The sequence below is a fragment of the Maylandia zebra genome, linkage group LG11 (assembly GCF_041146795.1).
Source record: "Maylandia zebra isolate NMK-2024a linkage group LG11, Mzebra_GT3a, whole genome shotgun sequence".
In the NCBI taxonomy this organism is placed as follows: Eukaryota; Metazoa; Chordata; class Actinopteri; order Cichliformes; family Cichlidae; genus Maylandia; species Maylandia zebra.
This window is the reverse complement of record NC_135177.1, coordinates 37,320,978-37,390,048: the sequence shown is the minus strand read 5'-3', so window position 1 is coordinate 37,390,048 and position 69,071 is coordinate 37,320,978. Positions and strand designations below refer to the sequence as shown.

The 69,071-nt window shown below is 45.6% G+C and overlaps 6 protein-coding genes and 1 long non-coding RNA gene across 7 annotated transcripts; 5 read left to right on the top strand and 2 right to left on the bottom strand.

The window, feature by feature from the left end:
• Positions 1-3,497: 3,497 nt before the first annotated feature.
• LOC143420988 (uncharacterized) lies at positions 3,498-5,532 on the bottom strand. Its single transcript, XM_076889624.1, has 3 exons — positions 5,476-5,532; positions 4,393-4,565; positions 3,498-4,309 (listed from the first exon to the last, which is right to left on the bottom strand). Exons 1-3 carry the CDS (start codon positions 5,512-5,514, stop codon positions 4,171-4,173), a joined length of 351 nt encoding a protein of 116 aa, XP_076745739.1. The 5' UTR covers positions 5,515-5,532; the 3' UTR covers positions 3,498-4,170.
• Positions 5,533-10,861: 5,329 nt separating this feature from the next.
• LOC112429771 (uncharacterized) lies at positions 10,862-17,972 on the top strand. The gene is made up of 5 exons (XM_076890339.1): positions 10,862-11,093; positions 11,388-11,442; positions 11,551-11,622; positions 14,448-15,590; positions 17,070-17,972. The coding sequence occupies exons 3-5, from the start codon at positions 11,577-11,579 to the stop codon at positions 17,486-17,488; spliced, it is 1,608 nt and encodes a 535-aa protein (XP_076746454.1). The 5' UTR covers positions 10,862-11,093; positions 11,388-11,442; positions 11,551-11,576; the 3' UTR covers positions 17,489-17,972.
• A 5,776-nt stretch (positions 17,973-23,748) lies between these two features.
• si:dkey-11p23.7 (V-set and Ig domain-containing protein) lies at positions 23,749-26,114 on the bottom strand. Its single transcript, XM_004571070.5, has 3 exons — positions 25,903-26,114; positions 24,776-25,165; positions 23,749-24,560 (listed from the first exon to the last, which is right to left on the bottom strand). The coding sequence occupies exons 1-3, from the start codon at positions 25,955-25,957 to the stop codon at positions 24,136-24,138; spliced, it is 870 nt and encodes a 289-aa protein (XP_004571127.3). The 5' UTR covers positions 25,958-26,114; the 3' UTR covers positions 23,749-24,135.
• Positions 26,115-32,006: 5,892 nt separating this feature from the next.
• On the top strand, positions 32,007-37,001 carry LOC143420987 (sialic acid-binding Ig-like lectin 15). The gene is made up of 6 exons (XM_076889623.1): positions 32,007-32,054; positions 32,503-32,874; positions 35,127-35,513; positions 35,663-35,752; positions 36,046-36,104; positions 36,491-37,001. Exons 1-5 carry the CDS (start codon positions 32,009-32,011, stop codon positions 36,075-36,077), a joined length of 927 nt encoding a protein of 308 aa, XP_076745738.1. The 5' UTR covers positions 32,007-32,008; the 3' UTR covers positions 36,078-36,104; positions 36,491-37,001.
• Positions 37,002-38,536: 1,535 nt separating this feature from the next.
• Positions 38,537-44,912, top strand: LOC101486582 (uncharacterized). The gene is made up of 5 exons (XM_076889558.1): positions 38,537-38,952; positions 41,487-41,539; positions 41,988-42,359; positions 44,430-44,791; positions 44,844-44,912. Exons 1-5 carry the CDS (start codon positions 38,537-38,539, stop codon positions 44,910-44,912), a joined length of 1,272 nt encoding a protein of 423 aa, XP_076745673.1.
• An 8-nt stretch (positions 44,913-44,920) lies between these two features.
• LOC143420986 (uncharacterized) lies at positions 44,921-49,900 on the top strand. Its single transcript, XR_013100721.1, has 5 exons — positions 44,921-45,010; positions 47,681-47,773; positions 48,965-49,045; positions 49,515-49,554; positions 49,645-49,900. It is a non-coding gene; the product is annotated as an uncharacterized LOC143420986 (long non-coding RNA).
• Positions 49,901-57,503: 7,603 nt separating this feature from the next.
• LOC101472030 (CKLF-like MARVEL transmembrane domain containing 7) lies at positions 57,504-68,417 on the top strand. Its single transcript, XM_004571071.3, has 5 exons — positions 57,504-57,720; positions 60,723-60,899; positions 61,917-62,015; positions 62,252-62,330; positions 63,137-68,417. Exons 1-5 carry the CDS (start codon positions 57,610-57,612, stop codon positions 63,142-63,144), a joined length of 474 nt encoding a protein of 157 aa, XP_004571128.1. The 5' UTR covers positions 57,504-57,609; the 3' UTR covers positions 63,145-68,417.
• Positions 68,418-69,071: the final 654 nt, after the last annotated feature.

Genomic DNA, 69,071 nt, shown 5'->3' with positions numbered 1-69,071 from the left:
GCCCGACTGAGTTAAAATGAAGTGAGTTTGTCGGGGTGGTGAGTGCCATCAGAGACCAGAGGAACATGCGCCTATAAAACTTCACCTGCGCAACAAAACAGTGAGATTTATGGTCACAACCAGAAACGTTTGGAGAAAAGTGAAGAAAAGCTCCTTCTCTACTGTGAAGCTTGGAGGCAGCAGACCTGATGGAAGCTGTATGTAGCCCATTATCAGAAAACACTGCTGGGCTGTCAGACAAGCGCCAGGCCAAGTGGAGCCATTAGTGGAGGTCCTCCAGTCTCAGTCTTCTGACCTCAGTTTGAGTCGTTCTCAGGAAGAAAGCGAGGTGTGAGGAAATACAGAGCCATCCACAGCTGTTACAAAAACCTGTCTTTGATGCTAAAGGGCCAGTGCCCTGTATGAACACCTGAGGGTGGGTACACTTATAAACATGACCCCCGTTCACGTATGTGTCTGTAAAAATAGGCATTTTTCCCACTCTGTAGGACGGCTCATGAAGGCAGCAGTCTTCCTCCTGCTGTGGGAACTCTGAGAGATCCTAACGGAGTTCAGCTGTGGATGGAAAACAAAGAATAATTGTTACCGTGAGATTAAATCACGCTGGACGATTCGGCCCTGACACAGTTTCGCAGCAAACCGGCCTTCTCACGGCTTATCTGTGATTAGCAGATCAGTGTTTGTGCAGCGTTTCCCTCCTGCTGGAGCGGTCGGCCTCTGTAATCCTGACAGATTATTTCATTACAGAAAAGTCATTGTTGTTCCCACAAAGCCACAAAACAGCTCCTGGCAACCATCGCAGGCTTTTTCAGGGTTTTCCTTCAGAAAAACAACAGCGGAGGTGGTTTTACGTGATGCTGCACATCACTGCGGACTCAAAGAGGAACGCTTTGGTAGAGCTGGTCCAGCTGAGAAGCCGTCAGCGCTCAGAGGATTTATTGGTATTATGACACGAAAGGAGATGAGACGGGAGGCCTGGGCGCTCCGTGACACACCGAAGAACGTCCCTCATACTCGAGCGTCTCCCTGTGAGAGAAGTCTGGACGCAGTGTTGGGTTCATGAAGCAAATAATTATTATCACAAGAAACAGTCATGAAACCGTATCTCGATGTACTGAAACTCTTCGAATCATCAAGTCATTGTGAATCATGAGGTCAATAAAAGTGACAAAAACTATGAAACACACAGAGCATAAATGGATGTGACGGCGAGGCACACACGCCGGCGCCATCTCGCCCTCTCAAAGTGCGACTATGGATCACTGAATAAGTTGCTCGTCCATATCAGGAGCTTTTGTCACTGTTTTTTACAACCATGTTGTGTTTACAGTTTTAATCATGAGAAATTCAAAGTTTCTCAGTCGCTTCTGAGCTTCTTTTATTTCTAACCTGATAATAAACCCGAGGAAATAAAAAATCTGAAGTTTTTAAATCATATGACTGTAAAAAGCCAAAAACAAACTTCAAGAAAGACCTTCATCCATCGTTCTTCTACATGATTTCTCTTAATTGAGTCTGATTATTGAAATAACAACGAGAGAAGACAAAGTTTCTGCTCTGACGGCTGAGCTGCTGCTGGCAGTAACAGCAGTGATGCACACGGCGGCTGCAGGCCGACAGCACGGCTCGGCTTCTACACCTGCCCTGTGATGTGTGGGACTAAAGAAAAGCACAGGTTTCCTTTAAAGGTTCAAAGGTCACCGCACCCTTTCAAAACTCAGAGGTCCCAGAACGGAACCCTGAGGAACGCCTCATTTCCATGACAACGTTTACTGAGGACACATCCTGTTGTTTTGATGTTTAACACGAGTCTCCAACACAGGAAGTGGAAGAACGACCCAGAGAGAAGAGAGCAAACAGGTTAAAGTAACCACTGTACCTGTGACACACCAGCCTATAATAGTGTATTTAATATTGATTGTTACAATACTTGAACGTGTGATGTAGTTATTCAAAGTCATCCGGGCCTTGCTTACATGCTACATTAGGCTCAGGTCATTTCCTGCCGCTCTGCAGTTTAAAGCAGCGCCGCTTGTTCTGGTTTTCATTAGCAGAGCAGATTAAACGTGAGCTGTCAGCAGGAGACCCGAGCCTGCACAACTTTCTAATTAATATTTCAAACGACCTTTGACCTGCTGGGAGTTACATAACTCTGTCCTCTTTATTGTTCAGTCCTCGGCCTCTCTGTAAAGACATCACAGCGGTGCGCACGCTGCGAATCGTGAACATAAAGCCAAAGGAGAGCTGGAGCAGTTCCACCTTAAACTGCCTCAGACGTGTTTCCGATTATTTTCAGAAAGGCGGACGAAGCAGCGGGAGTAACATTCATCAGTGCACACGATGAAGTGCAGTCGTTAACATTAATCTGAGTTTAGCAGCCTCTCATTGTTTATTCAAACTAGAAATAACAAACAGGAGGCATGCATCCAAAAACTGTAGAAAGGCACACATCGCAGAGGAAGTGCAACAGGACTTGGTCTGTGCGTCCTGAGTGATGAGGGTTCCTCAGACCGTGGCTCAGGTTGGTGATGTGGGTGGGTGGGGGGGTAGTGTTTGCTGATAAGTTTAATATTTTTATTAAACCTGGCAGACGGCAGGTCAGAGTTTACCTGCATCGACGAGCTGCAGCTGCTGCGACGCTGTGTTTCATCTCCACAGCCTACCTGAGTGATGTGCCCACGGTGTACCATCCCGCTTCCAGCAGGGTGACGCTCCGTGTCACAAAGCTCAGATCCTCACAAACTGGTTTCTCAAACATGACACGACTTCCACAGCCACAGATCTCAGCAGAGCACGCTCGAGTGGAAGCAGAGCGGATACTAGCAAGATGTACCTAATAAAGTGTCCAGTGGGTGCACAATCCCAATTCTGGAAAAGTCAGGATGCTGTAGCAAATGTAAATAAAAACAGAATGCAATGATCTGCAGGTCTCAGAAATCCACGTTATCCACTCCAGAAAACCAAAACTCTAAAATGTTGGAAACCAAAGGCTGAAAAGTCACTGGGACTAGAAACCAGTGCCTGTGGAACTGGACCTGGAAGCTGGCACATCTGGAAAGGCTGAAATGTATAAGCACGTTTGAGAGCAACATCCAGATGTGTTCGAGCAGGGCCGTGCCGAACTGCAGACTGCGGTCCAGACCTTTGACCAGCTGCGAACATCTGGAGCATCATTGCAACAACAACAGGACGAAGCAGAGCCGGGCCCGCCGAGCAGTTGGAAACCTCCATCAGACCGGAACAGCTGCTGTCGTCGGCTCACAGACCATCACAGACCATCACAGACCGATGTCAGAGCGCAGACTGGTCCTGCTTTACAGACGTGACGCTGACATCAGACTCAGCACGAGCTCGTGTAACGAATCCTTCCCTCAGTTTAAATGTTTTCTAATTTGAATCAAATGTGACTTTACGACACTGGCTTTGATTGACAGCATCCTGACTTTTTCAGAGCTGCGGTTGTACACTACCCAGCAAACAATCAACAATGACGCAGAGAAACAGGAAGTGGGTTTATTTCAGAGGTTCTGCAGTTCAGTGTCAAACTCACCATAAAGCTTTGAAGCCTGAACACAATCAGCTGTTTGGCTGCTGTGGGTTCATTCTCCTGCTGCAGGACACGAGACAGTCAGCTGCTCCGATCTGCAGCTACACACTATAATCATCTAACACTGATCACAGAACCTAAAGTAACTCCAGGAAACAGAAACACTGTTGAATCCAACTCGTTTACTTAAGTTTAACATGAATGTCTAAAGTCTGTTTAATAAATACAGTTTGACACACACAGATCTGAGCCATCACAGCGACGGCTGAATCTCTGAAACACAAATAATTAACATTTTGTTCATTTGCAGCAGGAAAATTGTGTCTTGAGCAGCTGCAGTCATTACCCACAGTGCCGTGGGGCTCAGACCCACCACGCTGAGGAGCTTCTGCTCAGAACTTTGTGGACAGCTGCTGCGCTCTTCCTCCCTGCGGAGGATGAGGATGTTCGGTAAGTCCGGCCTCCTCCCACAGGTGCTGGGTGGAGGTGAGGGAAAAGGGAAAGGCAACCACACCAGTTCTCCTCCACCTCAGACCCAGTCTGAACCTCTGTCGCCCTCTGGTGTCCAGCAGCTCTCACTGCGACTCCGGACCACCTCCTGCGTCCCAGCAGCGGGTCAGAGGTCAGCCTGGCAGGCGGAGGCCTCTCTGCTGCTGGGCGGGGCTCGGAGTCAGCATCCTCCTCAGGTGAGCCAGGACCAGGTGCTTCATGCTGCCAGACTGCTTGGAGCGAGCCAGAGCAGTGGATTCTGGGAGCTCAGGTCTGTGGGGACGGACGGCGGCTGCGATTAGATCAGGTGATCTGTTTTTATTGGTTTGTTGTGTCTGTAGATGTGCGCGCCGTACCTGTTGAGCCTGCAGCGGCGTCCGCCTTGGAGGCCGAAGCCCTGCGGCCGGGGGCCCGGGGGCTGACGGGGGCCCCCGGGGGCCCTGAGGTTCCTGGACAGAGCGGAGAGAGAGTCTCTGTAGATGAGGCCGCGGCGGGTGGAGGTGACGGGGCAGTGCTGACATGTTACCAGCTGAAACGAGAGGAGGACATCCTTCAGAGGGATAACTGGTCACACAACGCGTACCAAACGTGGATTATTCCGCTGCTGAAAATAGTCCCTGGTCACACGCCCTGAGCAGCAGGACAGCTCGCTGCGTTTCAAGGAAGGAAGTTTAATCTACATGTTTGTGAAGGACGGACTGGATCAGCTGATCTCAGAGGACGCTGGGTCTAATTCGAGCGCTCCGTCTGCAGGACGGCTCCCAGGAGCCGCCGCCGCCGCCACAGACCTACTTCTGCTTTAATTAGACCTCGTTTACCAGCAGCAGCACACAGAGGCCACCAGATACAGGCTGCTTCCTCGCAGCAGCATCTGTCAGACCCATTTAAAGGTGGAGCATCGTCACATTATCCTGATGTGGTTAGAAAAACAACCAGGAAGCTGCTGCTGAGTCTCAGTGATTTGTTTTTACCTGGATTACTTTCTGTAAAAACTATTTCATGTTGGTGAGTTTAATTGAGATCAAAGATTAAACTCGTCCCATCTCAAAAAGCTCCTCTTTTTCTAAAAAGCCCAAAACTTTAAACAAATATAAAAATAAAAAATGTTCCGGAAACATTTTCTTCACTTTCTAAAAGTTTCTCAGCAACGTACAAAAATCATCTCCAAAAAGCGTCGACTAACATAAAACTTCCAGAGCTTGAATTTATTTTCCTTTTAATAAATGAAATGTTACTAAAACTTAAACTTACTTACTTTGCTTTTTTATTTGCTGAAAATCAGTGAGATAAGAAAAGCTCCTGATTAAAAAGTGACAGGATCAAATATCAGACTCTTTGTTCTAAATATGAAGAAAGAAAAAAACAAACAGAGAAAAAGCTCTCGATGATCGAAGACACAAAATACACAAAACAGATGGAATAAAATGAAGATTACTCACTGAGACGAAGGCGGCCATGCTGCTGCTCTCACAGACCATCCAGCTCTGAGTGATATCATGCAGGGGGCGGGGCCACAGCCACACAATGATGTCATTATTTAAGACTTCCTGCAAACTGTAATCTAGAGGCAGATTACAGATTAGAGGACACACACACACACACACACACACACACACACACACACACACACACACACACACACACAGGATTTAAGGCTGATATTTGCAGGTCTGTGAGAACAAAGTTCAAAGGTCGTAACTGTATCTGACTGTAAACATATAAAACTATAACGTGCAGCGAGACAGTAACGGAGGCCTCGCCATCACCCGCGGCGTCCAGCTGTCGCCACAGAGGTCACATGGTGTCTCTGATATGAATCACGACTCTACAGCAGCTGCACAAAAACAGCAGTTATTAGGATCGTGTTTCACTCTCAAGTCTTCAGGTTTTTCACATCACGTCGCGGCGGCACCTTTGCTTCGACCTGATCTGTGCGTCTGACGACACGGACAGATGTTCCAGGTGTGCACACCTGCAGAGCACGCACAGCAGGTTTACCTGCACGTGACTGTGATAGATGGAATATGTACTGTTCTGTTTTTGTCTTGGATGCAGAAACAAACCAACGTGAGAAAAACTGAAACCCTGAATGAAACAGAAAACAAAGATGAGCCGATGAGAGTAAGAAACCTGTAACTCTGAGCAATCACAAAGCACGATGCCAGTTACTTCAAAGGAAAAAGAGACGAAGCAGCTGCAATAATTACAGAGGGCACTGTGCAGCATATATTTACAGGTACATGTCTGCACACAACAGGCAGCAGAGGACGGGGGCGTGTGAAGGAGTTGGCCGTCCGACTACGGTCTGGAGTGTGGGGCCTCCCTGCTGCTGCGGAGTCGGGGTGGTCTGCCTCTCCCCACCGCAGGGAAAAGGGTAACACCACCTGGGTCTGGGTGCAGTTCCCCCCTCCAGGGGCAAGGGTACCTAGACCCGGGGCTTAGAGTACGCTTGGGGAGTGTGATCGTGTGTACAGCGTCTCTTTATGTCTGTCTCCACGTTGGTTGAGTGTGGAGTAAGTGCATATGAGAGCATGAGGGTGGGAATGGATGTTTGTATATGTGTGTGCCTGTATGTCTGTGTCTATATGTCAGGTTGGGTATCAGACGCCACCTCTCTGGGGACATCTCAGGCCCTCCAAGGTTTGGAGGCCTATCTCCACCCACCACCACTCCCCCTGCCAGTGGTGGACTCCCTCAGACATCGGTGCGTTGGTGGTTCTTTGTGTCTGGGGGTGGGCGTCCAGGTACACACCGGCTCTCTCCTGGTGGCCGCTTATCGGGGCCTGGAGCCTGGGGCTCGCTCGGGCCACTTCGGAGGTGGGGTGCCCCCAGCCCCTCGGCCTGGGGCTCGGTCACTCAGGCACAGCTGGCTGCCTGCGGAGCTCACGGGCGCGTCACTGCAACTCCCCCTGGCTTCTGCTCCGCGGCTGCTGAGCGAGCTTACCGACTGTCAGTGTGAGCTGTTCTCCGTCTGACACTAATGTGAGCTCTGCTTAGAGTTTCATATCGAATGAGATGATGAGAGTTATTCGTCTGAGTTCTCTGTGTGACTGTTTGAGGATTCAACTTTATTGTCATTACACATGTATGACTACAGGAAAACAAAATACAGTTTGCAAGAGCAGTAAGTTCAGTAGGAGCAGATTATATACAGATACGGTTAGGATAACAGCTGGGAGCAGTTATGACAGATTATGTAGAAATGAGTATACAGATGTTTATATTGCTATATAGATGAGCAGATATACTGATGTGCTACATGTATACAGATGTGTCGATGTGTGGTAAAGTGAGTTATCACACATCGATGTATAATGTAATGATGTATAATCACAGCTCGAACACACCTGAGATTTTTTTAACAACAATGACTTTGAAGTCTTTGGTGATGCAGCTGTTAGACAGTCGTTAGATAAGAGCTCTCACAGTTACACAACAGGCAGGGCAATAAGGAGGATTACAGTGTGTGTGTGTGTGTGTGTGTGTGTGTGTGTGTGTGTGTAAGAGAGAGAGAGAAACAGGAACCCAGCAGGCAGTAATGAGGACATTAATTGTTGAATCTTAATGAGGGGAAACTGCACCCCCATGTGGACAAATTGTGAACTACAAGTGACGATCCCATTATGTAATACTTTGTTGTTGTTTTTAGCTTAAATTTAATTGTGAAAAAGCCTTTGTGTCACACCAAGATCAAGAAATATTAAACAAAATACGCAAGACAAAACTAGAATTAAATGAAATTATTAATAAAAAGACTAAATTCTTAGTACAAAGACTTCGCCTGCAAAATTATGAACACGGTAACAAATCAGGACAATTTCTTGCTAACCAGTTAAAAATCAATAAAGAAAAAACAACTATATGTGCTGTTAAAGATTTATCTGGGAACACAATATATGATCTTAAAAAAATAAACAACATTTTTAGGGATTTCTATGAAACTTTATATACACCACAAATAAACCCGTCTAAAAACGAAATTGATCAATTTCTCGACAACATAACTCTTCCAAAGTTATTAGACACCCAAGCAGTGGCACTGGATTCGCCACTGACGCCAGGTGAACTCCAGGAAGCCTGATAAGTATGCCCAATAATAAGGCTCCAGGTCCAGATTTTTACAAAGAATTCTGGACAACCCTGTATTTCCTTCAAGCTATCGTCCAATAGCCCTTATTAATGTAGACCTTAAAATAATCTGCAAAGCTCTCTCAAAATGTTTTTGAGAGAGCTTTGCAGTTGCATCTTTCTTGGCCTTAAGACAACAATTCTGATGGCTAAAGATCCAAACGGGACACACACACAAAAATAATTTTAATTGTGATACCAAATCCAGATGAAAGTGTTTTTACATGATGTTTAAAAAAATGAGGAAGCTGATCTCTGTTTTCTGAATTTACTCTTTCCTGTTTTAATTCCAGTCAAACTAATTTAAACAGCACAGACGGGACGCGCTGTCCTTTAAACAGGTTACAGGGATCATTTAAATGGACGCTGACTGTAAAACACGGCTCAGAGCGAGCTCAGCCTCATTTGACTTTCAAACTGACTGCAGATGAGATCAGGAAGCAGAGCCTGTAGCAGCAACACTGCTCACAGCCACACCACTGTTACACACAGCTGCAAGTGTTGGATAACAAAGAGCTGCATGGAAAACACGTGCAGAGAAACAGGTTTAAATAGGTTAGCTGTGAGCGTCTGTTAGAGGAAAGAAAGGCACAGACACATTTGTGAGAACAGATAACAGGACAAAATAATACATTTTCTGGATTTTTCTATTCTCATCAGAAAATGTTAAAAAAAGTCACTGATTTTAAAATATGTCCCAGTTCCTCCCAAAGACCTTTGTTTCCCTAAAATAACCTCGTCCATTAATTACTGTTTGACTCGATTATCCCCGCGGGGGGGAGCAAGTCCACAGAAGCGCCTGATGAAGGTGGAGAGGAAGAGCGTTTGGCAGGAGGTGGCCTGCACTCTGATAGCTGAAGCGCTGCGTGTAGAAGCAGAGTTGCTAAAAGAAAGAGCTGAGCACCTTTATTGTTATTTTTAATGGACTCATCACTGTCATCTGGCTGTGTTCCGACTGTCTGTAAACATGCAGTCGTGCAACCTGTTACCAAGAAAAGCAGCCTTGATCGTAACACTCTAGCAAATTACAGGCCGATTTCTAAACTCCCTTCATGTCAAAAGTCTTAGAGAAACTAGTGCTTCAGCAACTACAGACCCGCTTAGAGAGAAACGGTATAAGTGATAAACTCCAGTCTGGATTTAGACCGCGTCACAGCACCGAAACTGCCCTACTAAGAGTTTTCAATGACCTTCTCATCGCCGACTCTGGGCGCTCTGCGGTCTCAGTTCTATTGGATTTGACTTCAGCCTTTGACACGGTTGACCATGAAATCCTTTTGGCAAGGTTGGAACAAGTAGTAGGCCTTAAAGGAAATCTCTCATGGTTTAAATCATATTTCTCTGAGAGGTCGTTCTCTGTCATGATGGGAAAATATTCCTCTTCTTCTGCCCCTCTTTGCTGTGGTGTGCCCCAGGGCTCGGTGCTGGGTCCTGTGTTGTTTTCTCTGTACATGCTGCCCTTGGGCTCCATTTTTGAAAAACATAATGTCTCTTTTCACTGCTGTGCTGATGATATTCAAATCTACCTCCACCTGACTGGGGATGTTTCATCTTCACTACATCCTCTGTTTGATTGTCTGAGCGATGTCAAAGACTGGTTATCACGTAACTTTCTTACTTTAAATGAAAAGAAGACAGAAATTATCGTTTTTGATAGAAAAATGCCTCTGAGACAACTGACCGGCACACTGGGGCCTGTTGCTAACCACCTCACTGATGCTGTTAGGAATCTTGGAGTTTTCATGGATAGCTCCTTCAAACTAGATAAACAGGTTTCTACTGTGGTAAAAACCAGCTTTCACCAACTACGCCTAATTTCTAAGGCTAAACCTTACATACCTCACAAAGATCTGGAGAAACTCATTCATGCTTTCATCACTTCAAGACTGGATTATTGTAATTCGCTCTACTCGGGCCTCCAGTCTTCTCTTCTTCAGCGATTGCAGCTGGTCCAAAATGCCGCAGCACGTCTCTTGACCGGCACTAGAAAGTACGACTCCATCACTCCTGTTCTGGCCAACTTACACTGGCTTCCTATTAAATACCGAATTGATTTTAAAATTTTATTGTTTGCTTATAAAATCCTAAACAATATGGCACCTGACTACTGATCTCTGTCTGTAGCCCTCAGAGAGCATTGAGATCATCGGGCCAGCTGCTCTTAGTGCAACCTGGTCTCGGCTGAAGACCAGGGGAGACCGTGCCGTTGCTGCACCCAGCTTATGCAATACTCTTCCTCTTCATGTTCGTGCATCAGATTCCATTCAGTCTTTTAAATCACGCCTAAAAACGTATTTGTTTAACCTGCCATTCAGGGCTAATTAGGGTAATTTACATCTGGCTCTGCATTTAGATTATGTAATTATTTTATATTTTATCTATTTTATTTATATCTGTAATTTATATTTTATATTGTGATTTTTTTTTATCTGTATCAGGATTTTACTGGAAAGCACTTTGGTGTACTGCGGTCTTTAAAATGTGCTATATGAATACATTTTGATTGATTGATTATTGTCATCAGCTGATCAGAGGAAAGCACGTGTTTAATGTGCACGCCGACTGAAGCCGAGGTCAGTTCGTGGTTGGACGTTTCTGACCACAGGAAATATCATCCAGGTTTAACAGCTGACGGCTTCTCTCCTGTCTGTCCGAACGACCACACCAAGTACAAGATGAGACATTTCAGATGTGACGACAGGATCAAAGATGAATCGAAGCTCTGACAGATCGATTTGGTGCTTTTAGCTGCAGGAGCTCGCACAGTCGCGAGGCCCCAGCCACACCTGCACTGATGTGCATGGCATGCAAATGTCTTCCAAATCACTGCGAGTTTGACTCACAAATGATCGTTTCCATACCTGAAGGACAGGAAAGAAGGTGACTGTGGAAAACTCCCCACAGTCAGCCGCTGACCGCAGACCGGCAGGTAAGACTCGGGTTTCTCCTCAAAGGCACAAATTCTGATTTTGACCCGTTTGCAGCTCGATCGATCACAGAGCCGTTTGTTGTTTCACGCTTCTTCAGATTTGATTGAACATTAGCTCGGCCCGGTTTTCTTTTTCATACATTTGTATTTTGATAAAATGTTTTTGTACTTTTAAAATATTTGACTTTATTGCATGTGATCTATTTTCTGATTTATTATTTAAGCATTAAACGTGTTTGAGTTTGTGTTTGCAGTTTTTCAGTGTTTCCTGATATTTTTCATTTGTGTCGACAGAAGCTTCATATCAAACGCACACAAAGCCACTTCTGTAATTTGATGATAAACTGAGGTAAATGTGACGTCATATCTCAGATGATTTTGAACTCAAAGTTAAGCAGCAGCAGGACATTAACCTCATGTGATCCTTTGTTTCTTTACGTGTCTTTGTACGTCGCAGGGAGACGTTGGTGTTTTTCCTCCATCATGTATCCTTTGGTCCTCCTGCTGCTGCTGGGAGCGAGGAGCTCAGGTAAACGCGACGATCAGCACACCTGGGCTTCTTTCCGGTCACCTGCAGTTTGGGGTCATAGATGCTACATGTGAAATATTACAGACTGTATGAAGAGTATCACTCCTCCCACCTGCTCACTGCAAAAGAGCTTTAGGATCCAAATTATAAGTCAACAGTGCAATAGACTCAATACTTGAAATGTGCAATTCACTTGTATTTTTATTTTTTATTCCTATTTATTCTATTTATCCCCTTTGTATATTTTATTTATATTTGTCTCTGTATTTATATGTGTGTGTGTGTGTGTGTGTGTGTGTGTGTGTGTGTATGTGTATGTATGTATGTATACACACACACACACACGGAACGCCATAACCAAGTGTACAGGAACATCTGTGCCGAGTATAACCTGGAAGTCCCGAGGTCAAAATGGGAGATGCCCCCAAGGGTGGTGGAGAATGACCGAGCTAAGATCCTGTGGGACTTCCAGATACAGACGGACAAAATGGTGGTGGCTAACCAACCGGACATAGTGGTGGTAGACAAACAGAAGCAGACGGCCGTAGTGATCGATGTAGCGGTTCCGAATGACAGCAATATCAGGAAGAAGGAACACGAGAAGCTGGAGAAATACCAAGGGCTCAGAGAAGAGCTCGAGAGGATGTGGAGGGTGAAGGTAACGGTGGTCCCCGTGGTAATCGGAGCACTAGGTGCGGTGACTCCCAAGCTAGGCGAGTGGCTCCAGCAGATCCCGGGAATAACATCGGAGATCTCTGTCCAGAAGAGCGCAGTCCTGGGAACAGCTAAGATACTGCGCAGGACCCTCAAGCTCCCAGGCCTCTGGTAGAGGACCCGAGCTTGAAGGATAAACCGCCCGCAGGGGCGTGCTGGGTGTTTTTATATATATATATATATATATATAAGTCGAATTTCCCAGAGGAACCCACCCGAGGGATTAATAAAGTTCTATCTTATAATAAGAATTCAAAACTCAAACCGAACATTCATTACTGACATTTAATCTTGACATTGTCATTAACCCATCTTTACTAACAAACTGCAGCTTGTTGGAACCCATCATTTTATTCTCCAGTATAATCTGCATGCTTACAGTTTGATCTGAAACACTGATAATCCAACTGTGAACCTGCAGTTCCCCTTCTGTCCACCAGAGGCTTCAGCGTAGATGCCACTGTTAACATGAGCATCAGAAATAAACACGTTTACAGCCCGATGTGAAACATAAGCTCCTTTTCCATTAGTACAGGGGTGGGCAATCCCAGGCCCCGAGGGCCGGGGTCCTGCAGGTTTTAGATCTCACCTTGGGTCAACACACCTGAATCACATGATTAGTTCACTACCAGCCTCTGGAGAACTGAAGACATGTTGAGGAGCTAATTTAGCCGTTTAAATCAGCTGTGTTGGTTCATGGACACATCTAAAACCTGCAGGGACACCGGCCCTCGGGGCCTGGAGTTGCCCACCCCTGCATTAGTACCTCCTCGGATCCACTCGCCCCGGTTTCCAGGGTTTCCCATTAGGTCATAGTACCCGGTACTATTTCAGCACCTGCTTAGCCGGGGCTCCAAGCCATCCAAACACGCACTAAAATGTGACATCGTCAGACTGCACGCCACCGATTGGCTGGTCGGTAGCATCTCGTTCACCAAAATCAAAACCGCCATTTATGAAACTCGGGAACGAAGGAAATGGCTAACAAACAACGAGTGTGAGGAAAGCCACAGACCGAGCGGCGGGCTCACGTTCGCTTCGACCTCCACCTTTGCTGTAGTGTTTGTGTCACATAATAATGACGTCGCAGACATGTTTCTATGACGACAAGCATGTACACACGGTCGTGGTGGGTTGCAAAGGAAAAGCAGTCAACCCGGGCAGATAAAGGGGAAAAGGGCTGCAGATGCTGCGTCTTCATAACAACAGAGGGGGGGCTTTTCTATTCCTGCTCAGCTGATCGAGTGTACCTGAGTTTCTGTGCTCGGCTTAAACGTGTCGCTCGAGCTTCAACACGGCTTAAAAGCAGGGTGTCAGTGTAACGTCATCCCTGTTAGCCTTCAGCTTTTCTGCTCTTTGGTCTTTATGAAAATAAACAGAAGCTCCACCCACCTGCTCTCAAACCAGCCAATGAAGTGAAGGGCTCTGTTTCAGGGGCATGGACACTTCCTCTGAGGCGGCGATGGGTGTGTTCAGTCTGTAGTCTGCTTGTTGCTATAGAAATGATCACCTGACTGAAGTTTTCAAGCTTAGCTGCTGTTCAATATGATAATCAGCTGTGGTTTAAAAACAAAAATGGTGATGGCCAAAAGGTGTCAAAGGCCGGCCACGGCCATCTTTAATATACAGTCTGCAATCTGTGATCTTTTGTCCGTGTTTTTACATGTTCTTGATGCCATTTACATTTACCCACTCGATCACCTGCACAGTTTATTCTGTGAGTCAGTGAGACCTGCTGTGATGCATGGACACAAACGTCGTAGCACGATGACAAAGACACGGGCTCGATGTTCATGAGCGGGAAGGACAGGATCAGAAACGAGTCAGAGGGACGAGGTGGTTTGAGGGTGGAGGATAAAGATGGAGCTGCAGGCAGGAGGAAAGAGGTGATGCAGAGGGTTGGTGTGACAGAGGAGGATGCTGGGATAGATCAAGCCAAATTTAAATCAGGCAGGGTTTTTGATTTTCAGAATATTTCTGCTGAATCATCCAGAATTCTCTTTTTATTTGGAATAATTTTCACCAGAATTCCTGAAAATGTGGTAGAAAGGAAGGACAAAGACGGTTCTGTTTCTTCCTCATTAAACAGCTGCTGTGTTTTCTTTCACCAGAGTCCACGGGCCCTGTGCCTTACGACACCGTTGGCCAAAACTTTACCGTTGTGTTTCCGGAGAACATCGCCAGCTACTACCCCAGCCCGCCCACAAACATGGTCATAATCACTGCTTTGAAAAACGAGACAACAGTCCGAGTTCAAGAGTACAGCAATTCTAAGCAACAGGTCCTGGACGCTGGAGTTGTTTGGAAATTCATCGCGAATGCAAGTCTGGAACTCGGGAAGCGAAACATCTCCAACAAAACTCTGACCATTGACAGCAACAAAGATATCACCGTTCAAGCCATCAGCCGTAAAGAAGACAGTCTGCAGACTGCTGTCGTCATACCTACAGACAAACTCGGCACAACGTACCTCATCCCACCAATACCCACAAACAATTATCAGGACTTAGTTGTGCAGACGGTGACGGAGCGAGGCCCGTTCAGAATCATCATCGTCAACGGTGTTCAGCAGCAAAACAACGTGAACGTCGGAGGATTAAAGACGCAAGAAGTTTCCCTCCAGTCAGGCCAGGTTGCTCAGATCTGGTTGAATGAGAGTGCAGGGTTTAAAAACGTGACAGCTGAAAAGCCAGTGGCCGTCCTCTTTGGCCACCCCTGCGCCGTCCAGCGCTACTGCAGCTGCGGGCTGCTGTACACCATTCTGCCGCCAGCCCCAGGCAGGACGCTGAAGTACTTAGTTCCTCCATTTCTGGCCCAGGATGCCGCGGGAGAGACGATGGTACTTTTGGCACAGAACGATTCCACCAGCGTCACGCCCTACGCCTCAAGCTCACCGACGTATGATGTAGCCGGCACAGCCATCCTCTACCGGCCGGGATTACTTCTCCCTCTGATCCCAACAGCAAACTTTGCCTGCTGCTTTGTGGTCACAGCATTATCCACGATCTCCAAGAACTACGCCGTGATCGTGGTCAGCAGTAACGTCACCGACGGGGTTCGTGTTGGAAATAACCACATATCAAGTGCAGACTGGACGAAACTGGAGGGGACTAATTACAGCTCGATACAAGTTCCTCTGAGTTTGGGTAAAACTGTCATCTGGCACACTTCCTCCAAAATGGCCGTCTACTTTAGCGGGAACAATGGAAGCACTTTGTTTGGGAACCAGGCACCTGTCGTCAGTTCAAGCCCAGGTGAGGAACTGCTGCTGATTTCCACAGTTAGTGATAATATCCACTGTGTGCAGGACACGTCATATGTACCCGTGCATCTAAAAAAACAAAGATCATGAAAAAAGTTTGGTTTGTAATTTAATGCAGACTTTTTATTGTGATGCTTACGTCATTAAAATCAGACGAGATCAGTCGCAGGACTCTCAGTACAGAAACGTCCAGCCTCTGAAGCGTGCTCACCTGAGCGCTCAGCTTGTCCTGCTGAGGTCTCACTGAAGCACAGCTGCTTACAGGCCTTCAGCTTGGATTGGTGTGTCAGATGTTTGGCCTCTCCCACTGATTTGGGGTGTCAGGTCAGGTGAGCTGTGGGCGGGTGCTAAGTCCTTAAAGTTCGTCAGCAGATGGCACACGGCCCCGAATCATCACCGACCGCAGACTCAAGCATCTAAGTGTCTGCTCGTCAAGAGTCCGGGAGCCTGATGCTGCCTTTCATTTCCAAGAGAACTTGGACAGAGCAACAGTCCCGTTCTTTCCCTCTTTAGTCCAGATAAGATGTCTCTGATGCTGTCGTGGGTTCAGGAGTGCTTTGATAGTAGGAGCGTGAGGTGGCTCCTGATGCTTGGACACCAGCCTCGGTGCACTCCACAGGAAGATCTCCCACGTTTTGTAGAGCTGCAGGCGTCATTCCCGTTTACCTTCCATTAATATGCTGCACTGTCAGTACAGCCAGCCTGACTCCACCCTCCCCGTGGAGCCTGTCGGCGATCTTCGTCTGGACAGGAGTGTTCCTCACGGTTGTGAGGCCTGAACTAGAAGGATAAATGGTGAAAATGGCCTGCATTTGTAAAGCGCTTTACTAGTCCCTAAGGACCCCAAAGCACTTTACACAATCATCCACACACTGGTGATGGCAGCTACATTGTAGCCACAGCCGCCCTGGGGCGCACTGACAGAGGCGAGGCTGCCAGACACTGGCGCCACCGGGCCCTCTGACCACCACCAGTAGGCAACGGGTGAAGTGTCTTGCTCAAGGACACAACGACCGAGACTGTCCGAGCCGGGCTCGAACCGGCAACCTTCCAAACTGCCAACTCTTGAGCCACGATCGCCGCTGCAGCTCACACATGTGAGCCATGATCAGCAAAATAAAGCAGAAATAAATAAAGAATCCAGAAATGTTTACCTTTGAAGCTAAACTTTGATTTATATAAGTGGGAAAAATGGGACTCAAGAATGGAAACACAAACGTCAGACGCACAGAGCAGTGATGGAGCTGCGATAACAACAACAACTGAAATACAAACTAGAACAGATTTAAAGAAAGAACCCGATGAGAGCAAACAGGAGCCCAGGGAAAAAGCAAGCGTCGACTCTTTAGCTGCTTCCTTCCAATAAATGTGAACGACTGCACCCTAAACTTTACGCCTCGGACGTTTGCTTTAATGTTTAGTCTTGTGAAACCTCTGATTTCAGCCTTTTCTTCTTCTTCTTCCCGAACAGATTTCAGGGGCTGCGCCGTGACCCCCGAGGTTCTAGACTTGGAAGAACAACCCAGCGACTGGCGTGAATCTTTTAAAGCCTGCGCTGATCGCAAACTAGAGCTGCTCTGCCTGTCAAGCGCCGACCTCCAGAAACAGATCTATGGCAAACTTTACCAGAACAGGTCTTTAACTAACAACACTGTACAAGAGGTGTGGATCGGCATGCGGCGCAGCTCGCTGAACGGGGAGTGGTTCTGGGTGAACGGGGACAGCGTCAACAGCACCACCTGGGGTGACGGCGAGCCCGGTGGGGTGGAGGAAGGCCAGTGCACCATCATGAGTCTGGGAAACGGCACGGGCTTTGAGTGGAGCGACGACGACTGCTGCATGGATGCTCATTATATCTGCTACAAGGAGCCGGAGCTCTTCCCCATATAGGACAGGAGCTCTGCAGCTCTGCACTGTCATTAGTTTCACTACACATCCTGTTCACGTATAAGCATGCTGTAGCTGCCAGTCACATTTTATGGCTCTGTAGAAGAAAAACATGTACTCTAGTTTAGTCTGAGGGTCTCACGCTCTGCTTGGTGAGACACCTGAACAGCAACCAGCAGCATCTTAGTCCTGAAAACCGAAGCAAATGTGTAACTAAGCATTTAAGAAAGTTTCACTTTGCAGAGGATGTTCCTGCTGATCTGACTGGGAAATGTTACGATCGTTGGGAACCAGTATGCAGCATCACTGGTTTCCTGTTTGATTGTAATCTGAGGAGAGTGAGCTGTTATTTGTCACTATTTAAAGTGTTTGAGCTTCGTGTGTTTGTAATAATCGGCTCTGCAGAAGCTTCAGCAGAGTGATGCTAACTCGTATTTACTGTTTGCTCTTAGATTACGGTTTCTGGGATAAACGATCAGCTGCTGATAGAATAGTTTTCTATAATAACTGAAGATGTAAATTCAAGTGTGATTTTATTCTTTAAGGAGTCCTAAACCGAGCTGAATGTAAGTTTACAGGTAACCTCGTCATCCTGATGCTTTATATTATTTACCGGTTTGAAGTCAGCAGAGTTTGCATGTTGAACTGTTGAATCTGCAGTCTGATTGGTCAGAATCATCTATGCACCAGTTTTATTGTAAAAATGATTATTCCAGTCAATCATGGACTCAGTGACACATCAATAAATCTGTTTTGCTGTGACAAACTGGACGCTGGTGTCTTTTATTTGTTCCCAGTACAGAAACGTCCAAAACGATTCACATCTTTACACCTTTAAACTCTAAATGTTCTTTATTGTCAGGCTAACAATTTAAAGACTTCAGTAACTTTACTGTTAAATGGATTTAATGTCCAACAACAACATTAATGAGCAAATTTCAACAAATATTAAGTTTGCAGATGATGTGCATCTTTATTCATCAGTTGTTTCAGACTTTATTTCCTCAAGTTTCCTGTAAAAACCTGAAATCATTTGGTAATTAAAGGCAAGACAAGTTTATTTGTATAGCACAATTCAACAACAAGGTGATTCAAAGTGCTTTACAGAGACATTAGAAACAAGAACAAATAAAAAGCATGATTTAAAATTGATTAAAACAAGCAAATAAACTAACTAATTAACAAACAAACAAACAAACAACAGTATATAAAATCAAAACAGATAAAATCAGAGATAAAATCAGTAGTTAAAATGTAAGTTTTGAAATTTAAGCTTAAAGTGTGGATTTGGTGCTTTATTCAAATGCAGCTGAGAACAGGTGAGTCTTCAACCTGGATTTAAATAAACTGAGTGTTTCAGCTGATCTGAGGCTTTCTGGGAGTTTGTTCCAGATATAAGGAGCATAAAAGCTGAATGCAGCTTCTCCGTGTCTGGTTCTGACTCTGGGAACTGATAAAAGACCGGATCCAGATGACCTGAGGGATCTGGAAGGTTCATACTGGGTCAGGAGGTCATTGATGTATTTTGGTCCTAAACCATTCAGAGCTTTATAGGCCAGCATCAGAACTTTAAAGTCTATCCTCTGACGGACAGGCAGCCAGTGTAAGGACCTCAGAGCTGGACTGATGTGCTCCACTTTTTTGGTCTTAGTGAGGACTCGAGCAGCAGAGTTCTGAATGAGCTGTAGTTGTCTGACTGATTTTTTAGGTAGACCTGTAAAGATGCTGTTACAGTAATCAAGCCTACTAAAGATGAATGCATGGACTAGTTTTTCCAGGTCCTGTTGAGACATCAGATCTTTTATCCTTGAAATATTCTTGAGGTGATAGTAAGCTGACTTTGTTATTGTCTTAATGTGTTTTTCTAAGTTTAGGTCTGCATCCATCACTACACCCACATTTCTCGCCTGGTTTGTGGTTTTTAGATCTATAGATTGAAGTTCTCTGGTGACCTGTAATTGTTTTTCTTTGGCGCCAAAGACTATTACCTCAGTTTTGTTTTTGTTTAGCTGGAGAAAATTGTGGCACAACCAGTCATTGATTTCCTCAATGCATTTACCAAGAGCCTGTACAGGGCCTCGGTCTCCTGGTGACATTGTGATATATATTTGTGTGTCATCTGCATAGCTGTGATAGTTTATTTTGTTGTTCTTTATAATCTGTGCCAGTGGGAGCATGTAGATGTTAAACAGAAGGGGTCCCAAGATGGAACCTTGGGGAACTCCACATGTGATACTTGTCTGCTCAGATGTGAAGTTACCTATTGATACAAAGTATTTCCTGTTTTCTACGTATGTTTTGAACCAGTTTAGTGCAGTTCCTGAAAGACCTGCCCAGTTCTCCAGTCGTTTGAGTAATATGTTGTGGTCAACTGTATCAAATGCTGCACTGAGATCCAGTAAAACTAAGACTGACATTTTTCCACTGTCTGTATTCAGACATATGTCATTAAACACTTTGGTCAGAGCGGTTTCAGTGCTGTGGTTCTGTCTAAAACCTGACTGGAAGGCATCGTAGCAATTATTCTGTTTTAAGAAGTAACTGAGCTGTTGAGAAACTGCTTTTTCAATGATCTTACTTAAAAACGGGAGATTTGAGATCGGCCTGTAGTTGTTCATTTGTGTCTTGTCAAGATTGTCCTTTTTCAGTATAGGTTTGATTACAGCAGTTTTTAGTGATTCTGGAAACACACCTGATAATAAAGAAAAGTTGACGATCTGTAACAGGTCTGACTCTAAAGTCTTTGAGACCTTTTTGAAAAAACTTGTTGGCAGGACATCTAAACAGCAGGAGGAGGAGTTCAGTTTACCTAAGATGTCCTCCAGGTCTTTGCTGTTAATAGGTTGAAACTGTTTCATGGTGTTTAAACAGTTTTTTGGTGGACACAGTACATATCCTGGATCTGCTGTTGATGTACCAATTGCTTGTCTAATTTTTTGGATTTTTTCAGTGAAGAATTTGGCAAAGTCATTGCAGGCCATGGTCGAATGAAGTTCAGCTGCCACTGACACAGGAGGGTTTGTTAGCCTGTCAACTGTAGAAAATAAGACCCGAGCATTATGGCTGTTTTTAGTGATGATGTCAGAGAAGTAGGACCTCCTTGCACTCCTCAGTTGTAAATTATAATTGTGAAGTTTCTCTTTATAGATGTCATAATGAACCTGGAGGTTTGTTTTTCTCCATCTGCGCTCAGCTTTCCTACACTCTCTTTTTTCATTTTTCACCAGTGTGGAGTTTCTCCATGGAGACTTTTTCCTTCCAGAGATAACCTTCACCTTAATGGGAGCAATAGTGTCCATTACATTTAACATGTTAGCATTGAAGCTATTGACGAGCTCATTGACTGACCCTCTGGGCAGGTCAGGTGTTAATGGGAAGACCTGGTTAAAAATTGCACTACTGTGTTCAGTTATACACCGTTTTGTGATCACTGCTGTTGATATATTTGTGTGGGCTGAGATTTTACTTTCAAAGAAAACACAGTAATGATCAGACAGGCCCACATCAGACACAGTAACCTTTGAAATGCTCAGGCTCTTGGAGATCAGTAGGTCGAGAGTGTGTCCTCTATTATGTGTGGCCTCTGTTACATGCTGAGTCAGCCCAAAGTTGCCCAGAGTGTTACTCAGGTCTTTAGTCCCTTTGTCCTGAGGGTTGTCCACATGGATGTTAAAATCCCCAACAATAATTACACAGTCGAAATCAACACAGATCACAGACAGCAGTTCACTGAGGTCATTAAAAAAGTCTGTGCAGTATTTGGGAGGCCTGTAAACATTAAGAAACACAACTTTGGATGGGGCCTTCAGCTGTAAAGCCACATATTCAAAAGACTGAAAACTTCCAGGAGATAGCTGCTTACATTGAAATGATTCATTAAATAAGACAGCAACCCCTCCTCCTCTCCTGCTCACCCTGACCTCACTGATAAAACTGTAGTTAGGAGGGGTCGTCTCGATGAGAACAGCTCCACTGTTACTTTGGTCCAACCAAGTTTCAGTTAAAAACATAAAATCAAGGCTGTGCTCAGTGATTAAATCATTAATTAAAAATGTTTTCCCAGCTAAAGATCTAATGTTTAATAAAGCCAACTTAAGTGTTTTAGAGGTATTACTTGTCTCCTCATGTTTGGGAGCAGTCTGTGGCACACAAGGTATGTTTACTATGTTTAAAGATCTTTTAGAGTGCAGCTCTCTGTGTTTTGACCAGGCCACATGTCTCCTGTCACCTAAAAGTACAGAAATTTTAAAACCTTCTAGTAAACAGGGTCCCAGCTTCTCCTGGGAAAAGTCACCACTGCCATAATCCTCACAGCCCGGACCCTTCACACATCACGCATCAGACTGTGGAGACAGGGCATGAAGGTGGTAAAGAGGAACTAAGGGGGGCGAGGCTGGGCAATGTGACTTCGATTGCTCTGTTGAGGGTGGGGCTCGATGGCGAACCTTTGGCCGCTCTGGTGGGGGGTTTATGGGGGACAAAAAGGGATTGGGACGGGGGGTAGATCTGAGCCCAGCATTGACCCGCTCCATCATCTCCTCAGTGAATTTCAGGTGTGGGGAGGAGGGAGAAAGGGAGGGGGAGGAGGGTGATGGCCTGTCAGGGGTTTGGGGGACTGGGGAAGGTCGTGGTCCTGGTCGTTGGTGTTGTTGAGAGAGTTGGAGGCAAATAGGGACCCCTCTTCTTGCCTTAGATGTCGCTCCTTTCTGAGGCTCTTCCCGGGTGGGGGCAGATGGAGCTCCTCCTCAAGGTTTCTGCTGGGCTTTGTCTGTTCTTGGAGTTCTGTTTGTTCCTCTTTATGAGATAACTCCTCGTTTATCTCAGCCTTGGCACCAAGCACGGATGGATGACGTATGGAATAAAACAAGTTGGAGGTGAACAGTTTCACCCCTGACTTGTTAAAATTAAATCCATTTGCTTTGAACAGATGCCTGCGTTCCCAAAAAATATTAAAGTTGTCGATAAAATGCACTGAGTGGTCAGCACATGCTGATATAAGCCATTTATTCAGTGTAAACAACCTGCTGAATCTCTCGTCTCCTCCTCTGACCGGCGGTACAGGTCCACTGATGAATACAGCTGCATTCAGAGAGTTTACAGTGTTTAATAATCCAGTAAAGTCCCGTTTCAGAACCTCCGACTGTTGTTTGGACACATCGTTTGACCCTGTATGCAGAACAATGTTTGTCACAGTTGGATATTCATCTGCAATTTGAAGAATTCTCTCCTTCAGGTTGTTGACCATATCGTTAGGAAAGCAGAGGACTTTAGTGTTCTTACCGCACATCCTTTGTACATCCTTTACGGCAGAGTCACCCACAATCAGAGTTTCAGGCCTAGCCTTTAGCTTTCCCTGTGGCCTTTCACTTTTCAACAGATTTTCAGACCTTATTTCGCTGCTTTTAGATGGATGGTTGTCCGATATAGATCCAGGGTCCTTTGATAGTGGAGCAAATCTGTTCTGCAGTTTCACATTCAGTTGTTTTGAAGGTTTGTTGTTAACCTTCCTATTCACAGTTGTCCAGTCCTGTTTCCTCTCGTATACAGGGGTAGAAGAGCTTCTCTGTCTCGTAGGAAGTGAAGGCCAGTCGGTTTCAGAGATTTCAGCTCGCTGTGCCCTGCCTGTGATACGTCCTCCCCCTTCCAGGAGACATGATTTATGTCTTGGTTTTGCACCAAGACAGTCTAAGGGGGGATTATCACTTGAGGATTTATAATAATGCACAGAGTCTACTTTCTTGGTCATGTTATCTGTGCTCCTTAGCTGTGTACTAGCTTGCTCATCGCCATTGTTTTGAATCAAAGGCAAGGTTGTTTCATTTCCACACAGTCCATTTACCTCCACGTTTACTTCTAAGCGATGAATTTTTGTCTCCAGTACTGCAATCTTCTGCAGGAGGCTGTGGTAGTCATCTGTGGAGAGGGAAGGCATCTTGTTGCTAGTTAGCCTAGCGGTTAGCACCTTTCCAGGCTATTGAGGCTGCTCGGTGCCCAGATGCTGTAATCAGGCTTCAGCTGTGTCTAGGCCACAGACACACGGAGCGCTGAGGATAAGGTAACCATAAAATGTTGCTGTTTCTGTTAAGAACACTCTAGTCCTAATGATCTACAAGTGTCCAGAAGTTATCGCAGGTAAGCTCACACGGAAAAAAGGGAAAAAATCAGCATAAAAATCAATAAAAATCAATATAAGAAGCAAAGCATTCAAGAGCAAAGAGATGAAGCGTCCACGTCCAAAGCAAAAACAAAGCAAACAATTCTCATTCTACTTAATTCTAGTGGGTTTTATTGCTTAAATAAAGAAACTTTCAGTAAATGCACATCAAATGTGGCTAATGATGAGCAAATAAATCTCTCAGCCGCCACTTTTTTAGGCACACCCATTTTTGCTCCATGGCACAGATCTGTAAGGCGCTTATGATCCGTGATGATGTGAAGCTGAGGACTCCTCAGCGTCATGTTCACCCAATCAGCTCGAAGCAGGAATCATACACAGATCTTTTTACGTTTATGACCTCAGCAGCGAGGCATGCATTTGTCTCATCAGCATGAAGACATGTTTATGTTTACTGTTTGATCAGCTTCTAGATCATACTGTTCTAACTCAATGATTACATATATTTTTACCATGATTATATGACTGGCATCAGTCATTTCCTCCAGCAGCTGAGCCCCTGCAGAGCTCCGCCCTGCACCATCCACACCCCCATCCCCACCAGCAGGAGGACTTTTGCCCCCAGAGACACTGACAGGAGGAGCAGGAGAGGAGGTGAAGCCCCGGCCAGAGAGAGAGGGGGCTGGGGGGGCAGGACATACAGGGTGGCCTGCTCTTTACCCAGTGGGTTGGAGGCGCTGCAGGTGTACTGTTGGCCTGGCTCCACGTCTCTCAGCTGGCTGATGGTGTGGTAGTGGCCGGTGGAGCCCTGAGCCAGCGGCCTGAGCAGAGAGCCCTCCAGCAGGTCGTCCGGGCCGAGCCACTGGACGTCCGGCAGCGGGGAGCCCTGGACCCGACACAGCGCTCTGTACCCGGACTGCTCAGTGCCCTCCACCGACAGGCCCAGGATCTTTGGAGGAGCTGGAGGAGGAGGAAGAGGAGTCAGATGCTGTGGAAGCCTTCATGCATCTTAATCCTACTAGATTAAAGGTTCTAGCTGCGAGCTAACTGTTGTAATAGAAAATCCACCCTTAAAATCAGCTGACTGTGTTTCACAAAGCTTCAGTACACCAAGCTGAAGAACAAGTGCTGGACTGTTTCTGGGTCAGCTGTGGGCAGAGTGATTTGGGCGGTACCTTCCACTCTCAGTCTGGTCCCCATCTTGTCCTCGAAGCTGATGTGTTCTCGTCCTTGAACCTCCACTCGGCAGTAGTAGCGTCCATTATCCTGCAGGATGGTGTTACTGATGCGCAGCGACAGGTCGTGCTCCCGCGGGTTTCCCTCCAGCCGATAGCGCTGGTCCTGCTTCGGCCCCGGCTCACAGGTGGGGGCTCCGGACCGGCTGGTGCAGCGGTACAGGACGGTGGCTCCCTGCCCGTGGCCCAGACGCCACACGACCTGCAGGGAGGAATGCTGGGAGTGCTGCGGATGGCCGAAGGTGCACGGCAGCACCACCGGGTAGCCCTCGATGCCTCGTACCTCCGGCTGAACCTTCACAAACCAGCCGTCTTCTGCAGAGCTGAGGGCTGATGGGAAAAAACAGTAGTTCAAGTAAAAATCTGTTATAAGTAGCAGAATGTTGCTGTTGTTGCTGGACAACCACAGAAGAAGCTTAAACTTCATTGTTTGCTGACATCACCTGAGAGGCTAAGTGCAGCTGTTATGCAGCCACCTACCACTAGCTGGTGCTGTAGCTGCAGCAGGGTATCAGTGCTCAGTGAGCTGTTGGAGTCCCTGAACTCTGTAATGCTGTTAGCAAAATGACCAACAGCACAATGATTCATGGCGACTGGCTATGAGTGTGCAGAGTCGTGACCACGCCCACTCACCGTCTGGAAACAAGGATACAAAAGCTCCCTGCAGCTTTTCCTTAAACCTGAACCACTGAATCATTGTGCTTTACCTCCTTTGTCACAATAATCTAACATCATTATTTTACTTAAGACCTGAAAACAAAAACCGTCAGATGACTCACAGACCTGTAATCAGACCTCTCAGAACTGGAGCAGTCGCCCCCTGGTGGTCATTACAAATACAAGTTTGGGTTTGTGAAGCACTGATGTGATTCAGAGACACAACAGACGCACAAATGGCAAATAAAGCACACTTATTATACATTTGGCTCATTTTTAAGCTTCTCATCACTTTTCTAAAGTTCTGCCGTTTCTCTGAAAGAATCTGTGAGGATGCTTCTGTCTGTATTAAAGCACAGAAATGACATCACATCCTGGCACATTAAGACAACGTGCGTAAATCAGCTCACCTCGTGTGACGGACAGCAGCAGGGTCAGAGTGCTGCAGAGCAGCCGGGCGTCCATGATCCGACCAGATAAGACAAAGAAACAGGACGGCTGTGTGAGTGTGTGTGTGTGTGTGTGTGTGTGTGTGAGTCTGTGTGTGTGTGTGTGTGTGAGAGTGTGTGTGTGTGTGTGTGTGTGTGTGTGTGAGAGTGTGTGTGTGTGTGTGTGTGTGTGTGTGTGAGTGTGTGTGTGTGTGTGTGTCTGTGTCTGTGTGAGTGTGTGTGAGTCAGTCCCTCCCAGGACGTCGCTCATGATTTTCCGTTTCTCTATTTATACCCCGTCAAGCTTCCATGTGATCTGAACTTTGCTGTGTTTGCACGACTGAAACCGTGAAGAGGAACTCAGGTCTGAGCTGCAGAAATAAAATCAGCTCAACACGTTTGGATGAAAGTATTCACACCGTGTACTCGTGAACAAGTACAATAGTGTAGAAATACTCCAAGAAATACACGAGTAACATACTGAACGTGCGCATGTCATCCCTGCACTCTGCAGTCTCACAATGTTGTATTATTTTATGTTTCTTTCCTTTCTTAGTGAAATTTTAGATTATTTTAACTACTGTTTTATTTTTAATATTTTATGTACTGAACTGGATCCTGTGTTCTGTCCTCAGGATTCTACATCCTGATTGTAAGTAAAGATAAAACGGTTAATAGTAAAATATTACAGTTTGTATTTTAGATCAAATCGATAAAGAGAACGTGCTGAAAAGCTGACGAGTGGACGGGTGAGGTCAACAGTCGGCAGGTTAGAAGCATTGTTTGTTTGAAATTAAAGTCCTCAAATGTTGACTGATTACATTTCTGCCACCTGGGGGCAGTGTGCTCCCCCTGCATGCGGGGCCTCCCTGCTGCTGTGGAGTCGGGGCGGTCTGCCTTCCCCCACCGCAGGGAAAAGGGTAACACCACCTGGGTCTGGGTGCAGTTCCCCCCTCCAGGGGCAAGGGTACCTAGACCCGGTTTGTAGAGTACGCTTGGGGAGTGTGATCGTGTGTACAGCGTCTCTTTATGTCTGTCATGGTCCTGGGTCGGTGACCCAGCGCTTTTAGTTTGTTATCATTTTCTAGATGATGATTGTTTAAGTTCTGTGTTATATTCGGTCTGCCTCTAAGTCTGCGTCTGTACCTGTCTGTCTATGGTGTCTCCCCATCTGTTTGTGAATCTGTCTGTTTAGTTCAATGTCTTGTCTGGTTCCATGTATCTGAGTTTCCTGTCTTATTGTGAAGGTCCGTGTCGTATGTGAGTGTGATCAGTTTACATTTCCCCTGTCCCGTCAGCCCAGATTCCTCCCAGCTGTGTTGCCCTCTTGTCTCTCATCCCCTGATTACTGGTGTGTGCATTTAAGCCCTGTGTGTTCTCCTGCCTGTTGCCGGTTCGTCTGTATTACTCAGTGTCAGTCTGTGTAGCCACCGTGTCTTCTCCCTGCTGTTCATCGTCATCCTCCTCTGCTCGTTTTCATTCAGGTTTGTGCTTTTGTGTTCAATAAATCACCTTCACTCCTCTACGACTGCCTGCGCTTGGATCCTCATTTATTCCACACGGCTCGCCTCGGCAGCCGTGACAATGTCTGTCTCCACGTTGGTTGAGTGTGGAGTAAGTGCATATGAGAGCATGAGGGTGGGAATGGATGTTTGTGTCTGTGTGTGCCTGTATGTCTGTGTCTATATGTCAGGCTGGGTATCAGACGCCACCTCTCTGGGGACATCTCAGGCCCTCCAAGGTTTGGAGGCCTATCTCCCCCCACCACCACTTCCCCTGCCAGTGGCGGACTCCCTCAGACGTCGGTGCGTTGGAGGTTCTTTGTGTCCGGGAGTGGGCGTCCAGGTACACACCGGCTCACTCCTTGGCGGCCGCTTATCGGGGCCTGGAGCCTGGGGCTCGCTCGGGCCACTTCGGAGGTGGGGTGCCCCCGGCCTCTCGGCCTGGGGCTCGGTCACTCAGGCGCAGCTGGGGGCCGGCGGAGCTCACGGGCGCGTCACTGCAACTCCCCCTGGCTTCTGCTCCGCGGCTGCTGAGTGAGCCCTCATCTGGGACTCTCCTCAGCTCTTTCTGGGACAGTGGCGCAGCTGCCCCTCTGTTGGTCTTCCTTGGTCTCTTGTGTTCTGGGGGCCTCTGGATGTCTGGAGTTTTGATCTCCTCCATACCTGCTTCATGCCCTGGAGGACGGGGCTGTGGCCCCCCCCCCACACCCTCTAGCAGATCATTACATGAAGGAACCTTTTAAAAAAACAAGCGCGTCCATGCTCACAGGTGTACACACGGGTGATCACACCCACAAACTACACCCTTTTTGGCTCCTACCTCAAAGCACACTGTGTTCTGTTGATCTTATGTGCTGCACAATAATGTTTAACATTTAGTATTTACTGTCATATTCCCATATATCATTGTGATGCTGTTTATTCTATTACTCTTGTTCTCTTCTGCTTGCTTTCTTTTTTCTTTCTCAGCAGGTGATCCAGGTGATTGATAGATGCATTTTTTTTTTGTCTGCTTATTCTGTTGATTTTTGTTTTTTGCCCTTCTCCCCCGTCCCTCTTCCCCGCTGTTTTTCTTTCCCTCTTTCTTTCTCCTTTTTCTTTTCCCCAGTCAAGTCTGTCCCGTATCTAGCAAGTGAAAATAAAAAATAAATAAAATAAACAATAAAAGGTGAATCAAATAGACCATTACGGCTGGGATGGTCTATTTGGTAAAGTAAATCCGTTGGGCATCTTTCTTTGCCTTTAGACAACAATTCTGATGCAAAAGAGCCAAACGGGACAGGCAGAAAAAACAAAAAGTATATTTAACCACAAATTTCCGATAAGAAAATTTAAAGTTAAGTTTTGCTCTGTGTTTATTCTGCTTTTGTGATGCAAAGCTACGCTACTGCAGTCCCAGAGCTTGAAACGAGCAAAAGTCCAGAGTTTGAATATAAAATGAAAATGATTTCCAGACTTGGACGTAGCTAAATCCCATGAAGCTGCTGTTCGTGCGTATATGTGTACTAACAGAATGTCTCTCTGCATGCACGTAAATGTTCCTGTGCACATCAGCACGCATCATAAAACAAACACAACAAACAAAAAAACCTGATAAATGGAAGCATGTGACTCAGACTGTGATGCTGTTTTCTTTATATGAACTGAAACTGTTCATGTGCCTCATGCAAGCTTTCACTTCATGATTCCATAATGTTGCTCCACAGTTGGAAACACGTCTTCATTTTAAAACAGTCCCATTAATGTCCCAGTCTGACCCTCACATTTCCACGTTGACCTGGAAATAATGAAAATGTGGAGGATTCAGAAACATTCAAAGGTATTTTAAACTGCAGCCACAGATCGGGATCACTCGAGTCCAAACACAGTGAGTGCTCCATCAGCACATCAACATGTGGAGCTAAATTCAATCTGTAAAGACACATAAAATATAAGTAAAAATAAAAGGTGTAAAACCGGTTGGGAAGTGGTCTCTGTTTCTCTGCTTCGTCTACGTGACAGGAAACACTTAGTTTAGAGATGACGGTTTTCTCAGAACTTCCTGTTTTACTCTCTGTGTGCAGTCAGTCTGAGGATGAGGCCCGCTACATGCATCACAGCCCTCGTATCTTATCAGTGTTATTCAGAGATGGGCGCGTTACTGTAATCTGATTACTTTTTTCAGGTAACGAGTAAAGTAAGGGATTACTATTGCAAAAACAGTAATTAGATTACCGTTACTTTCCCGTAGGAACGCTGCGTTACTGCGTTACTAAAACCGTGATTTTCCTGCGAGTGTCTCATGACAGTGACGTAAGCAAGTGCGCCGTTCATGACAACAGCTGTGTGCAGATCAACAATGGATCACATATCGAGTGCAGAGAGAGTATGAGCGTGCAGCGTTTAAAGCGTGGAAGTACTGACCTTACTTTGAGTTTGATTCCATATAAAGTGACAAAAACATTAGTGTCCGCTGTGCGTGGGAAGAAAACTTCTTTTTACAGCGAAAAAAACCCCTAAACTTCCAACAAGCACCGAGTAGCTACGACGTAATGGGAACCTCACAGAGAAACTCGCAGATTCTTCCACTGACCGCGGCACACCTGCACCAGGGTAAACCTCCGCCTACCCCACTCCTGCTGTACAGGTGAAAATAGAGCAACAGGACCGCTGAGTCTTTGACTTTATTTATTTTCTGCTGTGTTTTACTTGCATCTATTTGAAAGACTGAGTGTAAACACACAAAATATTTTATTTTATGTGCTGGAATGTGCAGAAAATAGGTTTAAATGTTAAACTAATTTCTTCCAGTCAGAGAATGTTGCAGATAATTAAATGTTTGCTTGATGCATAAAATTAAAAGATTAAAACTAATAAACAAGTTTTAAAAAGAGACTTTTCCATTTGATTACATTTTGTGTGATGGATTATGTAGAAAAAGTAGAATTGGGCTGAAAGATCTATCACTTTATCACCTCTTCAGGGTGTAAATCGTGTTTTTAAAAAGTAACTAAGTAACTAAGTAATTAATTACTTTTGAAAATAAGTAATCAGTAAAGTAACGGGATTACTTTTTTGGGGAAGTAATCGGTAATTAGTTACTGATTACTTTTTTCAAGTAACTTGACCAACACTGGTGTTATTCAGTTTAAACCAAATGTTTGCAGATGTGGGGCAGCATGGTGTGGGGCCACAGTGGGCCCATGCCTGGGCCACAGTGGGGTAACAAATAATACCATAAAACAGACTCTCGCTCACAGCTGCAAAAGTCAAACTCTGCACAGGCAACTGTGCTACACATAAGTACCAGCTATGTTACAGCGGCTGAATGAAGAGAGCTGTCCAAGAGCAGCTTCATGAGGTCTGCACCAGCCTGATGCTCCGCTACGTTTCTTAATGACTGTTTTAAAGGCCTGTGCTGCAGGTTTGGGAGGCGCACACAAGCTTCAGTTCATGGTCGGCTTATCAGCGTTTTTGAAATGATGCCATGCTTTTATTTTCCAGTTGAATTAAAAGCGCCTCATATACAGTATGGCGACGTCCTTCTCTCAGCCTTATATCACATATGAGACGTAAAACATGTGCTGCTTTCACCTTCTTACTGTCTCCTGTGTGGTGTTTCCTTGTTATTACATCGTAGCAGACATGCAGGTGTGGGTGACCTGTAGGGCTGTGTGGGCGGGGCCACATGTGTCTGAAGCGGGTCTCCTCACAGAAACGCCATTGAAGGGCTGTGAAGTAAACAAAGTCTGAGTATTTAGAAACCTTAAATATGTTTGATATTGTTCATTATTTAAATGTCAGAAATCAAACTGAAACAGGTTTGAGTCAGAGACCCGAGCAGCAGCACTGCCATGATCCTGGAGCGTTTTGTGTTTATTCTAATTTTGCTGTTAGTTCTCAGGGTTTGGTTCTTGTGTTTAGTGCTCAAGTGTTTTATCAGCCCTTCCTGTGTCTCCCTCTGTGCTCTGTTCATGTCCCCGAGTCATGTAGTAAAACAGTCTGTGTGTTTCCTGTTTTACTTTGTAGGTTGTGTTGTCTCGTTCCTGTGGGCCATGTCCTGATTACCGGTGTGTGTATTTATGGTGTGTGTCTGCCTGTGCTCCTCGTCGCGTCGTCTGTGTTTCTCTGCATTAGTTGGTATCTCTCCGTGTTTCTCTGTTCCATCTCGTGTTTCAGGTTTATTCGTTTTTCCTAGTTTAGGTTCGTGTCTTCGTGCAGTCCTCGACACCCTCATTTCTCTGTATATTTCACACGTTGTAAATAAAACGCTCACCTGCATCTAGCAGTTTCCTGCATCTTGGGTCCTCATTTAACTCCACCACACGACTGCTGCCCCAGCTGTGACAAGCACACTGTGAAAAGCAGCTTCGTCACAGAGACAGGCTTTGATGAAGACCACCAGACTCCAGCAAACGTCCTGATTGACAAACATGAAAACACAAAGAAAACAGGCAGTAAAATGTGTGAAACCCTGAGGTGGCCCTGGGCTCGCTCACATATTTATTCTTCTCTTTAACTAACAGGAAATGATCAATTTAGAAATGACACATTTGACACTTCCTGAATTTGTTGTTTGACGGCTTCATTTCTTTGTCAGTCTGAGGATGTGGCCGCAGCGTTTCTCCCTCATTCTGAGTGCGATCGTCTCAGGTAAGAACTTTGAATCTGGGTTGAAGCAGGACGGCACCAGAGAGGATCATAAGACTCACAGTAGAGATATCCTGACTTTAGATCTGGATTTTCCTTTAAGTCATTCATTCAGACACACAGGACATAAGAGTTTAATGAGGAACGGCTTTGTATTTCCGTCACTGAAAGTCACGGCGGTCGGTGGTGAACACCACAGCACAGAGGTTAGAGCTTTTTCAAACCAGGCCACAGATGGATAAACGTGTCCTCGTTGGACCAGGAGCGTCTCTGAAGGCCGAGGGGCTCCTGGTCCAGACGCAGCAGGCTGGAGGATGTTCTGCAGGTCTTATAGAACCTGCTGCTGGTGTCTCAGAGCATCTTCAGAGGTCTGCTAGAGTCCCAGTGTCGCTGGTTGGAGCTGTGCAGTGAGTTCAAACATGAAAATAACCATCCAGATGTGTTCTGTCAGGTTCTGTCTCAGCTGGATGGAAGCTGACCGTCTCTCCAGGGGTCAGAGTCTCCAGAGGGGAAGATGCTGTCCTCGGCTGCTTCTTCACCCCCACACGGGATTATTCAGGAATGATCAAGGTCACATGGAAGTTCATAGCATCAAACACTCCTCCGTTCTTGGACTGTCCAGTAAAAAATGATTCCATGCATGGAGCCAATCCCTGTGCATTTTCCGATTTAAAACATTCCCTGAAAGGAGACCCTCGATGGGGGAATGGGTCGCTCCTCATCAGGGATGTACAGCTGACTGATAACGGCACGTACTTCTGCAGAGTGAAGCTCGACGGGTGGAAGAACTTTAAGGAAGCAAAGACAAAGCTTTATGTTGGAGGTAAGGTCGAGTTCAGCTTTTACTGAAAGTTATCAAAGTTGTATGAGTCACTTTCTTCTGTGGTGCAAAGACTGTAATGAAAGATAGCCACACAGCGACCTTCTGACTCTGCCGAGGTTTGAGTCACACTGGACTGTAAATTATTCTTGTGCATGCGTGAAACGCAAGAAGATTCGACCTGCCTCATTTCTGTCTGCCGCTTATTTACTTTCCCGCTCTCTGAAACGTGGCGGCAAAATGTCGAGGGAAAGCAGCGAGTGTGTTAAATGGACTAACAATGAGGTGGAGTTGTTGCTGCGAGTAACACAAAAGTACAAAGTTGCAAAAGCGAGTGAGAATTAAAGAATTCGAAGAAAAGCTCTCTGGAGCGTGTGCAGGCTGATATTAATCTTTAACAGGGCTGTCAAACAAAACAACTGCTGTATAACGCCCTCCACTATCTTTGTTTAATTCAATTCAATTTTATTTATATAGCGCCAAATCACAACAAAAGTCACCTCAAGGCGCTTCATAGATACAGAGAAAAACCCAACAATCATATGACCCCCTATGAGCAGCACTTTGGCGACAGTGGGAAGGAAAAACTCCCTTTTAACAGGAAGAAACCTCCGGCAGAACCAGGCTCAGGGAGGGGCGGGGCCATCTGCTGTGATTGGTTGGGGTGAGAGAAGGAAGACGGGATAAAGACATGCTGTGGAAGAGAGACAGAGGTTAATAACAGATATGATTCAATGCAGAGAGGTCTATTAATGCATAGTGAGTGAGAAAGGTGACTGGAAAGGAAAAACTCAATGCATCATGGGAATCCCCGGCAGCCTATGTCTATTGCAGCATCACTAAGGGAGGATTCAGGGTCACCTGGTCCAGCCCTAACTATATGCTTTAGCAAAAAGGAAAGTTTGAAGCCTAATCTTGAAAGTAGAGATAGTGTCTGTCTCCTGAATCCAAACTGGAAGCTGGTTCCACAGAAGAGGGGCCTGAAAACTGAAGGCTCTGCCTCCCATTCTACTTTTAAATACTCTAGGAACAACAAGTAGGCCTGCAGAGCGAGAGCGAAGTGCTCTAATAGGGTGATATGGTACTACAAGGTCATTAAGATAAGATGGGGCCTGATTATTTAAGACCTTGTATGTGAGGAGCAGGATTTTGAATTCTGGATTTAACAGGAAGCCAAAACAGGAGAAATCTGCTCTCTCTTTCTAGTCCCTGTCAGGACTCTTGCTGCAGCATTTTGGATTAGCTGAAGGCTTTTCAGGGAGTTTTTAGGACTTCCTGATAATAATGAATTACAGTCGTCCAGCCTGGAAGTAATAAATGCATGAACTAGTTTTTCAGCGTCACTCTGAGACAGGATATTTCTAACTTTAGAGATGTTGCACAAATGGAAGAACGCAGTCTTACATATTTGTTTAATATGTGCATTGAAGGACATGTCCTGGTCAAACATGACTCCAAGGTTCCTCACAGTGTTACTGGAGGCCAAGGTAATGCCATCCAGAGTAAGAATCTGCTTAGATACCATATTTCTAAGCTTTTCAGGGCCGAGTACAATAACCTCAGTTTGATCTGAATGAAGAAGCAGAAAGTTAGCGGCCATCCAGGTCTTTATGTCTTTAAGACATTCCTGCAGTTTAACTCATTGGTGTGTGTTATCTGGCTTCATGGACAGATAGAGCTGGGTGTCATCTGCATAGCAGTGTAAATGTATGCTATGTCTTCTAATGATGCTGCCTAAGGGAAGCATGTATAATGTAAACAGAATTGGTCCTAGCACTGAACCCTGTGGAACTCCATAATTAACCTCAGTGTGTGAAGAGGACTCTCCATTTACATGCACAAACTGGAGTCTATTAGATAGATATGATACAAACCACTGCAGTGCAGTACCTGTAATACCTACAGCATGTTCTAATAATTGGCCACATGACTGCATCACATGGCTAACATGCGTCATCATTTTCAAAAGTCTCCGTTTTTGCTGTCCACACTACGACGCGAAAGCACCGTTTTCAAAATGCTTCGTATTCCTTCGGGGAAAACGCGTCTCAGTGTGGACGGGAGGGCAAATGGAGAGAAAACGATGTTTCCAAACTAAAACGCATTCGTGTGGTCGTAGCCGCAGGCTCATGGCTGGAAGCCAATGAACAAACAGGGTGAATGGAGCAGAGAGCGTTTCATGCCAGGCTGGTTTAAGGTGTCACATGATGGAAAACCATTTTTAATCAGATCACTTTTCTGCTTCTTGTTCCCAGCTGAGCCTCACATCCTGAACCTCTCTGTGGTGGAGATGCCCTGTGGCTCAGACAGCGCCCCCCGGAGGCTGCAGTGTCAAGCTGAAGGTAACCCGCCGCCTAAGATTATGTGGCTGTTGGCCTCCAGACGCATGTTAGAGAACAAGGGTGAGTCCTCACAGTCCAGCCCGTACCATGTGACCAGCTGTGTGCCGTACCTGGAGGAGGAGGAGCTCACCTGCAGGGCGGAGAGTGCACTAAACCACACGGAGAGGACGTATCCAACCAGAGAGCCTCAGGATCAGAGTGAAGAGAGTGAAGAGAGCGACTCTCTGAAGATCCCTCTGATCGTGCGTGGTGTCATCACTCTCCTGATCCTGATCGCAGGAATCGTCTTTTACTGCCTGAGTGAGCTCCTGTTTCTACTCAGTGCTGCCAGGTTCTCTTAGTGGTCACTCCAGATATTGCAACATAAAACAACCTGTGGCCTGTTCAGAGCTTAGTTTGAGGCAGCTGGAGTCTTTCAGTCATTGTTGTCATCTTGTTTGTGTGTGAAGGAAACAGTTGTCAGCAGCAGGTCTCAGACTCCGCAGCAGGAAATCCTCAGACAGTTCATTCAGCCGGCGCCATGTCCGACTCCACTTCCCGTGAGTCCCAAAGCTTCTAAAGTTTCAGCTTTTTCATGGATGTGAAAAGAAATCAATAAAGAATTCATTGATCTGAAACAACAACGCTGAGGGGCCAGCATGAGACCAAGAAGGATAATTTTAGACAGTGAATGTGGGAACGAGCAGAGCAGGTCACCTTTATGCACAGACCTGAGAGGACCTGTAGCAGCGAGTCCATCCGTGAGGATTCTCTGCTGTTTCGACTGGAAATGAAACGAATCCTGTGAGCAAAGCAGCTGTTTTCACCTCAGATGAGATTTTTTTTCTTTCAGCTCCAGAAACCAACGAGGAAGCAGGTGAGTGAGGAGCTGACAGCTGACAGAGCGACCAGGTGAGACCATACTGTAAAAGTGCTCTGAGTGTCCACACATAAACAACACAGCAAGGTAACAGCTGGTTTCACACCTGCCTCGTCTTCCTCACCTGAGCTGTTACTAATGGAAACAGCAGAACCTCCACATTCCTGATGCTCGCATCATTTGATAATCATGCTGTGACAGATGATATCTTTATTTTGGTCAGGCTAAACATGTCTCATTTTTGCTCCTTCGTTATTCTGACGAAATAAGAAATGATCTGAATCTGCGCCAATGAAAACCAAAAATATGACTGTACAGTATAAAAGGCATTAAAGTCACTTTCAGCTCTGCAGCACCATGATATTGATATTGTCATCTGATAATGGCTTTAATGGCTGAACTCTTCATTTCGTTTCAGGGTCATGTGCCATCTGAGGAACTCCAGGTGTGGAAAAACACCAGTCAGAAAACATTGTCCTGTTCTCAGGAACAACCCAGTGAGACGAGGCCCGGCTGTTTTTCCCAAGAGCCTGAAGACTTTTAATGATTTACTGTCCACAGAAGTACAGCAGCATCCTGTCAAAGCTTTGTAAAGCCAGTCTTCTCTTCTTTTCCATTTAAGCTTTGTCTTCAGCACAAACAGCAACAGAGTTCCTGACATTTATAAGCACAATTAAGATATTCAGTCACATTGTTTTTACTGAGCTATTGCACAAACCATTACATCATTCCTTTATTCTGCTGTGTTTTAAGGAGAGATTGATTTTGTTTCCAGTGTTGTGGAGAAAACTTGTAATGAAGACAGAAAAAAATAAACATTCAAACACAGTCTGTGATTGGTCAGACGACACAAACTCACCAGTGTGGTGAGTTTTATTGTAAAACTTGTCAGCGAATGACTCAATTAAAAATCATTAAATCTGTTTTAACATGTGAAGCTCGACTCGTGTTGTTTTGTTTCTACAATCACATCCAAACACAACAATAACACTCACAGCTGACATGTTTTTAAATTGAAAACGTTTGTTTTTTTCTGAAACCCAAGTTCTGAAAAGGTTGGCGCACAGTGTAAAATGTAACAATAGAACGCTAATTTTTAGAATCTCATGAACTTCATTTATAAACGACAACAAACATATCAAATCTTTAAACTAAGAACATTTACCATATTAAAAGAAAAACACGCCCACTGATGTCAGAAACGTTTAAAAAAAGGTAAGTGGTACTAAAGTGAAACAGCTGGACGAACATTTTTGTAACTAACCGGACTAACTGGCATCAGGTCAGTAACATGGTCGTGGCCGATGGCCCCGCCCCTCCCTGGTTCTGCAGTTTTCTTCCTGTTAAAAGGAAGTTTTTCCTTCCCACTGTCGCCAAAGTGCTTGCTCATTGGGAAACGTGATCGTTGATGTTTTGTCAGTTTTCTGTGTTATTGTAGGACCTCTACAGCACTGCAACAGTTGGTTACCCTTAATATTTGCACATCCTCTACAGTGAAAATACCAAAATTACAAAGTTTTACAGTTTAGAGTAAAATGTCAACCATATAGATTTAATTTGTTTAATATTCTGGACCCTCCCCCGGTCCAGGAGGGACATACAGCATTCTGGTAAGGTGTCAAGATTGGACAAGGGCTGCATGCAGTCTCTGGTCCACCAAACCCTTGTTCACCCCGGGCCATTAGTGGAGGCAGAGTGGATGGAGGTTAAATGTGGGCATGGGGACGTCCACAAATAGATACATAGTGCTGCTGCTGATTAAATTGAAAGGAAAAACACATGAAATAAAGGCTGCAGTAAGCTCATGCCTGTTGCATCCCCTGATTTTGGGAACAAATTTTTAATTAGAGACCTCACGACCTCCCCCAAACACTTTCTTGATGTAGCTGAGATGGTCAGTACTTGGAGGTGGTGTGGAGGGGGAACCAAAGGTTTTGAGCAATAAATACTGTAGCTGCAAATACCTCCAAAACTGAATCTGTGGTTTAAGGTCATTAAAGGACGTGAGAATTCTCCCCTGATACAGGTCTCCAAGAACAAGTATCCCTCTCTAGACCCACAGTCTCCAGGAAAATGGAGACTTATTAATGCAGAGTGTTGGACTGAGTCATATGGAGACCTCTGTCACAATCTGCGAGGCAGATCGTCAGGAGATGAATGATGTGGACCCAAACGCAAGCACTGACGACAGCGTAGCTGCGACAAAGTTTATTAATAAAGGAAAACAAAATACAAACCAAGGCAGAGCATGGCAGGGAGCGGCACTAACCAAACCTAAACTGGGAACAGCTACAAAATAATAATACAAGGACCAAAAAAACCTGCAATAAGAAACCTGAAAACCTGAGACGTGGAACCTGGAACATGGAGAGACACACAGCAGAAATACAGGGGAAGGTACGCAGACAAACCAACTAACAGAGGCAAACACAAGGCTTAAACACAGAGGCATGAACAGGACCAGATGGCAGCATGGGAGCTGGTGGCTGAACAGACTCACCGGAGCCGTCAACAGACACGAGGAGATGCTGGCCAGGCTCACCAGAACCCCCAGCTGATGTGGCGTGATGCTGGCGCGGTTCTCCTGAACCCCCAGTGGGAACAGAAGGCAACTGGACGGGCCCCTCAGACCCTCCGGCAGAGGCAGAAACAGGACCAGCAGGTACGAAGACCTCTGGTAGAGATGGCTCTGCCCAGGCAGTTACAGCAGGATGAAGTCCTCAGCTGGCCAAATGAACTCACTATAGCTTCCAGCAGAGGACGGCTGCTGAGACAGCCCAGTAAAGCTCTCAGGAAAAACAGGTTGCACTGGCTTCTTCGTCTCCAGGGTCCAGAGTCACCTAGAGCTGAACCTCAGCCTCTGGAGAGGCCCTGGAGAGAGTAACGGTCTCTAAATCGACCAGCTCTTGAACACCGAAATCAGAAGACTAAGAACTTCAACCCTAAAATACCCCCAAACCAAGAACTGATAAATCATGACAAAAATCTATCTCAGTAGCAATACAGAAAACAAAACACTGGGTCACAGACCCAGGGACCGTGAGAGCTTCAGTATGAAGGTGGGAGTTAAAATTCAGTAAAAGGCCACCTTCTTCCAGACCGTCTGCAGGAATGAAAGAAGGGGTGGGTTTGTATATCTGCTCAGAGCTTGGTGGTTAAAATGTGCATCGGAGGGAGTGGTGAGCACAAAGTACTCTCCAGACTAAACCATGGGGGGGCTCGCTCTGGAGGGAGGGCCAGTGAACCATGTGTCTCAGACTGAAAGCATAATGGTAAAACAGTAAATCTGGGACCCCCAGGCCTCCCAGGGCCTTCTCAAACATGTACATCATTAGCTTTCACCAAGGGTTCCTTGCTAGCGCCATTTTGCTGTCGAAGCGTACGTTTTTGTCTGTGACTCGGCAATATGAGCTTTCACAAAGACTCTTCAAGCTTCCCGCTCTCCTGAGGCGATATTTCCTGCGTACTGTTCTAAATCTAAAGCAAATCAGCTGCCACTGTGATGGAGCTTCCCCATTCAAGCTGCCATCTTGACCGCCTACGCAATGTTCCCTCTGAGCTGCGCGTGCGCAATTATGCACTACTGGCACGTCTCTGCGCACAGAAAATCTGCATTGCGCACAAAAAAAATCCAACCTGATTTGAAATTTAAACTTTAACAATCCTGTTCTGCAGTGTGAGTCAGTGACTGGCTGCTCCTGTATGGGATCAGAACGATGCCACCTTATCCCACAGTCCAGCCAATGATGCAATTCACACTCGTATATACGCACCTGATCCACGTGGTTGACAGGCTATGACAGCGTCCTTATGTGCCGGTGTTTTAGCGAGCAAAGCGGCTGATGTGGAGTGAAGCCACGTTAATGACAACGTGTACAACCATTGGAGATGTGAGCAGGACAGACGGAACAACTGACGGACAAAGTGTGGACTTTATACCAGTTTGTAAATTGTGTTGATCGGCCGCGTAAAACCAGAGTTATGATAAAATATCTGCAATGTTTGTTTTTCTTCCTGAATACTGTCGTTGTTTATATTTACTGCAGGAAGAAACGGTAAAAACTGCGTTTGATAAGGAAAACGCTCGAAAGCCTGCGAGCAAAGACGAAACCAAAGAACCTCAGCCTTTCCTATTGGTGGACAAATGTACCATGTGGACCAATCAAAAAATAACAGAACAGCTGATTGTTCTGTAAATAGTTTGAAATGTTTATTTAAAAAAACCCTTGGCTGCATATTCAGGTAAACAGCTGCAAAAAACTCAGTTACTTCTTTGAAGAAGTAACTGTATCATTAACTGCCCAACATTGGTCATTATTTACTGTATGTTGCAGACAGAGTTACAGACTCTCTCCCAGACTCAGACTCAGAATACAGTCAGAGCTTTATTGGAGTTGAAGTTATTTTTGCTTCCAATAGTGTTAACATGCTGCAGGTCATGAACAAGATTTATTTTTTAAATTTCATTGTAAGTGGGCTAAAGCAGTTAATTAAAAGTCGTCTAACATAAATGCTGTAATTAGATTATTTTAATAAACATGTGACTTGGATGATTCGATGCTGGCGTGACCACAGTGCACGTCTGCTGTCGCTCACAGTGGTCCGAGTGTCCGCTCAGGGAGTTTGTGTGTTCAGACACGTGAAACATTACAGGGAACGTTGCGCCTACGTCACCAGACTCCGGGACAAAGGAGTTTTGAAGTGTGTTGGTCCTTTACTCCGGGAGAAGCAACCTGTCGCTAAACAGACTCCTCTGGTTGTTTAGGGTCTACTTTTTAATGCACAGGTACGGTCACACAATCTGCACCTTTCTAATCATTCTAAATATTCTCAACTATTTAAACATCTTTCAGTATCCTGCTCTGTTTGCACACTACAGCCTGGCTTTGCCACTCACCTGTATTCTAATTTTAATACCTGTACAGTACTCTGCTTTGGTAACTATGGTCCATGATGTAAATATGTAAAAATGTTTTTCTGTTCTGTTTGTATATGTGTGTTTTTGCTGCTGATATAACCAAATTTCCCTTGTGGGACAATTAAAGGATTATTCTATTCTTTTGTATTCGACTATATTCAGGATAATTCACTAGAAGACAGTCAAAACAGGAACCACAGACTCAAATGAATCAAGAATCGAGCAGAGAAATCATCACAGTGACAAGCACACTGTGAAAAGCAGCTTCGTCACAGAGACAGGCTTTGATGAAGACCACCAGACTCCAGCAAACGTCCTGATTGACAAACATGAAAACACAAAGAAAACAGGCAGTAAAATGTGTGAAACCCTGAGGTGGCCCTGGGCTCGCTCACATATTTATTCTTCTCTTTAACTAACAGGAAATGATCAATTTAGAAATGACACATTTGACACTTCCTGAATTTGTTGTTTGACGGCTTCATTTCTTTGTCAGTCTGAGGATGTGGCCGCAGCGTTTCTCCCTCATTCTGAGTGCGATCGTCTCAGGTAAGAACTTTGAATCTGGGTTGAAGCAGGATGGCACCAGAGAGGATCATAAGACTCACAGTAGAGATATCCTGACTTTAGATCTGGATTTTCCTTTAAGTCATTCATTCAGACACACAGGACATAAGAATTTAATGAGGAACGGCTTTGTATTTCCGTCACTGAAAGTCACGGCGGTCGGTGGTGAACACCACAGCACAGAGGTTAGAGCTTTTTCAAACCAGGCCACAGATGGATAAACGTGTCCTCGTTGGACCAGGAGCGTCTCTGAAGGCCGAGGGGCTCCTGGTCCAGACGCAGCAGGCTGGAGGATGTTCTGCAGGTCTTATAGAACCTGCTGCTGGTGTCTCAGAGCATCTTCAGAGGTCTGCTAGAGTCCCAGTGTCGCTGGTTGGAGCTGTGCAGTGAGTTCAAACATGAAAATAACCATCCAGATGTGTTCTGTCAGGTTCTGTCTCAGCTGGATGGAAGCTGACCGTCTCTCCAGGGGTCAGAGTCTCCAGAGGGGAAGATGCTGTCCTCGGCTGCTTCTTCACCCCCACACGGGATTATTCAGGAATGATCAAGGTCACATGGAAGTTCACAGCATCAAACACTCCTCCGTTCTTGGACTGTCCAGTAAAAAATTATTCCATGCATGGAGCCAATCCCTGTGCATTTTCCGATTTAAAACATTCCCTGAAAGGAGACCCTCGATGGGGGGATGGGTCGCTCCTCATCAGGGATGTACAGGTGACTGATAACGGCACGTACTTCTGCAGAGTGAAGCTCGACGGGTGGAAGAACTTTAAGGAAGCAAAGACAAAGCTTTATGTTGGAGGTAAGGTTGAGTTCAGCTTTTACTGAAAGTTATCAAAGTCGTATGAGTCACTTTCTTCTGTGGTGCAAAGACTGTAATGAAAGATAGCCACACAGCGACCTTCTGACTCTGCCGAGGTTTGAGTCACACTGGACTGTAAATTATTCTTGTGCATGCGTGAAACGCAAGAAGATTCGACCTGCCTCATTTGTCTCTGCCGCTTATTTACTTTCCCGCTCTCTGAAACGTGGCGGCAAAATGTCGAGGAAAAGCAGCGAGTGTGTTAAATGGACTAACAATGAGGTGGAGTTGTTGCTGCGAGTAACACAAAAGTACAAAGTTGCAAAAGCGAGTGAGAATTAAAGAATTTGAAGAAAAGCTCTCTGGAGCGTGTGCAGGCTGATATTAATCTTTAACAGGGCTGTCAAACAAAACAACTGCTGTATAACGCCCTCCACTATCTTTGTTTAATTCAATTCAATTTTATTTATATAGCGCCAAATCACAACAAAAGTCGCCTAAAGGCGCTTCATAGATACAGAGAAAAACCCAACAATCATATGACCCCCTATGAGCAGCACTTTGGCGACAGTGGGAAGGAAAAACTCCCTTTTAACAGGAAGAAACCTCCGGCAGAACCAGGCTCAGGGAGGGGCGGGGCCATCTGCTGTGATTGGTTGTGGTGAGAGAAGGAAGACAGGATAAAGAGATGCTGTGGAAGAGAGACAGAGGTTAATAACAGATATGATTCAATGCAGAGAGGTCTATTAACACATAGTGAGTGAGAAAGGTGACTGGAAAGGAAACACCCAGTGCATCATGGGAATCCCCCGGCAGCCTACGTCTATTGCAGCATAACTAAGGGAGGATTCAGGGTCACCTGGTCCAGCCCTAACTATATGCTTTAGCAAAAAGGAAAGTTTGAAGCCTAATCTTGAAAGTAGAGATAGTGTCTGTCTCCTGAATCCAAACTGGAAGCTGGTTCCACAGAAGAGGGGCCTGAAAACTGAAGGCTCTGCCTCCCATTCTACTTTTAAATACTCTAGGAACAACAAGTAGGCCTGCAGAGCGAGAGCGAAGTGCTCTAATAGGGTGATATGGTACTACAAGGTCATTAAGATAAGATGGGGCCTGATTATTTAAGACCTTGTATGTGAGGAGCAGGATTTTGAATTCTGGATTTAACAGGAAGCCAAAACAGGAGAAATCTGCTCTCTCTTTCTAGTCCCTGTCAGGACTCTTGCTGCAGCATTTTGGATCAGCTGAAGGCTTTTCAGGGAGTTTTTAGGACTTCCTGATAATAATGAATTACAGTCGTCCAGCCTGGAAGTAATAAATGCATGAACTAGTTTAGATACCATATTTCTAAGCTTTTCAGGGCCGAGTACAATAACCTCAGTTTTATCTGAATTAAGAAGCAGAAAGTTAGCGGCCATCCAGGTCTTTATGTCTTTAAGACATTCCTGCAGTTTAACTCATTGGTGTGTGTTATCTGGCTTCATGGACAGATAGAGCTGGGTGTCATCTGCATAGCAGTGTAAATGTATGCTATGTCTTCTAATGATGCTGCCTAAGGGAAGCATGTATAATGTAAACAGAATTGGTCCTAGCACTGAACCCTGTGGAACTCCATAATTAACCTCAGTGTGTGAAGAGGACTCTCCATTTACATGCACAAACTGGAGTCTATTAGATAGATATGATACAAACCACTGCAGTGCAGTACCTGTAATACCTACAGCATGTTCTAATAATTGGCCACATGACTGCATCACATGGCTAACATGCGTCATCATTTTCAAAAGTCTCCGTTTTTGCTGTCCACACTACGACGCGAAAGCACCGTTTTCAAAATGCTTCGTATTCCTTCGGGGAAAACGCGTCTCAGTGTGGACGGGAGGGCAAATGGAGAGAAAACGATGTTTCCAAACTAAAACGCATTCGTGTGGTCGTAGCCGCAGGCTCATGGCTGGAAGCCAATGAACAAACAGGGTGAATGGAGCAGAGAGCGTTTCATGCCAGGCTGGTTTAAGGTGTCACATGATGGAAAACCATTTTTAATCAGATCACTTTTCTGCTTCTTGTTCCCAGCTGAGCCTCACATCCTGAACCTCTCTGTGGTGGAGATGCCCTGTGGCTCAGACAGCGCCCCCCGGAGGCTGCAGTGTCAAGCTGAAGGTAACCCGCCGCCTAAGATTGTGTGGCTGTTGGCCTCCAGACGCATGTTAGAGAACAAGGGTGAGTCCTCACAGTCCAGCCCGTACCATGTGACCAGCTGTGTGCCGTACCTGGAGGAGGAGGAGCTCACCTGCAGGGCGGAGAGTGCACTAAACCACACGGAGAGGACGTATCCAACCAGAGAGCCTCAGGATCAGAGTGAAGAGAGTGAAGAGAGCGACTCTCTGAAGATCCCTCTGATCGTGTGTGCTGTCATCGCTCTCCTGATCCTGATCGCAGGAATCGTCTTTTACTGCCTGAGTGAGCTCCTGTTTCACTTTAGCACAGCTGCTGTGGTTCACATACTCCGGCTCATATTTCGGTTCTTTCCTCCTTTGTCACGTTTGTTCTGTCTGAAGGGCGCGATCATCCACAGCAGGTCTCACAGTCTGCAGCTCATGAAGAAGAATTTCAGGCATTTTATTCAGTGGCTGCGACGCCCGACTCCACTTCCTGTGAGTGTTTTTCATCCATCCTCTTCCACTTATCCTCGTCTTGATCGAGGGGCCGGAGCAGTCTGTCGCAGGTCTAACACAGGCTACATATTTACTAATTAAATTGTTTGACTCTTGATTTAATTTGATTCAATGTTTTTCATATATTTTTTTATTAGTATTCAATATTATTTTATTATTTATTTATTTTTATTTTTCAAAAACGTTTTGAGTCAGGTTTTGCTCACTTGCATTTTTATTTTGGAAATGTTTGATAGTTGTAGCTGGACGTCTGGAGCTCCTTTTAACTGCTCTGCACTGACTGACTGAAGTTCATTCATTGATTGGAACGAAACACAACTCATAAGCAGTGTTTGTATTATTAGAGAAGCAGCACAAATATTAAAATAAGTAAATGTTATTAAGTTATGACCATAACACCGCAGGCTGAAACCTTACATCACTTAGAAACATCATCAGCCAGTTTTTATGTCACGGCTGAGGCTGGTTGTTGTGGCGTGGACCCAAAATAAAGATCCTCTGGTGGCTTGGTGGGCGCCGGATGGATCTTGGAGGATGCCTGGCATGCTGGACAAGTCCCGACAACGCGTTGACCTCAGAATGAGCACCAACTCGGCAAAGCGTTGACCTCTGGCTGGGACGTGGCAAGGCCAGATGGCAGAATGGAAACCATAACCTGTTGAGCAGGTAGTGGCGTGGCAGCTGCAGGCATTGAGCTGAGGGCAGCATGGGTAGCTACAGAACGTTGAAGAGGTGGTGGGGCTGTAGATGACGACGTGAAGCCGCGGTTGAGCCAGCGGCATGGCGGGATGCTGGACGGCTCTCCAGAGCCCCAGCTCAGTTACTCCCAGGGGTCCGAGTTTACTGAAGCCTCCAGCTCAGCCTCTCCGAGGCCCCGGGCAGAGATTTTATCTCCGGAGGAGCCGGTTCATCCACACAAAAAACATCTTTAACATGATCGTCCCTGAAAGCATGATTTATCAGTCAGTGGTTAGTTTCTGTCTCTTGGGTGGCTCGTTCTGTCCCACCATTAGCATTACCAACTGTACACAAGTCTATAACTTAACTCACATAAGGAGTCAACAGAAATGGTCATGGCTGGCTCAACAACACGAGTTGTTATGCAGTTGTTAAGCCGTCTTGTCAGAAATTCCAGTCGTATGAATTGCAACAAGAGTTCTGGACTAACATCGCCATTCTGAGGTCTACTAACCCGGGACAGAGAGTACAAGCCTTTCACAGGTAGATTTGAGACTGTACTTTCAGATGCAGATCCTGGAGATGTAGCGACGCACTGAGTAGATTCTGAGCCTTCAACATTGGGAAACAGTCTGGAATCAGGATGTTCTGTCATGGCTGAGCAGCCGGGGTGTTGTGGCGTGGACCCAAAAGCAGACACGGGAGAGAAAACGAAGTATAACAGAAAAGCGAGCTGTTTATTAAGGCTGATATCAAACAGAAAACAAGGCAAGGCGAGCTGGGAAAAAACTAAATGAAACTCTAAACTGGGATAAACTAAGTCCTCACAGTCCAGCCCGTACCATGTGACCAGCTGTGTGCCGAACCTGGAGGAGGAGGAGCTCACCTGCAGGGCGGAGGGTGCACTAAACCACACGGAGAGGACGTATCCAACCAGAGAGCCTCAGGATCAGAGCGAAGAGAGTGAAGAGAGTGAAGAGAGCTCCCACATGAATGAGAACAGGTGCATGCGAAAACTGAAAATGAACATGAACCGAAGCACGAAAGCAATCCTGAGACGTAAAGTACATGATACCAGACAAACAGACAACCTGACACTGAGCAGAGTAAGAAAGAGGACTTAAATACACAGAAGGGTAATGATGGAAGTGGAAACACCTGAGAAGCACAGCTGACAAACATGACGCCACAGGGGAAGTAAAACTAAACACACTGAACATGAGCGGCAGAGCCTCAAAATAAAAAAACTAAACAGGAAACATGGACATGGCAACACGAGCTCGACAACGTGGACACAGACATGAAACTCACGACAGACTGTGGAGACACGGAACAAGGAGGGACACACGGGAACAGATAAAGGAGACGAGCGCACAGGAATCACTAGATGTTAAACAAAGAGGACAAGACAGACGAACACAGAACAAAGGAAAAGACTCATAAACACAGAGATGAAACATAAGCTAACATTATCTCTGTATATAATAAACAATCAAAACACCAAAATAACTCAAAAAATGCTGGGACACAGACGCAGCCCCTGACAATGTATTAGAAAAATTATTCAGAAGTTTATAAAATCACAATCTCAAGGCCCAAATATTTAAAAAATGAACCACCTGATGTCAAAACGCAGTAAAAGTCCAGTCAAATCGTGACTATATAAAATATCACAAACTTCAAACGAGTCACCGATTATTAAAGGTTTCATAGTTTTTTATCAGAACGCTCAAACAGAAATGCAAACTGGACGATGGATCGTCCGCGGAGGATGACTGAGGCCCAGTGTGAGATACAGAAGGATTATTTTGGACTATGAATTATGCAAAGCTGCTCTAGCACCTGTTTGTATTATTGGTACAATATTTTACCTTACAATATAAAACTCATTGAGCCATCCGTTGTTGTGACTTGGCGCTATATAAATAAACCTTCTGTCTTCTGTTCTGCTCTCTGTGTTTGTATCTGAAGTGGAAAATCATGGTCAGCGGGTCTCAGCCTGTCCAGCTGAACGAGAGCAGCAGATGGTTTACTCAGTGGTCACCGTGCACGAACCCGCCTCCTGTGAGTTCTGCCCGAGAAACAAAGCTGCCTTTTAATAATGTGGTTAATTACTTTATCAACGGTCTTCATTTTTGCACCTTTTCTTTTTTATGTTTATTATTCATTCTTTATTACATGATTATATTTGTTGTTTTGTCACATTAGTCTGAGGGAGCGTTTTACTAATATATTTACTTCAGTGAAAATATCAGTGACATACTAACGATGTTTCACTGACGTCGGGGCAGCATGAGTACGAGCATTTTTTTTTTTTGCCGATGCCCGTGATGCCCCCCCCCCCACCACGATGCCACCCCGGGCAACCGCCCGTGTCGCCCGTATCTAAAACCGCTACTGGCTCAGTGTGTTGAGCGGGCGACTACATACCATACAGCTGACAGCAGCCAGCCCAGGTCCCACTCTGGCCCACGCTTTCCTGTCCTTTATTCTCCGTGTCTATCAAATAAAGCTGAAAGAGGCCAAAACAACTATTTAAATGGATAATCTAGTCTGCATATGATCAGAAATTTAAAGGACTCAACGTCTGTCTTAGTATGAGCGACTGAGCCCATAAACTCATCACAGTTGGTGAGGCAAAGGGTCATTTTCCTGTAGTCTGCTTTAGGAATTTAAGTCTTTTTCCAAATACATGTATCGCCCCCTGGTGGCAATTAGAAAGAATCCATGTTTCAGACACTTTTCATACTCGGGAGCTACGTCCATCTTTTATGCTGTCAGAGAGATCGACTGAAGGGCTTCACCAAAGCCCAGTATGGGATAAAGGAGGATTATTTTCCACTGTGAATCATGCAAAGCTGCCCTGGCAGTAATTAGCAGGTATCAGTGGCTATCCACACAGTTAATGCATGCAGCCTGACATCAAGTTAGCTACCCTAAGCTAACACTCCACCTTCTCGCCCAAACATGGTCACTTCTGTTTCCAAAAACCAGCACGGTTAAAGCCGAAAGACTGATGCTGACGATTAAAACCAGTCAGAAACCAGTGGGTGATGTCACAGTGGAAACATCCATCTTTTATATACAGTCTGTGGTTTTCCTCCAGAAAAGGTTAAAAACAAACACAGTTTGCTCAGTGTTTGCTCATTTTCTACTTTAGCTCAAACTTTCTGTAATTGCTGCTGTTTGTCTTCAACAACTCATAACTTTTATATTTACCTGATTTTTTTTCTGTTCTCGTCTCTGCACCTGAAGTGGAAAATCATCACCGGCAGGTCTCAGCAGGAAGAGAAGAGGAGCTTCAGGAGGTTTATTCAGAGGCCATTTCTATATCCTGTGAGTCCTGTGAGAACAGGAAGTTATTATCTCTGCTGACCTTATTTGTCATTGACAGAAGCAGCTTCATTCACACAAGCTGCTCCCAGACTTATTGTGACTCCTGCAGAGTTCAGCTTTTACTTTGAAACAATACTTCAAAGTACTGTTTCGAATTTTCACTTAGTGCAGCTATTTTCAGATAAATCAGCTTCCTGCATGCAAACTACACGACAACAGCAACCTGCCAGTGACCGAAGCAATCACAAGGAGGTTTTTGGTGAAAAAGCATAAATCTGTTTGCAACCGATTCTCACCCAGTGACAGCCGGCAATCTCCAGCAACCAGATGCCAACTGGTCTCTAGACGCGTCAGATGGTTTAACCGTGTGGTTCAGATGAAACACAACCCGTGGTCATTCTGGTGTGTGGACGCTGTGTCAAACAGACCTGAGATCAGACTTTAACGGCTGAACTGTTCTTTGTTTCAGGCGACTTGTACTCTCCAATGAACATCCACGACTGAGCGAGGTATTAAAAACATCTCTGATTAACTTATAAACATATACTATGAATAAACAAAGAGCATCAAGTGTGATTCAGATGTGTGTTTATTTTCAGGAACAGCAGAAAAAGTCAGACTTGCCAAACAACCTGAATTTTGAAAGTCACACCTCGACGTTCGTCCAGACTTGGAAACATCACGAAGCTGTTCTGTTGCTCAGCAACGTGGAGCTTTTAATTCAGACATTGTCTCCAGCCTCCGTCATTGTCGCTCACGCTTCACCTGGTCCAGCTCCACCGCTCAAACTACCCAACACTCGCACGCCGCTCCTGTTCTTGCTCCCCATCGCCTGCTTTCAGCTAACCTACTGTTACTCGCCTCGCAGCTGATGCCTCGCAGCTGAACCCTGTTAGATGTGGCAGATTCGTGTCTCCTCCCGGGATCGAGCGGGGGTCTTTCATTGTTAGACAAATGTGTAAAAACGTGAAACACTGAACATCAGGTTTCATGTTTTTTCGTTAATAAAGTTTTGTTCAAATAAGAATCACAAGAAGTTTGTTTTATTATTTTCCATCAGAGCTTTTAATGTTTGATGCTGAGTTTGTGCTCACCTCTTCGTTTCCTTTGTTTTTATTGTTCTTATTCTCACACACATCTTTATTATTCACACTATTTTCAATATCAACAGATCATCCTCGCGAGGTCACATGATCACAGCCTGCACTTCCGCTAATGTCCGCTAACAGCACAGGTGTGCCTGTGTGATGCTCACATGGCTGCAGGCTGATAACCATGTTAGAGCTGCTGATAACAAAGAGAAGATTAAAGTTGATATTACAGATCTGAGTCGTTCATTTTGTGTATTTTACTGTTTTTTCCTGCTTTAAATGTCCTTTAAAGCTCTGAACCAGGAGGCGTTTGTCTGCGTCCAACAAATGTCCAGCAGGGGGCGCCAGAGATCGATTTAAACACCGGGCTCAGAGCGCTCAGTGGAAACGGTCGGAGGTCTCTCTCACTTTGTTTTCCGTCATGCGTCTGAGCGTCAGTGTTAATAACAATAATGTGTTTGATCAGAGCTGCAGCAGCACTGAAACAGCACAAAGCCAAAGGCCCAGAGCAGGAAGTCCCACTGTGACTCCAACTCATCCCACAGAGGACCGACGACCCACACCACACAGACTTATGTGGCCAGCTTTGTGAACCCTTTTGGGTTTCACAGCATTTATTTTCAATTCATGTCACATTTGTGACTGTGGTTCATGTCAAAGCACATATTATCATTATCGTTACTATACAGTTTAGTTGGTATCACAGGTCATTTAGCTGGTTTTGTTTCAGGTTTGATCTTTTTACACATTTTACTGGTTTTATGTGAGCTTTTCATAATATTTTAACGAAGTCAAATGAAAACTCAGAGATGATTTATTTACAGCAGCGCAGGAATGAAACTGCAGGAAGTTCGTGTCACCTTATTTGTATGCGGAGGAAGGTTTGCTCTGCAGTTATGAGTCACGAGCACGTGCACACTCCCACAACACATAAGTACAGTACAACGCTGAGAGCAAGAAAACTGAGGTTTGGTTTCAGGCAGCTAAGGTGAGGACAGGGGAGAGGGGGCAGGTCCTTTCCTCCAAACAGAGGTCAGAGGTCAGAGAGAGATCCAGTAAGGAAGCAGAGCGGGAGAAGCACACTGAGCGTTTGGTCAGGAGATAAAAAGTAGAGCCGTTACCACTTGACATAACTACAATCCAACAATCCAGTGACGCAGGAGAGAGGAGTTCGGTACTGCAGGGGTGACACGGATGCTGTGCTTTTATTTTGGTAGTTTGGTTTGTTTCAGCAGGTTAAACTAGCTTCAAGATAAAAAGCCAAAACCCTTTGTGGGTACAAGAGCGGATGTTGTGGTTCATGTGAGGCTGGGTTGGGGTTTGATTCCTCGGCACATGTGTGCTGTCGTCATGTGAAACCAACGCGCAGCATCGTCCGGTCAGTTTCTGCCCGGCTGGTTTTCAACCTGAACTCCACAAGATGCTGCAGCTTTGAGCTTCACTTCCTGCTGCTGCATGTGTGAGTGTGTGTGTGTGTGTGTGTGTGTGTGTGTGTGTGTGTGTGTGTGTGTGTGTGTGTGTGTGTGTGTGTGTGTGTGTGTACTTGTTTGGACATCTTTGTGCGGACAGAAAATTGGCGTGCCACTATACTGGAGGGGACAAAGTCCCCACGAGTCTGAAGCATGTTTGAGATTCAAAGTGTGGTTTTAGCTGCAGGGTCACAGTTCGGTTTATTTTCATGGTTAGGCATTATGTCAATCAAACGTCCTCAGTAAGACATGAAAACGAGTGTGTGTGTGTTTCAGTTCATGTTGGTATGTGTTTAACCACCTTGTGGCCACAGGATGTGGTTGAAAGTGTGAAGCAACAGTTGTTACGTCGCTATGGGAACATGAAAGGTGTTAAAAAACACTTTCGGAGTTGAAGAAAAGACGTTTTTGTCGTTTTTGCAGCTTGTTTGTCTCTTTGAATTTTCCAGCTCGTGCAGTGACGCATGGCGGTGCAGACCGTGAACCACCGAAGGCCCAGGATGAAGGACGTGTTGTTGGCAGAGCCGGGTCGGGGCACACGGGCTGTTCTGGGCCTCGCTTTCCGTGCAGGCTGCTTTCAGCAACACCAGCTTACAAAAACCCACCGCTCACCTGCCCGCTGCCAGCAGGACAGCGCACGTCAGTGTTAAAACCCACAAACACAGCACAAAACGTATGTGTTACTTAAGGTGAAGCTCCGACAGTCTCATCGCTTCTTTCTGTAATCGTTCAAATGGAGATTCATGAAAAGGCCGCACGCAGCTTCCATTCAAACAGGATCAGGTGTGACGCGCCCTAAATGGAAAATCAGGTGCATTTGGATGAAGATGGATTCTGCCTGTGCTGGTTTTGTGGAGCCACGTGTGGTCAGATAGTTACATGAAAAAGACTCCAACGCACAAACGCCGTCATGAAAGTGGCTCCAGTCTAACGAGCCAAACTGTTGTAAAACAAGCGCAGCCTCTGCTGCCTCCAGGCGCTTCGGAGCTTCTCCAGCCCTATTCTCCAAAGCGAACTCTTAGATCCACTGATAGCGGTCGTCTATCTATCCCACGGACTCGTCTGAAAACAAAGGGGGATCACGCATTTCAAACCCTGGCTCCTATACTGTGGAATGGTTTACCCCCCCCACTACGCACCATCGACACGATGGCTTCTTTCAAAAAACAGCTTAAAACTCATCTGTTTAGACAGGCATTTGGGAAATGTTAATGCGTAACATGTTGTTTTATTTTATATTTATATTGTACTATTGCTTTTTTGATATGCTTTTATACTTTCTTTATGTTGCTATATTGTTTGTTTGACATGTTTTCTTGTGAAGCACTTTGTAACAGCGTTTTGTCTTAAAAAAGTGCTATATAAATAAATTTTACTTACTTACTTACTTACAGGCTGGCTGCAGCTCAGGTGGTGGAGCAGGTCATCTACTAACCAGAAGGTTGATGGTTTGATCCCAGTCTGCTCCAGTCTGGTTGCCAAGAAGAAAAGCGCTATATAAGAATCAGTCCATTAACATTTAGTGTCGAACTCCAGGCCTCGATCGCCGGCATCCCACAGGTCAGCACACCTGAATCACATGATGAGTTCATTACTGGGCCTCTGAAGAACTTTAAGACATGCTGAGGAGGAAATTTAGCCTTTAAATCAGCTGTGATTTATTCAAGGACGCATCTAACACCTGCAGGACGCCGGCCCTCGAGACCGGGAGTTGGACACCCCTGAGCTACAGAGCACGAACAGTTCTGCCCTCCGGCTGTGTGACGCTGCGGCGTGACCGTACGTCGATCACTTGGACGTCTTAAAGCACAGGTGTCCAACTCCAGGCCTCGAGGGCCGGCGTCCTGCAGGTTTTAGACGTGTCCTCGATCCAACACAGCTGATTTAAAGGCTAAATGACCTCCTCAACATGTCCTGAAGCTCTCCAGATGCTGCTAATGAACTAACCATTTGATTCAGGTGTGTTGACCCAGGGTGGGATGTAAAACCTGCAGGACGCCGGCCCTCGAGGCCTGGAGTTGGACACCACTGTCTTAACGTCTCTGAGGACGCTGCTGGAGGCAGACGCAGCTCCATCACAGGGACTGCAGCTTGTGAAACTTCATGCTCGGTGCTGCAGTTGCTGCTCAGGCGTACCTCGGTCGAAGCAGCGCCTCCGTGAACATTACTGTGCTTCAGCCCTGCGCTCATGTTCACATGAGACAGGAAGTCGAAGCTGTCTGTGGTTATTGTGTCATTGTCTGTTCTATATCAGTCAGTGAGTCACTTAATGCTTACTTTGACCAGCGCGGCAAGAAGGATGACGTATTTTAGAGGTAAAAGTATCACGAAGACTCTTGAGACAGCGACGGGGGTTTATCCTTTTCTCAGCAACCCCCCACATAACCCCCACCGTGGGAGTAATCTCAGACAGCGCCTGAAGTCTTCACCTGTGAAAGGGCATTCTCATTTTCTGTTGCAGTGACGTGCGCTGAATTTACAGAAAGGGAAGCAGAGGAGCTGACGGCCCACCCACAGACACAGAGAAGCTTCCACTGCTCACCTACAGACCGCTGGACCAGACGGAAACACGCTGGCTCGCATCAGCAGCGCTTTTATATCGTAGCTTTGAAGCATCCACAGAATCGCCCCGTACCACGTATGATGTCACACACCTTATTAGGATTTACAAAAAGCAAACCTCATATGAGGCTCGGGAGAGGAAGTGAGCGTCAGCGGCCACGCCAACATCACGTCGGCAGCAAACACACATCCTCTAATCCTGCCGTGTTCAACATGTCCTCTGTGTGGGACTTTTCCCATCAGTATAATTCAATAGTCCTCACATAAAACTTTATATTACTGTCAGATTAGACTCAAGAAAGAGCTGCTGCGGACATGAAAGTGACAGAAACAACTGCAGCCTCGCAGCAGGCCGGACCACAGCAGCATCTTCAGTCTGCAGCTCAGCTGTGCTGATGTGCGTCTCCTTCTCCTTCAGGTTTACTGCTTCTGAGGCCGCTGTCTGAATTATGAATGATGCTCTGAGAGCATTTTAGTCGAAGACTCCTCCAGCTCCCGCCTTCTGAAACAGAGACGTCACCGTTTGATCACAAACAGAGTCCTTGAAACAAAACCAGCCTGAGACTAAACAGAAACATAAAAACGGACTCGTTAGAGCCGGCGATAGAAAAGCATTCTCACGTCTGTCTGCGATGTTCTGCCGTCACACAGTAACGTTGTCGCATCAGCGGCTCGTGATGCTGCAGCTTGTCAAGTGTTCTCGTGGAGCCGGGTGGTGCTTCCCTGTGGTGGTCTGAGCATCTCTGTGACTCGCCTGGCTTCTCCGGGTGGCGTCCAGCTTGCACTGAGAGTTCACAGCTACATGTGCAGTGTTGGGATTGAGAGTTAGTACTTCCAGTCTGAGCTGGATCCGAGTTCAAGTGTCTCGGGGCCTCCTCTATGATGAGTTGGTGACGCCTCTGTAGTGACGTGGACGCCGTACCGGCCTGTGGTGGTAAAAACAAAGCTGTCGACTCAGAGGTCGATCCACGCCCCCACCCTCACCTTTGACTGGGAGCTCTGGATGGTGACTGGAACAGGCACCACCTCTCAGCTCTGTGGTGCACAGAAGTTTAGCATTTATCACCTGCACAGGAACACGATCTGTACTCGTGAACGCGGCACAGAAACAAGCTGGCGAGCGTGATGTGCTTAATGATTGATTTTGTACTTCTAAAGCACAACAGCTCAACTGTAGCTCCTCCCATTTCTGGTCATGTACAGAGCTGATGTAGTGAACCTGAGCTGCATCCATCGCAGAAGCGCAGAAACCTCGTGTCCTTCTGTGTGTCCACGAAGATCGAGTTGAAATCAGAAAAATTCGTATTCGCAGCTCAGCCTGAGAGAGTGTGATTAATGAACTTCAGCTCGTTTTCTGTTACCTCAGGATGCAGGCGAGCATCACCGCCCTGTGTGTGTTCAGACGACTGACGTAGTTTACTCCTCTATATTTATCTCACTGTTGTCTCGTGAGCTGGTCTGCATGTCTGCACACTCTTTAAAACGAAGGTTTTAATCTCATGTTTCCTGCTTAAACGTGAAATATTCAAACAGAAAACAGAGAAAATGGTGCTGAGCTCTGAATGGAGGAGTGTGTGTGTGCGTGCGCGTGCATGTGTGCGTGAGTGTGAGTGTGCGTGTGCGTGCATGTGTGCGTGAGTGTGAGTGTGTGTGTGCGTGTGTTCAGTTTAAAGGGAAACGTCCTGACAGCAGCTCTGTTGTCCTGCTGCTCGGGAACATTCGTGCCTCTCTGGAAGCTGCTGCTGCAGTGCTTCCTGACAGAGACCACACCTCCACTCAGCCCACAGGTCAACGCTGACACCTCAGCCACCCAAAAACCTGCACACACAGGATGTCTGCTTCAAAATAAAGGCCAAACAAACACAAGCAGACTCACAGCATGTTTCAGTCAGAAAACAACATAAAGTCCAGCGTTATCAGGCACCACTCATGATTGTGTGTGTCTGCTGCAGCCGTCTCAGACTGATTAAAGTTATCTTATAAATGACTCTCACATGTAAAGGGAAATAACAGAAACCACAATATTACAATGACATAAATAAAGATGGGATTCAGTGATATTACTGACTCTCTAGCATCTGTTTAATTTCCTGTTAGGTATCCTAACAACAAACTATGGTCTTATCAGAGATCTCCCCACATTATTTTCTGAATCATGATGGATCATGAAGTATCTGATGGAAAATTAAAAGAAGCAAATTCACCAACAAAACGAGAGCCGTGTTTGAGTTAGAATAAACACCTCAAACATCAAACTTGACGTTCAGCTTTAATATAATTTTAATTGATCATTTTAACTTATTTTTATAAATCAAATTTCATTTATTATAAAACAAGCAACAATAAATAAATGAGATAAAATCACCACAACCTGCAGTTCCTGTGATGTCCAGCAGGGGCAGCAGAGAGTCAGTCCCCATAGACTCCCATGTTAAACTTTACAGCAAAGATATAAACTGCTTGGTCTCTACAGATTCCCCCTTCATAACAACTGTAACCGAGTAATTGATTTTTTTATCTGTGAGTTTTGAGACTTAAATTTATGGGCGTGGCCAGTCATTGACTAACAGCTGGATGGTCACAGGGTGTGGCTGGAGTCCCTGAACTGGACCTCTGCACGGTGTTTGTGCCACTGGAGCATTTTGGAGAATTTTTAATGACATCATGTGGCCAATAACATGTCTGCTGTGAGGTCCTATACTAACAGAGTGTTCAAGAAGGCGGAGCTCCAGTTTTTAGTGACTGAAATTCAAGGATTTCACTGAGGGTACACCAAAGCTTTGGTGATTGTTGAGTCATATACGGGTGATGTATGTTGAGCTTGACACATGAAAGAAACGCAAAAGCAGAACACGACATTTTATTCACAGAGGATGATGAAATGACCAGAATTTACACGAAAATCGAACGAACTGTGATTTAAAATAAATGTTAATGACCCAATCTCAATGATGTGCGCGCAAAGTTTCTGTCAGAGTGGCTCACCTGTGAAGGAGGAGAGTGATAAGATGTTATTGAACACTGATTAGCAGACATATGTGTGTGTGGATGTACACTAATAAGAAAACAAGGCTCTAAAATGTCCAAAACCAGGGGGTGACGTCAAAGTGGTGGTGTCCATCTTTATATACAGTCTATGGAACTCATAAAAATTGATATTTCAGACACACTCAGAAAAATACACTCAAAAAACAAATTAAATTAAAAACATGCTACTGTTATTATACTGAGAATATATCAATACACACTGAAGTGTTTTGAGAGGACGGGGTTTTGTCGGTGCTTTTATTATGAAATATATCCCGGAAGCAGTCGCGTTTATCTGCTGCGCGTTGACGTCAGCGATAAAAACGGGCTGTGCCGTGTCGCGCGGTCGACGGTGACTTTCCGCTGCGGTTAAACTCGTTTAAACGTTTCATTTACCGTGCTGTTTACCGGCATCATGTCTCACACCGTCATCACCACGACAACAACCACCAGGACATCCGGGGAGAGCGGCCTGAACCTGGGCTACACCCAGACCATCCCGGGACTGCTCAAGATCGGACAGCTGGTAAGAGTCGGTCCGGTGGACAAACCCCGGGGCTTTACCCGGTTCTACCCGGGTTTGTGTGCGCCTGGTTTTCTAAAGATTTAGACACGAGAAACTTTAACTGTGAAATATTTAAACGACTGTTGTTGTTATTGATCGGCCTGTGATGCTCGGAGTGATCGGCTCCTGATGGAGAAATATTGATTTTCGTAAAAACTTCCATCCAGACAGGGACGGGCGAACAGAAAACGGGGCCCGGGGCTCAGAGACAGCTACAGACCCCCAGGCTTTTACAGGGGACCTCTCCAGCTGTTTTACGTGTCCTCGTGTTATTATAATAGCACCATTAGACCCACTCACAAGCAACTTTATTAGAGATGTTTTAATTCTTCATGGCTCAGAATCAACAAGCTGCTGGAAACATTTCTCAGGGGCTTTGGTCATGTGATCACAGTGAGATGATTTTGTGACATGGAGCGTCATCCTGCTGGAAGCAGCCAATCAGAAGATGGTACACTCTGGTCAAAAAGGGATGCCACACTCAGGCAGGCTGTGGCGTTTCGGTGAAGCTCTTACCGCTGAAACAGGCCAGAGTGGATCCACACTTTCATGCTGCTTCCTCAAACTCTGACTCCATCATTGACGGTTGCAGCAGAAACTGAGACTCATCAGACCAGGCAGCGTTTCTCTGATCACCTGGTGTGGTCGTCTGCTGCCGTAGCCCATCTGCTCGATGTTCCACACGTTCATTGATGCTCTGCATGCGATGGTCGTAACGAGTGTTCATCATGATGATCTGACACCCTCGTGTCGGTGTTGTTCCCACATCATCATCATAAATGTTGTTCCAGGTTTAACATTGCAAGTGACCAATCACATTGTTGTGATGTCACACTTTTGCGACTTCGTAAAAAAAAGCGCTGTAAAAAAAAGTCTGCGTAACGGCCTCTGTCCTCCGATGCAGCGATTTGAATCTTTGCATTTCAGGATGCTGTTCTGTAACAAACGGTAAGATTTATGCATGTTGTCCTTGCAACATTGGAATTTCGTAAATGAATGAATCGCTCGGCTTGCAAAAGTATGACGTCACAACAATGTGATTGGTCACTCGCAATGTTGAACCTGGAACATTTATGATGATGATGTGGGAACAACACCGACACGAGGATGCCAGATCGTGCTGTATTCGAGGTCCTGGTGCCTTCCTGTCAGCTCAGAAATTGGTTTCTGACACACTCAGACCAACAACCATGTTCAGAGTCACTCAGGTCGCCTTTCTCCATCATTCTGAACTTCAGCAGGTCGTCTCAGTGAGTCACTGCTATGTGATTGGCTGATATTTGTGTTGGCGTGCAGCTGAACAAGTGTACCTAATAAAGTGTCTGGTGAGTCTGACCGTCTGTGTAAAACCTTTAAAGGGCGATCGTGGCTCAAGAGTTGGGCGTTCGTCGTGTAATCGGAAGGTTGCCGGTTCGAGCCCCGGCTTGGACAGTCTCGGTCGTTGTGTCCTTGGGCAAGACACTTCAGCCGTTGCCTACTGGTGGTGGTCAGAGGGCCCGGTGGCGCCAGTGTCCGGCAGCCTCGCCTCTGTCAGTGCGCCCCAGGGTGGCTGTGGCTACAATGTAGCTGCCATCGCCAGTGTGTGAATGTGTGTGTGACTGGATATGTAAAGTGCTTTGGGGTCCTTAGGAACTAGTAAAGCGCTGTATAAATACAGGCCATTTACCATTTAACGCCGTCTCAGAACAGACCTGCAGGAGTGAAGCTCGCCTCCTTCATTATTTCTGAACACGGTGGTTTGTATGCAGTTTCCTATGTGTACTCCAACACGTGTACTCCAACACGTGTACTGTCAACAGTCTGAAACGTGTTCCTCTGAGACCACGACGCTGGAGGGTTTGGTAATATTCTAATATTCTTTGAACTAAAACAAAAACACAAATCGGCTGCTGAACGATTACTCAGACCCAACAGCTGTTTGACCCAGAACAACCATGTTTACAGCTTTCTGCCACATTTGGCCTGGTTGGTTCAGGCTGTGCCGTCACATCAGGAGCAACTCCTGCTTATGTGAGCTAAATATCAGAGTTTCTGTGGCAACAGAGCAGGGCTCTGGAGTGCCACCAGTTTTTTAATGGTGCAACTAGAAAGAAAAAAAAGGTCTCTGCAACTCTGAACGTCTCCGTGTGGTCAGACACACATCATGCCCCTATCGTGGTCTAAACCAATCAGAGACAGTCAGGGGCGGGACCTCTCTGATATAGATATCCGATATCGAGTCATTAAATCCTGAATGGACTTTTAAATATAAACGTATTTTGCCAGAAACACCAGAATCTCAGGTTAAAGCTCACAAACTATTTCAGCAACCACCAAACAGTAAATGAGAGCAATAAATGCCCAAGTGTCCCCCCCCCCCGCTGCCTTTCAGCAGCAGGCAGGTCGTCAGAGGAGCCGATGTGACGAATACGTTTAACGTTGCCTACAGCATTACCAAAGAGAGCCACGCACTTTAAGGACAAGCATAAGATTGTTAGTTAATCATTTGCAAATGAATATTGTCTGTGACATCAGTTTCCCCCTTTAATCAGAATCAGAATCAGAATACTTTATTGATCCCTGGGGGGAATTATTATTAAAAGTGCACATGTAAAACTGCAGCGTTAGGCGATGTGGTTGAAAGCTTTGGGTGCGCCTAACTTTTGTGCTGATGCGCCTAAGAAAAACATTTAGTGGCAAAAAGTTAGTGTAGAGCCACAGAGCCAATCAGAGCCACAGCCTGCACACATCCCCACACAGCGTTTACCTGAGCTGAAGCTGCCAGAACCAAATGATCTATCTATCTATTGTGTGAAAATAAAAACTCATTCTGAAAACCGTCGGCCGTGAACGCGGCGCATCGCTTTCTTCTCTTTTGCTTGTTTAAACAAGCAGATGCAAAAACATGTGATGCACGTCCTCAAACCGCTGCTCGCCTCTAATGCAAAGGAAGCACATATTAAAATGAATTTCCCTTTTGCCAGATCTCCCTGCTCATCGCCTTCCTGTGTGTGTTCTGCACTCGCGGCTGGCCCAGCTGGCCGGCCTTCCAGTACTTCGAGGTGGTGACGCTGTGGTTCCTCGTAGCCTTCCTCATCTTCTTCCTCATGCACCTGTGCAGGCTGCAGACGAGGATGCCCTGCATCAACTGGCCGCTGACGGTAAGAGGAGCGACGCTTCCATCCGTCTGTGTCGGTCTCGCTTCTGCATTTCAGCCAAACTTCTGCATCGAAGACTTGAGCGTTTGATTCTCAGCGTAGCGTAACAGGAAGCTGCTGTTATGCAACGCAGAGAAGCCAGAAGAACCCAAATGTTCCTCTGGCTTCTCTGTGGAGTTCAAGGAAGGAAGAGAGCTTCTGATGTGCGGATGCTTGCAGTGCACCAGCAGTCCCTCGTTTACCTTCCTGACCAGTCGGCCGTGAGCAGAGGTGATTTTCAGAGCAAATCTCAGACTTTTGATCAAAATGAAACAAATCAGCTGCTGCAAATTGTTCCTTAACCTTTTGAGAGCTTTGTGACCTTGAAAAGGTTCATGAGCACCAAACGTGCTGGGAGATCTCAGCCTGAGACGAAACATCACCCTGCAGCTGTTAGTCGCTCGGCTCAGATTTATGCTTCCACACATGGCGAGACTTCCTCTTCCTGTTCTGTTGAATCCAGAGAAATGTTAAACATTGTGAGATGATTGCTGATCTTCATGTGGACGCTGCACATATATGCAGTCTGCTCAGCTGTAAGCAGTACTAATAAAGCTCCACAGCAGAGCACCTGCCTCCATGTCACCCGACCCCCAGCATCCTCTGCACATCTGTACGCACATCTGTTCAGCAGCGGTCAGGCCCTTGCTCTTATTTTGAAAGTTCAGCAGCTGCGGTGCAGGTCTGGTTCCTGTGCTGAACTCTCAGCGAGCTCATCCGGCTGCAGGATGAGAGACGTGCTGGAAATTAAAAGCACTTCCTGTCCAGCGGTATTTATTAATGAATCTATGAAAACTCGTGCGAGTGAAACGGGACTTGAAGCTCCGGCAGAGTGAATGTTTGCATCCTGGTTTCAGAAGCAGACCCGACTTTGAAGCCTTCACTAAAGCGGAGCTCTGAGGAAGGCTCGGAGCTCCTCTGTGGTGGACACGAGGTGCTGACAGATGCTGAGAAATGTTTATTGTTCCTCTGCTGTTTCAGGAGTTCTTCCATTACTCTGTGGGATGCATCCTCATCCTCATCGCCTCCATCATCGCCTCGGCGAATAGCGGTGGAGTTTCAGCGCTGGTGGCCGGATCGGTACGTAAGCGCACAACTGCGAGACTCGCGTTGTGTCACTTTGCAGCAGACCAGCTGTGTGTGGCTCCTGCAGACCGAGTCCTCCCTCTGATCACGCAGGACGTCACATTAAGTTCTTTCCTGAGAACAGAAATCTGGTCCTGCCTGAACTTCTCTGAGCTGAGTGCGATCCGTCAGTAGACTTGAGCAGCTTTACTTTGAAAGGTGTTTGTAACGCATTGTGTGTTCGTTCACAGGTGTTTGGATTCATAGCGACGTTCCTGATGGCCGTGAACTTGTGGACGTCTTACAGCGTGGCTTGTGGGCCTCAGTCTGGTAGGTGCTGTCCTTCACCTGCTTCTGGTCTGAGCCTGTTACCTGCTCACGTGGTTTTGGGTTAAACGTCTCCAGCGCTGGGCGAGGGTGTCGTCTTTTTAACGCGCTGCAGAATCAAACCTTCATGGCCTCATCTGCTTTTTATGAGCACGTTTCAAGTGAAGCATGTTGTTAAATTGCAGTGCATTCAGGGACTAGTAAGCGTTTTGTGCTCAAAGTCGATGTTAGAGGCAGGAAATCGGACGAGCGTGAGGATTTGTGACAGTTTGGCTCAGAGCAGCTGCGACACTGCAGCTCCTGCGGGGCTCCAAGGAAGGAGCAGGGGTCACGGGGTCACGGGCCACCTCAGTCAGAGCATCAGTGCGAGGTGCTGCACAAACGGTCCAATCTGCAGAGGCTCCACCCACAGCACAGCCTCGATGGGTGCAGCCAAAGGGGGGCCGACACAACATTAGGCACACGGTCATTATGTTACACCTGACTGGTGCATATTTGTCCACAGTTGGACTGAAGGGGGCTGCGTACCACATTTAAAACATTGTTATCGTATAAATAATGCAAGCGTGCACCTCCCTGCTCGAGCTGAGTTCCCTGTGATAAGAGGAGGGTTTCCCTGAGGAATGCTAACGATGCTAACGATGCTAATCAGTTAAAAGTGCTTTTTTTTTTCCAAACAGTGAGCCAACTGTTTTCTTCGAGCCACATCCAAAGATGTGAGGCCGATCCACATGACAGCAATTACTTCCACTGCCCTGAGACTCTAACACTCTCTCCCCGCATGTTTCTCCCATCATGCTTTTCTGCAGCCATGTAAAAAGCGTCCCGTCATGATGGAGTCAGATGGCTGTGTTGGCAGTTTGCTGTGTCCTGGTTCTTCTCTGCCAAGCGACCACCTGGATAAATCGATGTGATCATAACTCTTACTGCAGAGGAGCGCCGACGCAGCACCGGCTGGGCTGGACAGCAGTCAGTGTCATTCTTTTACTTCCTCGTTAAATCGGACCGCTGTGGTCACGTTTCCATGGTAACGGTGCTCTGGGTCACATTTGAACCATCGGTAATCCTCATTCATGAACGACAGCACAGTCACCTGGAATTGTCACCTTTATTATATTTCCCATCATTCCTGTTGTTTTCTTTCTTTGTCCTTAAGAATGAGGCGTGGGCTCTAAAGCGATGGCGCCCTCACACTGCTGTGTGCCATAAATGAGCGTGTCCTCACGGTTTACAGCGCCCATCCTTCTGCTCCTTTGAAACTTCCTCGAGCTCTGCAGAAGCAGTTTGGACCACAGATGCATTAAAATTACAGCAGTTCTACTTTAAAATATTAGTGTTGAAATATTTTTATCACTCAAACACGAGTTGCATGCTAATGTTGTTGTTAGCATGCTAAAAATTTACTCAGGGGCTGTAAAACAGCAGCATGCTAACAAATGAAACAGGTAAAACGTCGGCATGCCAACAAAGCAAAAGAACAAAACATCGTCATTTTTGGCGAGTAAAGACACGTGGCAGAAATCGTTATTTCTTTGATTGTCAGGAAGCCCGTGGGCGGAGTCTAACCTGCTGGAGGTTCAGTTTGTTTTAGCCAGCTGGGTCATTTTTAAAGATTCAAGGAAGCTGAAGACGCTGCATGTAAACAGTGCAAACCACACGCATGTAAACAGGTTGCAAGTTTTAATGATTGAAAAAATCTCACATTGATTATGTGGGTCTGTAATGATGTCATTGTTCATTTATATTACAAAACAAGCTGCAGATAAATATAAGAACCAGTTTGACTCATGGACACGCCCACTTACATTAAAGACAAATGTCTCCAGCTGTTCTGCTTGAGATGCTCGAAAACCCGACAAATACATCAGAAAACACGCGGTTCAGTTTGTGTCGCGTTAAATCAGACCACAGCTGGGAGCCGTGTGTCCCGTAGACACATGTACAGGAGATAAACCTGAATGTTTTTGTGTGTCGAGAGGTGTTCTGTGGGAAGCTCCAGTGTTTGATGTCTGCTTGTGGGATTTACTGACAATAAGAGAAATAAAGGCCAAAGCACAGCGTCTGTGTTATGGAGGAAGAACATGTAATATGTCACTGACGTGGATTCAATCTGTAACTGAACAGTTTAGAGACGTTTCAGCAGGAACTGCAGATTATTGTAATTACTCTTTTTGTTCAGCTGTCCTCGGTGCTTAAAAGAACCAAACTTTTAGCCATTTGAATTTAAAATTCAGTCTGAATTTTGTATTTAAAAAGCACATCTGTGATTATTTTAGAGGATGCCAAAAGAGAGCGATGTATAAATTATATCAGGATTAAAAATGAACTGTGTGGAAATCTGTGCAGATTAATAAATGTAATGACATGGATTCATTCAGATTATCCAAATATTCACGTGATTAATGATCAATGATACTTCGTTCAGACGCGCTGAGATGGATTCAAATGAACCAAAGAGATTAAAAGTGTGTATCTATGGACAGACGAAGACATATTGTAGTAAATATTAAACATCATCCATTTAAAAGTGTTTGGATTTATAATTATATGTTGGAAGCTACATTTTTGGAGAATGTGTGTTTTCCAAAAGAAGTCATTGCAACGCCACATCAGTGAACGCACAGACGAGCTAACAATGAAAAGATGCTGTAAATATTCAATGTGCTGCACTGAGCGCAGCGTGTTAGCCGTTTTACAATCGTCCGACTGTTTAAGCACAATCTCTGCGTACCTCTCCCAGCCCGTTCGTTCTGATCATAGTTATTTAATCTGTGCTTTCACTCAGTGACAGAAAACGTTTATTAATCTGCACACGGTGACGTCCACTCCCGCTAACTGCTAGCTCCGACCGCATGCAGCACCTCTGGGCTGTCAGCTCTGCAAACATCTCTGATTGACTCAACGCTCAGTTGAACTTACGTGGAAAATGAAGTCACACCTCTGAACCTAAAAACTTTAACGTGAACAATCGTTACGAATCGAGACAGAGACGCCAAATGTGGCAGGTAGCCAACGTTAGCCGAGACGTTAGCTTACAGCTAAGTGATTATTAAAACAAATTGAAGAGACAGAATTAAGAGTTTGTTGAAAATGGTTAAACCATGCTTATGTTTTCTGTTGACTGTGCATTACTGATACATAGTTAACATTTTATTAAATGGAATTTAATGAAGAGGTTAATATAGCAGCACTAGCTAACAAGCGTGACCTAGCATGACTATTGTTGATGCCACGCCCATTTTTTCTCGGCTGCACTGCCGATCTGATTGGACAGGAGGGGAGTTCATGCTAACATGTCAGTGTTCACATGACAGCTGCTGCTTGTCTTATTGGTCTTTAATAACAAAGTGCCATTTATTGTTTGATTGTTTTTAGCGATTAATCCCAGTTTACAGGTGTGCAGATAAACTGCTGTGAACGTCTTGGAGGAAAAACACATTTCCAGTTTTTCTGCTGCGTGTTCTTCATAGAACCCAAACTGGTTTCGCTTTAATTCTTAGAATAAAAAGGCTCAAAGTTAGACCCTTTTCTGCCACCTGTCGTTAACAAACGAGTAAAACCATTCGGTGTGTAACGATAATCCTGAGATTACTGCCTTACTGTGCGATGCTTCTGACTGTGCACTGAATGTGTCTGAAATTTCCTCTGAAGTAGCTCAGAGCACCAAATGAAGGCCTGACCTCTAATTGGATTCAAACTGAATGTTAAACTGTGGAAGGTTTACACAGTACTTTGTAGTACATTTAAATACCCGTTAGTGTCTGATCCTGGAGCCTCTACACACTGTGTGACATCGTAACGGGTTCCTGCTCGACTGGTCTGTGGGAACCGTCAGGATGTTCTAGTTGGTGTAGGAACTTGATGAAAGCATGTGAGCTTTTTGTACGAATGCTTTCAGCTTCAGACAACTTCATAAACTAACTTTAAAAAGCATAATTAGGTTGTGGTGGCTTAGCGGTGCAGCGGTTGGAGCTTCATGTTTTCCCTGTCTGGGTTTCCTCTCACAGTCCAAAGACGTAGGTGGGGTGACCTGTCCAGGGTACAAGCCCCGCCCACAGGGTTTCAGTAGTAAAACGTGCCACTGACTGAGACACTGAATAAGAGCGGTCACTCAGCTCTTCGTTATCTGAAGCTGGTCATGAAGTCATGTGACCCTGCAGGTAGAGACTGCGAGTTCCTCATACAGTCACGGTCCTGTTTGATAGGCTGCAGGGACTGACTTCACAACAGTGACATCACATCCTGCCTGCTCCCAGTGAGTCCGGTACGTCAGGGCCTGAACCCCTGAGGGTCGCACAGTGTGGAGGGGTTCCCGTCCCATTAACGTCACGTGTCTCATAAGCTTTATTTCACGCTGTGATGCTGTTCGTAATGGTGCACCATGCTCACTTGCTGTGCTCGCTGCCTCTTTGGTTTCCTGTCTGCACCAGCTTCATTTGTAAGAGTTTGGTTTCTTATGCACTGATAAGCTTACTGCAGCAGGCCGTTACATCATCGTGTTAAATCACAACACGTGAAAAGATTTACATTTGAGTTTTGTATGTATTTACTATTTCTATGGTTGAACTTTTACTATGCTGTTTTTCCAGTTTGGGATAAAATTCAAACTTTTCTTGTTTCTGTTTCCTTGGACTTATTTTTTTTACCCTAAAGCTGGGCTTTAATTTTCCGTCTGGATGTTTTGCGTGAATCCAAAACGAAGGTGTTTGTCAGTCAGAGTGGGACAGCGATGTGGTTTTCCTGAAGGCTATTTGAAGGCGTTGCTGTGAGCGTTTACAGTTATTTCCATGCCTCGAGTACTCTGATGGATCCGGGCTCCACCATAGACAAACCACACTGTTTACATTATTTATTTTGGCTCCAGCTTGATGATGATATTCTCACTGATGCAAAGTGACCTGATGTATGGCTGCGTGTCCACTGGGGGACAGAAACATTCATTAGACTGGCTATGAATCTGGACCGCTGATAATACATTACTGCTCATTACATTTTTCACTGTCGGAGGGAAACGACTCGGTCTCCAGGTGAGATTTGTTTGTACAAATGTTCCAGTTTAGTGGAAAGCAGCCAAAGCTCGTATGCAATTGGGCAAGACTTGGAAGTCTTCTAGTTGTACAAGTCTTGACCCTGTTTTCTACACATGCCACAGATTCATTTACAGCAGCACCAGGCTCAGGGAGGGGCGGGGCCAATCACTGTGATTGGTTGGTGAGAGAAGGAAGACAGGATGAAGACATGCTGTGGAGGAGAGACAGAGATTAATAACAGATATGATTCGATGCAGAGAGTCTGTGAACACATAGTGAGTGAGAAACGTGACTTTCTTTAATCTCGAGTCTGTTTGTTTCATTTGAGACCAACAAAGCTTCACACATGGAAACATTTTACTCAACAGCAACTTTTAGTCTCAGGTCTATTCTTTCATTTTTAATGCCACTGATTGTGTTTCTACTACAGACTAAAGTCCTGCATACATTTGGTCGATTATTCAGCTCATATTAAATCTTTTTGTTTGAGCTGAATCCCGTCACTGCTGTTTCCTGTGATGACACACGGGGCGGCGCCAGGAAAAGCTGTAACAGCAGGTCGTGGAGCAGCCGTCCTAACAGCTGTTTCAAAGGTTTTCTTTCTCCAACGTTAAATTCTGATTGGACGTTTGCTTCTTAAAGTTCCCGAATCTGTGAATCGAATGTTTGAGATCGAGACTAGGATAAATGTATACACATGAGAGCGAGGAGCCCAGTGGACACGGTCACCTGGTAGTTCATTTAGTGTTTTCTCCAAAGTGCCTTAATGTTCTGTGGGTGTGGATTGGTCACTTGACTTCTGTGAGGAGCCACGATCAGGCTGGACTTGTGATTTTATTATATTACAATAAAAGATGTGTACAGTGTTTGAGTGACATCACAAACACGAGTTGTTTTTCTACATTTTTAAAATGTGTTCAAACTACAAGTTGTGATTTATTGCATGTTGTGAATTAAAGGCTCATTGCACCAGTTCTGTCTCTGCTAGTTTCATAGAACACGAGGAACAAACACATGAAAAATGGAAACAAAGTATTATTAAAGTTAACAAAATGATGCATTTATCTGTTTAGTAACGTCTTTGTGTAAAACAGTCATCAGTGTGTGTAGAGGTTTAGCATTTTGCTGTGGGTGGAAAAATCTGTGTGTAAAATAAATGCTTTCAGTTTTCGCTAATCTGATGTTTGAGGCACATTTTGAAAACACATGAAAGCGTTAGCGGCATGTAGAGAACCGTGTGGATTATTAGCAAACATTAGAAAGATAAAGAGTCCTAAAAGTTGTCCCTGTGGAAAACCCACAGCACTGTATCCATCCATCCATTCGCTTCCGTTTATCCTTTTCAGGGTCGCGGGGGGCGCTGGAGCCTATCCCAGCTGTCATAGGGCGAGAGGCGGGGTACACCCTGGACAGGTCGCCAGTCTGTCGCAGGGCCAACACACAGGGACAGACAACCATTCGTGCTCACTTTCATTCACACATTCACACCTAGTGACAATTTGGATTATCCAATCAACCTGTCCCCACAAGCTGGATGTCTTTGGACACTTTATCCAATCCAACTTTATTTATAAAGTACTTTAACACAGCCAGCACAGGACCAAAGTGCTGTACAGCAGATATGTTAAGAAAAAAAATAAAATTTCAAACAGCCCTGTATTAAAAAACAACATAGAACCAACTAAAAACAGTTTGGGAGCTGCTACAGCAAAAG

Coding starts and splice junctions, on each gene's coding strand:
- LOC143420988 (XM_076889624.1), bottom strand. CDS start 5,514: ATGGTCTGTGAGAGCAGCAGCATGGCCGCCTTCGTCTCA. Junction 4,566..5,475: donor GCATGGCCGCCTTCGTCTCA/GTGAGTAATCTT, acceptor CTCTCGTTTCAG/CTGGTAACATGTCAGCACTG. Junction 4,310..4,392: donor CGCCGCTGCAGGCTCAACAG/GTACGGCGCGCA, acceptor CCGTCCCCACAG/ACCTGAGCTCCCAGAATCCA.
- LOC101472030 (XM_004571071.3), top strand. CDS start 57,610: ATGTCTCACACCGTCATCACCACGACAACAACCACCAGGACATCCGGG. Junction 57,721..60,722: donor TGCTCAAGATCGGACAGCTG/GTAAGAGTCGGT, acceptor CCCTTTTGCCAG/ATCTCCCTGCTCATCGCCTT. Junction 62,016..62,251: donor CAGCGCTGGTGGCCGGATCG/GTACGTAAGCGC, acceptor GTTCGTTCACAG/GTGTTTGGATTCATAGCGAC.
- si:dkey-11p23.7 (XM_004571070.5), bottom strand. CDS start 25,957: ATGGACGCCCGGCTGCTCTGCAGCACTCTGACCCTGCTGCTGTCCGTC. Junction 25,166..25,902: donor GCTGCTGTCCGTCACACGAG/GTGAGCTGATTT, acceptor TTTTCCCATCAG/CCCTCAGCTCTGCAGAAGAC. Junction 24,561..24,775: donor GACCAGACTGAGAGTGGAAG/GTACCGCCCAAA, acceptor CTCCTCCTCCAG/CTCCTCCAAAGATCCTGGGC.
- LOC143420987 (XM_076889623.1), top strand. CDS start 32,009: ATGTGGCCGCAGCGTTTCTCCCTCATTCTGAGTGCGATCGTCTCAG. Junction 32,055..32,502: donor TCTGAGTGCGATCGTCTCAG/GTAAGAACTTTG, acceptor GTGTTCTGTCAG/GTTCTGTCTCAGCTGGATGG. Junction 32,875..35,126: donor GACAAAGCTTTATGTTGGAG/GTAAGGTCGAGT, acceptor TCTTGTTCCCAG/CTGAGCCTCACATCCTGAAC.
- LOC101486582 (XM_076889558.1), top strand. CDS start 38,537: ATGGCAGCATGGGAGCTGGTGGCTGAACAGACTCACCGGAGCCGTCAA. Junction 41,540..41,987: donor TCTGAGTGCGATCGTCTCAG/GTAAGAACTTTG, acceptor GTGTTCTGTCAG/GTTCTGTCTCAGCTGGATGG. Junction 44,792..44,843: donor TCGCTCTCCTGATCCTGATC/GCAGGAATCGTC, acceptor ACTTTAGCACAG/CTGCTGTGGTTCACATACTC.
- LOC112429771 (XM_076890339.1), top strand. CDS start 11,577: ATGTATCCTTTGGTCCTCCTGCTGCTGCTGGGAGCGAGGAGCTCAG. Junction 11,623..14,447: donor GCTGGGAGCGAGGAGCTCAG/GTAAACGCGACG, acceptor TTCTTTCACCAG/AGTCCACGGGCCCTGTGCCT. Junction 15,591..17,069: donor TGTCGTCAGTTCAAGCCCAG/GTGAGGAACTGC, acceptor CTTCCCGAACAG/ATTTCAGGGGCTGCGCCGTG.